This window comes from Barbus barbus (assembly GCF_936440315.1).
Source record: "Barbus barbus genome assembly, chromosome: 38".
In the NCBI taxonomy this organism is placed as follows: domain Eukaryota; kingdom Metazoa; phylum Chordata; class Actinopteri; order Cypriniformes; family Cyprinidae; genus Barbus; species Barbus barbus.
Genome location: NC_136716.1, coordinates 19,129,690 through 19,201,778, shown reverse-complemented (window position 1 = coordinate 19,201,778; position 72,089 = coordinate 19,129,690). Strand labels below are relative to the sequence as shown.

At 36.2% G+C, this 72,089-nt stretch overlaps 1 protein-coding gene across 1 annotated transcript; it reads left to right on the top strand.

The window, feature by feature from the left end:
- Nucleotides 1-16,495: 16,495 nt before the first annotated feature.
- Nucleotides 16,496-50,092, top strand: LOC306857413 (glutamate receptor ionotropic, NMDA 2C-like; the record flags this gene model as incomplete). The annotated part of the gene is made up of 12 exons (XM_079397346.1): nucleotides 16,496-16,918; nucleotides 23,267-23,862; nucleotides 27,457-27,571; nucleotides 33,214-33,425; nucleotides 41,984-42,152; nucleotides 43,661-43,814; nucleotides 44,204-44,329; nucleotides 44,982-45,211; nucleotides 46,393-46,553; nucleotides 46,989-47,176; nucleotides 47,691-47,923; nucleotides 48,713-50,092. 12 exons carry the CDS (start codon nucleotides 16,496-16,498, stop codon nucleotides 50,090-50,092), a joined length of 3,987 nt encoding a protein of 1,328 aa, XP_079253472.1.
- Nucleotides 50,093-72,089: the final 21,997 nt, after the last annotated feature.

Below are 72,089 nucleotides of genomic sequence, written 5' to 3'. Positions count from 1 at the left end.
TATTTAAATGACGGGACATTGGCTTGCTCTCTCTTTCTCAGACGGAAGAGCACTTGTGTTGTTGACATGTAAACCTTTTCTCTCAAACCTACGAGTGCAAGGGAGTGGTTTGAAGAGATGTAAAAATAGTTTCCATGCAAATCTGGAGTGTCCTTCAAAAAATGCAGAGAATAAAATGAAGATACATCTGTAATAGTTGAGCATCTAGTAAGCTATTTCATAATGATGGGAATCAGATAGGCCTGGAAAAAGAGGTTTGTAGTGCTGTTAAAGTCTGAAGAGGTGCGTAATGACTGTCATGACTCTCTCTGGATAGTAACAAAGCTCTATAGCTATATGCGTTCATATCAATAATGGTAAATTTAAGTTATTCATTGTCTTTGTTTCCTTTATGATTTCCTTTCTTGTCAAGGCCTATATGTGATAGCAAGATGATTCCACAGAGGATCAGCTGGTTTGCCTGGTGTGGTTTGATACATTTTTAGGATTTTAGTCTTAGAAGGGGCTCAGTTAATGTTGTTCAGAAGAATATTTTTTTTGCCTTGTGAGTTTGAATCTTGCTCGACAGACTGTTCTTTAAAGTAGATGTACCTCATTAATAGTGGTGTATCTGGCAAGGTCGATTTTTAAGGTTTTAAGGTTGATCTGATTTCATTGGAATAAATAGCATTTGTCTAAGTGTTAGAGAAACAGAACACATGTCTGTGAAAGCTGTGTGTGGCACACACATTGGAGACCTAACATTGGAGGGAAGTGAAGGATAGTACATATTGTTAAGAAGTTTACCCCCAGTTTCACAGACAAGGCTTAAACCTAGTCCCAGACTAAAGTGTAAATCTCGGCTGTTTCAACTGAAAGAAGCTTGCTCTGACTGATCTTAAAATATATCAGTGCCATTGTTTTGTCTCAAGATGCACACCAGTTATGTTTTTTTCTAAGGCATGTAATGTCTTAATTGAACTATGGCCTAATCCTGGCTTAGTCTAAGCCCCGTCTGTGAAATCGGCCTTAATGTTTTAAATAACTGTTAAGTGAAATAATTTCAAGTGAAATAACTAGCTATCAGATAGCTATTGTAGATGCCCTTTTCAGCAAACATGAAGTGAGATCACATGATCACAAGACTGCTGTGTTTAAGATTAAAACAAAGACTTGAAAACCTTAAACTTTTTATTTTTGGAGCTTATAAGGATGGTTCACCCATTATTTACTCATCGATTACTCACCCTCATATCATTCCAAATTTGCATTTCTTTCTTCTGCAGAACTCAAAAGAAGATATTTTGAGGATTTTTGGAAACCAAACAACATTGCAGCCAATTGACTTACATTGTATAGACAAAAACACTGAGATATTTCTCAAAATATGTCCTTTTATATATCATAGAAGAAAGAACTACATGAGGTTGAAAAACAGAATTTCCTTTTAAATGCATTTGTGCCCAATCAAATGTTGTATACCATCATACAAAAGACATTTTATGATTACATACCAGGACAAATATAGTTGAGCAGTTCTATTTATGTCCTATGCATATAATTTTTTTCAAATAACACATTTGAGTTTGAGTAATTGCATATTTACATACGATAAATAACTTTTCTGTATTTCTGGTTGTCAGTATGCTGTCATGTGAAACATTGGAGAGCAACATGAGGAGATTTGTCTCCGTGTATGTCATATCAAAACTCGTCTAGTCTGCTAATATTGTTTATAAGATGTTGTCATATGTTGTCATAAGTCTTAAAGCAAAGTTACGGTCCGAATCGTGGCTCCTTTGATTTCTTCCAGTTGCTTCTCAGGGGAGTTGTGCAACAGAGTTAACCCTGCTGCACGTTTCCATTTCATTTTCTGGCTTCTCTTAGTAAAGTCTATCTAAAAATAGCCAGCAGCACAGTGAAAAAAATCTGAAATGTCACATTTCATAGATGAAAGACAAAAGATTGGATTTATTTATATGCATGGCAATATTTATATATTTCCACAATGTTGCTATTTTCCACTTTCAGTCCATCTGATGCCATGTAAATCTGGCAGTTTTCTGCCTTTGGCATGTTAGCTGCTGATGCTAAGACACCTGATGGACAGGCAGACTCCACCTGAGCCCTTAGGGGACACTTGACCACATGACATTTCCTCCCCAGGATCTGGCACAGCTACCAGCTGTACCTGGGGAACCTAAAGCATCTGCATTTCCATTTACACCTCAGAGAAACACCCACATTTTGACAAGTGACTGAACAAGAGATTTTGTGTTAGTACACACACGATCCATATTTCACGAAACAACTCAATACCACAATTACAGTTCAGGCAATTATTCTACAATTGTAGGCACTATGATGAAGGAATTTTCTTTATTTAACTTATACAGCTGACTGAATTGCTTTGAACTGAAGACCCTTATTATGAGAAGAAGTGCAGCATAACAGTAACTCAGCTGAGTTTAATTTCTCTCAGACACTGTCAGGGTGGAAAAATCAACAATTTTGACATTTAATCAAAACTTGAGCACAGATGGATTTTTATAAAAGACAGTCTGTCACTCCAGGTACATCTCAATACTACAGACTCACACAATCCATAGATTTCTTTATGGCGATGAGCACACTGTAGTTAAAAAGAATTGATGAGTTTGAGATATTCCACCTTGTCTAAACATTTAAATAAAGTTACATCGATCTTACATCTCACATTGTTGTATGAGAACAAAACTTGAACTCACTGGAGCTGAATAATGACACCATTTGTCTTGCTACAGCTGCTTTAAAGCACAATTTGGATTTGCCTCTCGTTTTGAAGTTTGCATCATTGATTCTGCATTAATTCATTAAACTTTATTCATGTTCCCCAAGGGGCAATTAGTTTTGCAGCAAGACATACAAACAAAACATAAAAAGCACAAAAACAATACGATAACACAACCCTAATAATACAATTTACAACCTCACCCACCCAACAAAAAAAAAACAATTAACCACTAACCATCACCATTACCTAAATTTAGCATGAATATTGCAAATGAGCATCTGTATCGATTACTCTTCTCACTAAAGGAAGCCGCAAACCAGAAGGTAAAAACTCAAACTCAGAGTACAGGGGATGATCACTGGCCGATAAAACAGAGTTGGCTTTCCGCACCACCTGTCTGTTGTACAGGTCAGTAAGACTGCGCTGCTCAGTGCCTAAAATTTTACTGCTGACCTTTTTTAAACATTTTTAGCCTTAACACTAAGATTGCCATACCAACATATTATGGAAAATTTTAAGATAGGCTCAATGTAAGATTTATAGAAAAAAGACATACGAGTCTTAGACTTCCCTGTTTGTTTCTGTAAAGTGGCTTTAAAACTATATTGTATGAAGTTGCTATAAAAGTAAAGGTGACTTGACATTAAAGGAAATGTAGACATTGTTAAAGTCCTTTTAAAACAGAGTTAGGAGATTTTTTCAATACTAATGACACTGTTGTCTCTTGTAGTTTTATTATAGTGAAATTATGATCTGCTGTCTTTCAACTTGTATGCCTCATGTTGACCGTGACAAAATAGGTCAATTTTAATTCTTATTTATTTTTTATTTTTTTAAATGGACAGTCAGGAGCTTGGATGAGGAAAGGCATAAAAAGTAATTTTTTCTGAGAGCATAATTTGGTTTATGTGTAATGAAATAAATATGAGTGTTTTTTCCCGACATTTTTCAGTCTCATAAACTTAATAGCAACTTTATATCTCACAATGTGACTTTATATCTCGCAGTGGGGCTTTATATCTTGCAATTGCAATTTTATTTACCTTAAATTCAAAAATGTATATCTCAGACTGTGATGTTACTGTAAATCTTACAACTGTCACAATTTAACTTTATTTCTTAAACTTTTTCCGAACGAAGTACTGCTGTCATACACTGTCAGAAAACATTATGCATCAGATACTATTTTAAACTAAAAATATTCATTTTTTTTGTCAAAAATGTTTAATCCCATTTGCTTCTCTTAAAGATAGGTCATCATGCATTGTAAGTGGCTTTCAGTGTGTCAAAATGCACAAAAAGTTTGCGCAGTTCGGCTGGAACATGTTTGGAGAGTCACACTGGTTTCTCCTCCTGTCAGTATGCCTCATCACCTGGTCTGCTCTAAAACAGTTTCTTAAAAGCTGCCATGTGCACAAAGCGATTTAGACAATTTAGAGAGTTCCTTTTGAGCAGACGGAAAATGAGAGGAGACAGCAGATCTTTAAAGCTGGGACAAAAAAAATGGAGGGGAAAAAATTAACTCAGGGTTAAAAAACACATTTGTGTTACATTACAGCATCCCGGCTGATCTTATTTTTTTTAATAGTGTAGTATATATTTAGTTTTGCACATGCTGTACGTGCAAAAGACGTCGTGTTTAAAATATGTCAGCAATCAAAGAACAAAAAGCCGTGTGTAGTTTATAGCACTGATTTAACACGTATATTATTAGTAGTCTGCTTCAGCTGAAACACCAGGGTTCTGCCATTTAATACTCTTATGAATGGGAAAACCAGAATGTTTTTATCCTGGATTATGGGTTACGGTATAGATGAGACATGTGGAATCGTTCTGTCTCCTTACAGGTGGAAAGTTTAATTTGCAGTGTCAGGTGAACAAAACTCAACTAGATTTTTTTTTTACTAATGAAATTAAACCAAATCAAATTTTAAAATTAACTTTCCACTTTCATCTTTTAACTGATTCAAAGTGTCAAATGAACCTTTTCTGTTCCTTGCTACTCAAGGTTTTTCTTCCGTGACCACTTGATTGAATCTTTTTAATATACTTAACTAACTCTCAAGAAAGACAGGAAAAAAAAGATATTATTTAACTGTTTCTCACTTTCATCTCTGTTCTTGTATTCTCTGAACAGTCTTTTCTCCTCAGGGAGAATCGCTTATGTTTTATTCTTCATCTGTAAGGCTTTTGTAAATCACTTTGGGTAAAAGAGTCTAATAATAGGGAATACATGTAAATATGCACATACTTATATTTTAATTTATTTTTAAAGTATGTGTATGTGTGTTTATTAGGTTTGGGGTCTGTAAGATTTTTTTTTCTTTTAAAGACGTCTCTTATGCTCACTAAAGCGGCAATTTAATTCATTTAAAGATACAGTAAAAAAAAACGAAATATTGTGAAATATTATTACAATATAAAATTACAGTTTTTTTTTGTTTTAAAATGTAATTTATTCCTGTGATGGAAAAGCTGAATTCTCAGCAGCCATTTCTCTAGTCTTCAATGTCACATGGTTCTTTAAATTTTATTATAATTTTTTTTAAATATGTGTGTGTGTGTGTGTGTGCGTGTGTGTGTGTGTGTGTGTGTGTGTGTGTGTGTGACCTTGGACCACAAAACCAGTTATAAGGGTCAATTGTTTGAAATTGATATATATATATATATATCATATAAAAGCTTTCCAATGATGTATGGGTTGTTAGGATAGGACCATATTTGGCTGAGATACAACTATTTAAAAATCTGGAATCTGAGGGTGCAAAAAAATCTAAATATTGAGAAGATCGCCTTTAAAGTTGTCGAAATTAAGTTCTTAGCAATGCATATTTCTAATCAAAAATTTAGTTTTTATATATTTATGGAAGGAAATTGACTAAATATCTATACGGAGCATGATCTGTACTTAATATCCTAATTATTTTTAACATAAAAGAAAAATCTAGAAAGGTTTGTGTAAAGGTAGGTTTAGGATTAGGGGATAGAAAATGTCATTTGCTTAGTATTAAAACAAATGATATGAAAAACAAATGTTTGTGTAGAGGACGGGGATTGATTTCATAAAAGATGTCTGACAAAAAAGGACAAAACTGCATTCATAACAACCTCAGACCTGAAGGACAAGCAAGGTTGAAGTGTCTAGAAGTGTCAGAGACAGAGAGAGAGAATCAACAGTACAAGGGAACTTGTCTGTCGGACCTGCTCATCTCAAACCAGGAAGGCTTGAAAAGAAAGAGAATTTAAATTGCAGCAGGAGGATAATGACAAAGACGGTGGCAAAGACAGACAGAAGCAGGAGTAATAGAGTTAGAGAGAACAAACAGGACAGGACAGCGAAGTGAAAATCAGACATGGTGAAAAGGGACTCAGGATGGAGAGAGAGAGGGAGAATAAAAGCATGAGAGAATGAGGAGGGGGGAGGCAGGATAAATGTGTACAGCATCATGATTAGGTATCAGAAGCTTGTTCTGTGGTCTGGAGAGCAGAAGGCAGATCACATCAAACAGATGAGACACTCAGCACATCTGCTCTACAAACTGGACAAACATCATTTGTGAATTTGTATTTCTGTATGTATTTATTCTGGATTGCTTTCATGCTCTTCTCAGCCAACACTACAAGAACTCCAAACTTTTCAGAATCCGGACTAAATCAGAAAGTGACACCTGTGGATATAAAAGATTCTGAAATAAGCAACACATTTCGACTAACTGAGAAGCATCTTCATGGACTTCCTCCTCAAAATCAGCAAACTACAACTCCAGAGACGGAAAAGGTCAGATGCACAGCTCCAGTCTTTCATTCGAATCTATTTTAATCAGCTGTTCTCTCTTCCCAGCATCCTTCTCATTTCATCATGATTATTCCCCAAGGTTGGGGAACTAGGTTGGTCGTGATGGAGCGGGCGGAGGCTACGGATGAGCAGTTTGATTGAAGATGAAGGGTTTGTCCATGCCAAAAACTCTCTTTTTTTTTGACTGACGCACACTTAGAAGCACATATTCTCTGCTTCTGGTTTATGTGCGCCAGGCATATCACAACTTCAGGCATAGGTAAACAAGACCCACATGAGATTTATTCAAGATTTATTGAGTAAGACACCACCTAACGTATTGGCACACCAATCCGGCGAGCACAGGGAGTCACCGCCACGCAGCTCCCCACCTGCTCTCGCACCTTTCATCAGTCAGAGATCACAACTGCAACTCTCCAGCTGTCTCTAGTCGGCGTCACAAGCTGCTAACAGCTGTTTCTCCTCTTTTTTTGGACACTTGTCTCTCTGTTTCTCGCTAATTGCTTCCATCATTTTCCTCACCGTGTCACTGACACCATCTTCAGTTTGACCCTCTTTGCCAGGAAGAGCGAGAGAGACCGAGAGGAGAGAAATGCCATCACCACAGCAGGGTCTTCAGCTGCCACACAAGTAGACTCACACAAGTGTTGAGAGAAGGAGAGAGAGACAGTGCGAAAGATAGAAAAGGCCAAAAGGAGGTGCGAGGAAGCAAAGGCGAGAAGAGGAAACAAGAGGAGGCGGAGACGCACAGCTGAAGAATGTACAGCTTGGGGTCGGGCTCGGATGCATCCAGCCGGCACAGGTAAGGAAAGTCCTTTTCTTCAATCCGCTGTTGACAGCAAACATACAGCTTCGCTCGACCTTTGTGCATGTGTCCACGGAGAGCGGCTTTCCATCTCTGGGTCTTGTGTGTGTGGCGGGGGGAAATGCCTGCGGGGCTAAAGCTGGCGTAGTTAACAGGTGGAGCGCCGCTCTCTCTCGTGGCTGCTCGCTCACGGAGTGCAGAAACAGTCCTCGAAAGCATAACCAGCAGAGTGAATGAGATTCTGCAGACCTGAATGCTTTCTGACACAATACCTGCACTGGGACTTTTTTGGCATTGGGAATGTCAGAGGTGTGCATATATCAGCTCACAGTCTGTGTCAGTGACACTTGACTTATTTACACACAATTACAACAGAAAAAAGATGCAAACTGGGTCAGTCATGAAAAATGGGGCTAAAAACACCTGTTTTTAATCCTAAACTCTTTAAATGTGTAGTAAGATGCTAGCAAAGGTTTTTTGACTCTCTAATCATGCTTGAATATTACAGATGCATATACATATTGGAGACAGGCGATTAGCCAAGGTCAAAGAAGGGAAATTGATTTTCTTGATTTATTTTCCTCACAGATGGAATATGACATCCTGTAAAGTCCTGTGTGAGTGTGACAGACAAAATGAGGTTTACCATTGATGTATATGCAGTATGTGCGTATTTATTTATTCAAACATTTCAGTTTGTCATAATAATGCTTCTAAATAGATTAGAAGTGATAGAGACATTCATAAACATCTTGAGTCATTTATCGCTCAAGTGTCATTTCCGATAATCCTGTTATAGATATGCTGTTGTTAGTGTGTGGTGTTGTCTCAAGAGAAAACGAGAGCCTACACGAAAGGTCTAACATGTTATTTTGATTTATTTATTACAGACAGTCCGGCCCCTCTTAGCATTCATAAGACAGAACAGTTGATTGTTGCTGAAAAGCTCATCTGTTAATGTCCAATCGCAACTGTTTGGAGTGTGACTAATACATCACTATTAACATCCGATTCTGTCTGCGCCGCCACACAGTTACAAATTCTGGCAATGGTGATCCTACCGTCTGTATTTCAATGTCATAATCTGTTTTCGTTTTATAGCAGACTCACTGAAACCTGTATGATTATGGCTGAACTGGTGAGATCACAGAGGTTTGGAGAAGCCAGATGATATGTGATACATGCAGATTTGGGGAACACTAATGTGGGCTCTGACCATGACATTCTGAGCACTTTCACCTTGGATCACTGTTAAAAATGTATACAGCATGCGGTGGGTTTGTGTGGAATACTAAATAAGGATGTGATCTGTTTTTAAAAGAGTCGCTGTATGGCCACATGGACCTTGAGTCGATACTGTAAACAAGCAATATAAGCAGTTTAATTTTAGTTTATATAATAGCTTTATATGTGACACATTTGAGTTTTGGGCTGGCAACTTGACTGCTTCTTAAATACTTTCGAAATACCTCATAATGTTTTTGTGTGTGTATGTCCGCAGTTTGTTGATTTTGTTGCTTAGTGTTTGCTCAAGCAGTGGTTAAAGCAGCTGGGAACATCTGGACAGACTCGTAACCTTTGTGGTCGAAGCTCAAAAGGAAAACTTACCATGATCCCACTGTGATTGAAGACCATTACAATAGCAAGCGGCTGGTGTCCCACATTACAGAAAACAGACAGGTCGCTCTTCGAAAGCCACGTTGAGACTATGAATTAGCGTTGTGCGAGTTAACATCACTCAAGTGAGAATGTGTTTGGGATTGTTGCTATAAATAGTTTGTGCGAGTGTAACTCCAAATGTAATTCAGCTTTAAGCTTGCTAACACTCTCGTTTGTGGGGGCATTTTACCTCAGAATCACATACGCTGACAGAACACACAAGATGTTAATTCAGTGCTAATATAACACACCATCTGGATGATGTGTATGACAGTCCATGCATGTTGTACAGCTCTTTGATTGTCATTTTTGATAGTCACAGATGTCAGTCTAACCACAAATGTGACCAGTTCAGCAAATATCTAGTTTGTATTTGGAACGAAGCCCAACCATTTGAAGTTGTGCCGAATGGGACGTAATCCTATATTCTTATGCTTTCCCAGATGAGACCAGAATTATTTTTTTTCCTTCAGTTATTTGAATATTTTAAGCAGATATGCTTTGTTGTTAGGAAATATTACTGTAACTGTTATTATTTCTGCTTTTTTTGTCCAACCAAATATTTTTGACAGCCATATATGCCCAACTACTATTTAAATTGCAGTTCATCTTATAGTCTAAACTGAATGGCGGATGTGAAGGTTATAGTTGTAGATGTAAAATGTATTAAAAGCCATTGTGCTTTAATCAGCTTCACCTATCAGATACCGCATGGACAGCTGGCACCCACAGCTGGTGTTTTACTTTGAAAATATTTCTATCTGCGATTATCTACATGGAAGGTGCAGATTAAATCTTGTGATGAGTCGTGTTTATGTGTAATTCTGTGAATCCAGGGAAGTGCCTTACAGTAACACAGACACCCCTGTGCAGTTATCACAGACCTACATGATCACTATCATATATTCTCTCTATTTCACAACGGAAATTGTACTCAAGTATATTTTTTACATGTACTCAAGTACTTCAAACAGGAGACCAATCCTGTCCAACGATGGCATAAAATAGAATGAATGGCAGCTGTTTTTTGCCTGACATTGATGAACCCTTTCATTTTTGTTCTTTTGTTGTTTTGTTTGAAATAAGAGCACATGCTCTTGCTGTGTGATGTGATTGTCCATAGGATCTGTGGTCAAACACATATCAAAGTGTCAATTTTTAAAGAGATCTGAGGACTTAAAAAGGATATGAGGAGATCACATCAACAGCAGATCTAACAGACTGAAAACGGGAGTGTGAATATATTATCGTGCAGCAGCCTAACTGTGTGTGTGTTCCATTTGCTGTCATCAAAGCAAGGCTGCAGGTGTCTCACTGCTGTTCACAGTGTCACGTGCAGTAGGTCAGTGAACACACACACTCTGAAGACATCCAATATTGGGGTGTTTCTTCATCTATTTGCACTTGTGTCCCAGGGGTTCATTATTATTGAAACTAACAGTTTTCAAGTTTTTTTCTTTGTTATATGAGGGTCACATGAAAAGTGTCTTGGAAACTTTTCACCAGGCATGCATTGTTTATTTTTGCTGCTTTCTAAATGCCTGACCTGGGACCTAGATTTGTATCTTTAAAAATGAAAATTCATTATAAAAATATGAATTAGTACAAAAAAGTCAATTAATCATAAATTATTTCCACATTTATTGTATGAAAAGTATTTGTATTATACACAAATTAATGTCCCAGTTGCGACTTTTTTGCAATTTTTACCCCTAATTAGTATTTTTCCTTTTGTCTTCCCAGAGTTTGTGTACTTTTGTTACAAAGAGGACAGAAGTGTTAGTGAAGAGCATGCTTGAGATTAAACGCATTGTTATTTTAGTATCATTGAGATGTATATACAATCATGGCCAAAAATATCGGCACCCTTGGTAAATATGATCAAAGAAGGCTGTGAAAATTAATCTGCATTTGCATTGTTAATCTTTTTGATCTTTTATTTAAACAATTCACAAAAATCTAACCTTTCATTGGATAAGAATTTAAAATGGAGGGAAATATTATTATGAAATAAATGTTTTTCTCAAATACACGTTGGACACAATTATTGGCACCCGTAGAAATTATTATAAGTAAAATATCTCTGAAGTATATTCCCATTCATATTCACAATTTTGAGCACTCCAGGGTGATTATGAACAAGAAATTATCCAGCCATGGCTTTCTGTTTCACAGAAATATAAATAGGAGGCAAAACAAATCCCAAATTCCTTTAATCATCCAGCACTATGAGAAAAACCAGAGAATATATTTCTGATGTGCAGCGAAAGATAATTGAGCTTCACAAATTAGTGAAGTGGCTTTAAGAAAATAGCTAGAGCAGTGAAAATTCCCATTTCCACCATCAGGGCAATAATTAAGAATTTCCAATCTACATGAAATGTTACGAAACTGCCTGGAAGAGGACATGTGTCTATATTGTCCTAATGTACAGTGAGAAGGAGAGTTTGAGTGGCTAAAAACTCTCCAAGGACTACAGCTGGAGAATTGCAGAAAATAGTTGAGTCTCGGGGTTAGAAAATCTTTTTTTTAAAAATTGCCAAACAGCCCCTACATCACCACATGTTGTTCGGGAGGGTTTCAAGAAAAATTCATCCAAAAACAAACTCCAGCATATTCAGTTATGAGACACGACTGGAACTTCACATGGCACTGGCTTCTATAGTCAGATGAAACAAACAAATGAGATTTTTAGCAGCAAACACTCAAGATGGGTTTGGTGAACACAGGGATAAAAAGTACCCCATGTGTACAATGAAATATACTCCTGTATTTTTGATGTTGTGGGCTTATATTTCTGCTGGAGGTCCTGGACATCTTGTTTAGACACAGGGCATCATGGATTCTATCAAATACCAACAGATAAAAAATCAATAAGTGACTGACTCTGTTAGAAATCTTATAATGGGCCATGTTTGGATCTTCCAACCGTACAATAATCCAAACACAGAACTCAAAAACAGCACAAAAATTGGTCACTGGACACAAAACCAAGCTTCTGCTATGGCCATTCCAGCCCTCTGACCTGAACCCTGTAGAAAATGAATGTGGTGAACTGAAGAGAAGAAGCACCGACATGGAGCTGTGAATCTAAAGGATCTGGAGAGATTCTGGATGAAGGAATGGTCTCTGATCTCTTATCAGGTGTTCTCTAACCTCATCAGGTATTATAGGAGAAAATTTAGAGCTGTTAAACTGGCAAATGGAGGTTTCAAAAAGAATAAAAGGATGCCGTTAATTGTGGCCAATGTGTATTAGAGAAAAACATTTATTTCATAATAATATTTCCCTCCATTTTAAATTCTTATTATCCAATGAAAGGTTAGATTTTTGTGATTTTTTTAAATATAAGATCAAAAGGATTAACAATGCAGATTAATTTTCACAGCTTTCTTTGATCATATTTACCAAGGGTGCCGATATTTTTGGCCATGACTATATATAGTATTATAGTTTGTATTATAATTAGTTATTTTTTAATTTTCCATTTCAATTTAATTATAAAGGTTTGGTAATTTTTTTTAAAATCTTTCAATTTATGTTTTATTTTTTAATATAACTATATAGTTTTATTAATTTTGCACTGTAGTTATTTTAGTACATCAAGTTAAACTTTAGTTAAACATTAAAAATATATAGAGAATTTTTTTTATTTCAGTTAATGTTTTCATTGTTGTTGTTGTTAGTTTTTTTATGAAAGCAGCAAAAAAAAGAAGGTAAATGGAGGTAATTGTACATAGAATATTTTTATTGTGCGTCATTTCCAGTCAAGCTGTAATTTTGTCAACCCTAGTGAAAAATAAATATACTGAAAACATTTATATTTGAAAACTATTTATTTCTAAGTTTACTACAAATACATTTACATATTTACGTACTTAATGAAATACCCTGCAGTTGTACTTTTGTTAAAGTCTGCTAAATTGGAAAAACAAATTTTGTGCTTAAAGCACTTTAATTGTGCAGAAGTAGAGCTGAGGTCCAACTAAAGATATACTGAAGTATTTTTGATTGTGCTAAAGTGGAACTATTGCAAGTATACGTCAGGTACACTTTAAATATCTTGCATTTAAAGACCGATAATATTGAAAGATCAAATAATCATCACCAATAGTGGCATTAAAACACATTATTAAGATATATGCATTGTGCACATACTCAAAATAAAGTTAAATTATAATTTTTATATCAGTAAGTCTTGAGCAATATATGCCAGTAAATATGTTAATAGATTTGGACTATACTTAGTATGAAATAAATATATTTTAAATATATAACTTTTTTACTAGGGAAATTAAGTGTGAAAATGTAATTATTCAGGAAAAGTAATATGTTTTGCCAATTTACTCCATGTTTAAAATGTTATTTACACCAAAGAATGCCATTGCTGTTAATCACAATACATTGTTTGAGATGTGCTGGAAAAGACACTGTGGTGGAAATGGACACTGCTGGACATAGTTAGTAGACAAAGCTAATGAGAGAGTGCAAAGTGTGTTTTAAGACACTCCACAGGACCAGAAGTGCCTAGTTGAAGAGACACCCCTAGATGTATATTTTTTAAATGAAAGATGCTCTTTTTTCACTCCTCTCTATCGTGTTCCCTAGGAACTCGCCCAGCTGTTGCTATGTTAACTCCACTGCTCGGCTAAGTGTGAGGATTTCGTTGAGTTACGAGCATACAAATATGCTCATTGATGCTTTACCAGTATTGAGTGGAGTTTGAACAGTGTCATTTTAATGAGGATTTTAAAAAAAGCAGACAGAGAGGAAAAAAGAGAGAGGACAGAGACCATGACGGCTTTAACTCTCTAGGTTTCTCATGGCAAGTCTTTTGTTTGGTTTTGTTGCTTTTGCAGTGGGAATGCATATCTCCTTTCTTACTTCACCATCTGTCTTCCACTTATGCAGAAAGTACTTGTGATCTCGCATTGGGTGAGGAGCGTTGCTAATGAAGTCCATAGGAAGACAATGCAGTACAAAGCAACAGAGCGAATGAGCAAATCCACATGCATTCTTACCAAAATATATCTTAAATGTTGTAATTAGGTTTATTAGGAGCCAGATGTATTCATGGGAGCATTTTAAGGAACATGATAGCCATCACAATGTGACGGTTGCATTTATCATGCATAGTAATTACAGTCCATGGTCCAACAGCTAGCTCTGATAGTTTAATAGGCTGCGGTGTCATAGTCGTAAGATGCTGGCATGGATGGATGGGCCTAACCTTTAAGATTCTAATTCAAGTGCATCTCATCAGATTCTGATTTAGTTTGCTGTTGAAAAGAAAGTCCTCGCTCTGTTTTACGAGCCAGTTTTATTTGTGTGGACTGTAACACACTTAGAAGTATAGCGGTAGCCTTGTGGTTAAAGTTCAGCTCTGGCAGTGCAAAGGTTCCTGGTTAATTTCCAAGTAGCCGCGACCAAGAAACCGGAAAGTTATTGAGATCACTATCATGCTCTATCACCATGGATACCAGTAATGCACTTGACCCAAGGTCGCTCCAAGAGGCCTGTCCTTGAAATTAATAGACTTTAAGGTCTATATGGTCACTTGTAAGATTAAGACAAGCAACATATGCTGTAGACCTGTGCACTATATAGATATCAGTGGTTCACAAACTGGCAGTGGTGTGAATTGGAATCATTAAACAAGCATTTGTCAGTCACCAAAGGTGAGCTTTCGATGACCCACACCATCTGCGGGTTGAGAGATCAGGGACCGGCCCCTGTGAAGTGTTGAGAGCTGAGTTTAGATGTGATTCCCTGCTGGATTCATTGCAAACCTCCCACTCAGCCTGCTAATGGCCTGTTGTGTCACAAAGGCACATGCACATTGCGACCAGAACACATGCAATCCGAGATTATAAGTGACAGAAATAGACATTCAGACCATATGAATGGTTTGGATTACAATACATTAAAGCACATTTGTACATTTATTTATGTACAATTTCATATTGTGTGTCTGTTGATTGTCTTCAGTACGATAAATTACATTTTTATTGTAAAATTAGGGTTGTAAATCCACAAGTATTTAATCAAAATAATCTGTTTATTTTTAATTGCTGTGCTTATGCATTCATTTCCTTTTTAACAACTATTAAAATACTGTTTTGTTTGTGTAATTTGAGCAGTTTTGTGTAGATGACACTTGAGGCATATTCTATATGTGTATATAAATAACACTTAGACAGAGGTAGATTTTTGCAGCAGTGCTTTTTATTTGTGTCACTCAGGCTTTTCTCTTGTTCACAACAATGCAACGCTGTGTCCTATTTTCATCTCATCATGTCTGAAGACACAGAAATCAATATTGCTAAATAATCACTGCTGCTTGTCTGTCATTTGCAAGTCTCACCTGATAAAAATGTAAAAATATTGTAAATGTACACTACGGTTCAAAAGTTTGGGATGACGAGTTTTTTAATGTTTTTGAAAGCAGTCTTAAGCTCAAGCCTGCATTTATTTGATCAAAAATACAATAAAAGCAATAATATTGTGAAATATTTTTACAGTTTAAAATAACTGTCTTCTGTTTTAATACATTTTAAAGGGGACATAACGCACAGTTTCATCCAATCTCATTTTAATTTTGAGTATCTATAGAGTAGTATTGCATCCTTCTTATCACCAAAGAGTCTTTAGTTTTATCATATTTATAAAAGAAAGATACACTCTTGCTCTCGTTCTGGTTGACGTGTGCGCATGCTCTTCCGGGAGAAGTGCCCATTCAAGGATTTCCGCCCTTCATGACGTCATGAAGGGTGCACCCCTCCTCCTCCTCTGGGTTTATTCATTCACATCTTGGGAGTTTGGACACACCCCCTCTTCAGTCCCATCCCCCTTGTTTCTAGCGCCCTTCATGACGTCATGAAGGGCCATGCTTGAAAAAAACTTTCCGAAACCTATACGAACCCAGAAGGAGTGTATTTGTCACGGTATTACTCTGTATGTCCAAATCATTGTTTGAAACTTTGGCCATGTTTAGCATGAGAATTTAACTCTTTAACAGTGTAAATAGCTCAGAATGCATGAAATAGCATTAGACACCCCCTCCCCTCAACATATAATTTATTCCTCTGATGCAAAGCTGAACTTCAGTGTCACATGATCCTTCAGAAATCATTCTAACATTCTGATTTGGATTTGTTAAAGAGAACCATGATGATGTTAAGAAACCATGATACTTTTCTTTCCAGGATCCTTTCCAATTCCACAAAAATGAAATTTCAAACACATCTCAGTGCTAATCTGCAATAATTAAACAATTGTTAAATTAAATCTAAATTAATTTCCCAAGACTTTATGGACCACTTTATAGTTTTAACCAATTTGCAGTAAAAATGTTTGGAAAACCTGTAAATTATAGTTACTTGGAGAGAGCACATATCTGACATTTTCCAAACTGACAAACATGTAACAATTCTGAAATGATGTGTTTGTTCTTTCTCTCTCTCTCAGGCTTTAGGAGGCTGAAATGGCCACTCCTCAAGGGTGTTGGGGTCCCTCTCTTCAACTCCTCCTCTTCTTTCATCTGTTACTCAATGTAGTGCCTCCCTGCCGGGGACGTCCATTCTTCGGCCCTCCTTCGGTCAACGTGGCTGTGGTTTTCAGTGGTTTGGCCCACCACAGTGAGATCAAGGGCCGTCTGAGTCCAGAAAACTTCCTCGACATGCCCCTGGAAGTGAACCCCATCACCGTGTTGGTGAATGACACTAACCCCAGAGCTTTACTCACACGTCTCTGTCAGACCATGGCAGCAGAGAGCCTCCACGGAGTGGTGTTTGAAGATGACGTGGACTCAGAAGCTGTGGCACAAATCTTAGACTTTATCTCCTCTCAGACGTCCATCCCCATCGTAGGCATCAGTGGAGGTTCTGCAGTAGTCATCCCACATAAAGTAAGTGTTTGAAAGGTGGCAGTGGTAGATTTTAGGGATCTGTCAGCTTAAAGGAAGAAGGTTTAATAAGTAATGGGGATTTCCTGAGATCACAATCCATTCAACACTTAAGTTACTACAAAAGGATTGTCCTTGCAGCTAGGTTGAGAACCTTTGGATCACCAAAAATATATATTTTAATAAGGTTTATTTTTTGTTATTATATTTAACCAAATACAGAAATTTTTTTTTTATTGGGTCACATTCATGAAACACAAATTTCAGTACATAATACCATAAATAAATAAATATAAAGCGTACATAAAATGATCACTGAATTAAACGCAACTGAAAATTATGTGAATTGTGAAAAGTTGTGCAAATGATTTTCTTTGTAACAAACATTTTTTAACATAAATTGTTGAATTTTGACATTTTTCACAGAAAAACAATGAATGATTTACACTGAAATGTGCAGAAAAAAACGATTTATGCATAAAATAATTTGCAGAACATTTTATATGTGAGTTGTCACATTGAATTAAATTCAGACAGTTTACACTCAACATCTTAATGAATGTGTTTGTTACACAGAAAATCATGTCAAACCTTTTTGTTCATAGATGTCACATATAGTCAAATGCATTAATTGTGCATACAAAACATTTTACAAATGATAAACAGAAATTGGCTTGTGTTTCATGCAAGAGGTTCAGTGTGTGTGCCAGAATAATACTTAAGGTTCATAAACATTACCCAATCATCTATGTACATAAACAAAAAATGTATTAGAAATATGGTAATATAACAAAATCAGTTAAATTTCAAACCATATATACATCAGAGAATGAAAGAAAAACAGCATATATGTATTTCAGATATCAAATTGAGATTTAATCATGGGTATCTGTGAAATCATTTCAGGAATGCTGTCCTCGCAGCTCTTATAAGACACAGTGAGTCTATAATAACTGCTGTGAGGTCGAGAACCTTTAGTATGTGCATGTGTGTGTGTATTTTTCAGCAAGCCCCCTGTAATGATATGTTATTGAACAGCTGCGTGGAAAAGTGATTTTGTGAGGTGTGAAAATCAATAGGTTTTATAATGTATAACCAGCAACCAACAGTTGTGTCCCATTTTCCTCTGATTACTGAGGTGTGGAAACTTCTGAATAACATAAAATTGCAACTGTTAAATGCACATTTTTTAAGGCAACTGCGTATAAGACTTTTTTATGACAGTAATTTTACATACAACGTGTGTAGTGAGGGCATTTTGTGTACATTTATTGAGTGTCTGGTGGCAGCTTAAGCTGTGAATGAAGTAAAAACATAGTCTTATCTATTATTGGAAAGAAACAAACTCAAAGCAATCTGAAAAATCACATAAATGTCTTTGTTTTCGCTTTCGAGAGACTTTCATTATTCCATCTCAGCAGCCCACAGTAGAAAACACCCATACAGGCTTGAAACAACATGAGGTTGAGAAAATGATGACAGAATGTAAATTTTTGGCTTAACTAATCATTTAATTTGAACAATTACTAAAGGCACATGTAGTTGTGTCGCTTCTTTACTATTAGTCCACGCTGTGTGGATTTTGCAGCATCTGATATCCGAAATCCACAATCCACTGAAAAGTGCGCTTTTTAGACAGTAAAACAATCATTATGCATGCAGACTGGTAAAAGATGTATATCTTTAAATGAGAAACACAATAGCCCTTGATTTAATGGGACAGATGAGTATCTGCAATACCAGCTAGAGAGTAGAGGACTCCTTCCTGCCCAGCTGTCATTTTTCAAATGCCTTTCAGACTCGCACGATGTGCAGAAAAATGTTGATAAGATGTATGAAGTGAAAAGAAAGCCAAAAATATGCATTTGTCAGATAATGTGTAAGAACTATATTAAAATGAAGCATTCTGGCTTGGTATAATTTTTCAAAGGTTTAACCATAGAGCGTGAAATATAAAGATTCTGAATAATTTGCCAAATCTTTTGAACAGCCCAGTGACCATGTTCTTATTTTTAACAAAGAGCACTGAGGAAAAAACTAAACTGAATCTGTTGCTTCTTTCATATTTATCATTTCCAATTGGAAAAAGTTTGGACAAAACTCTAAAAAAAGAATAGAAAATGAATTCATTCTGACTTTAATATCAATCAAAGTAGAAAAGCTGCCACAAAGAAATAGTATCATAAAGCTGTGAACCATATTTCATGGCACTCTGAACAACCACACTTCCAGATTATGGATTAGGCATTTAATATCCTTTGAGAAATGCATGCATATCATATCACATCAATTTGATTCGATTATACAATTCCTGCTGTATAGGCATGTGGTGGACGGAGTCAGGGACATGCGACAAGCCTGTTCTACTTTATTCGAATCTGGTCATTCTATTGCAAGACAAACCAATGTATATTGCACATGTAAATCCCATGCAATTGAATAAGCTGTTCCTGATTATTTTTTCTTGCATGAGGGATTGGACTGGAGATCTCAAACATCTGGTAGGGGATTTCTCATGAGATCCCAGTAGCATGAGGCACCCTGTGTTAATGGCCAAGTGCCTTCCAAATAAATAAAGTGAACTTAAAATATCACCTTTCAGGGCAGAGCTCCCCTTGTTGGTGAGTGCCAGCTCCAGCCTGAACATAGCCTGAAATTTAATAGCATTAAATAATATTTCTATATATTTTAATATTATTTAATGATTTATCTCTCTCTCTCTTAGGATTTAACCCAAAAATGAATATTGTCATCATTTACTCACCATTATGTCGCTCTGAACCTGTTTGAGTTATTTTATTCTGCAGAACACAAAATTAGATATTTTGAAGAACATTTCGAAGAATGTTGGTAACCAACATTTTTGGTTTGGTTTGGTTTGGTTTGGTTGAACTTTCATTGGATAGACAAAAAATACTGCCGCCTTGGAAGTAGGTCAAACAATTTTGGAAAGACTTGTGGATGAGTAAATGTTGACCATTTTTGGGTGAACTAAAAGCTGGACAAATTTCATGCCCAAAGTGTACATGGATTGCCTGCTTTAGTTCAAGTTTTTTCAGACACAAAACACGTTTTTACTACTACGGCATGACTTAAAAATGGTCTTGTCAAGGCTCATGAGTGCTAATCGCAGGAGAGCTGAATCTGGGTGATTGTATAACTTCTTTAAGAAAGAAATCTGGCAGAGAAGGAGGCCCGGTGAGTCCCTGAGCACCTGACATTCACAAGCCCTCTCTCTCTCTAAGAGGTAGCCTACTTTAACCACAGAAGTTATTTGAAGGACACCGGATCAGTCTGTCAGGAAAGAGTCTTGGGAGAATGTCTCTCGGCTCCTGACACTCCCAGACCTCCACGCCCATTTTTCTCACTTTGGAACTTAATTGGACACCACCTCCTCCGGTACCTTTGAGTCATCTCATGCTGTGCGGTGGAAGTAAATGCAGTTGGCAGTGTAGGGCATTAAGACACTTGCTTATTTGAAGTTAACTAAGAGCAAGTAAAATTAAATTAAAACAGCACTTAATAGATCACTTTATTTTTAACATGCACAATTGTGGCTTGATAATGACACCAAGTGTGATGATTCACACGTTTGTATATGCAAATATAGTTGTGCATATTTTTTTTCAAAGAGCGCCTCACACCGGCATTAATATTGAACAGCTGCATGAATAAACCAGTATAAGGTGTCAAGTGTAAATCCATTCAGTGCGATTACAGTAAGAGGAATAATGACTGAAAGTCAGGCAATAAATCAAGTCTGCTATACGACACTGTGGAACAGATAAGATCAATAGTCTAGTGAATTGTTTCTGTGTAGTAAATCCAATTTTCGTATCTCATACTTTGGAACGCGTTCAAGGTTAATGTTGCTCAGTAATACATGTTATTTCAATGATATGAGAAAGTCTCATATACCATGATTGAATTACTATGGATCCCCTGTATGTGTTCAGCTACCTGTAAAACTGAAATGCAGAAAATTATAGGACTGTGTTATAGGACAAGTTATGGTTGCCATCATTCATTGGCAATTTAAAACATACTTTCCTTTCAAAAGTCTGGGGTCTGTTTAATTTTTTTAAATGGTTTTGAAAAATGTGTTATGCTCACCAAGGCTGAATTTATTTGATAAAAAAATAACAGTAAACAGTAAAAGTTGATATTATTACAATTTTCCTTTTTAAACTCTTCACATAACGCCTAAAAAAAAAATCATTCTAATATGATGATTTGGTGTTCTAGAAAAAAAAAAATTATTATCAGTGTAAAAAAAAGGTTGTGCTGCTTAATATTTTTGTGGAAACCAAGAAACATTTTTGTCAGGATTCTTGATCGATAGAAAGTTTGAAATCTTTGGTAACATTTTCTTCACTGTCACTTTTTGTCATGAATCTGGTCTATGAACTTCCGTTAACACACCACCAGAGGTCACTCGCTCACCACATGGACTCTTGCACCACACTAACTGTTGCACGTCACCTCAGACTACAATTCCCATCATCCATTGCACTGACGACACACACAGCTGATTGCACTGATCACACACCCTACATAAACCATGGACTTCCTCTTCCTCTCTGCTGAGTACTGTATTGCGTTTATCACTCCCCTAGTGTTAGCTGCCTTACCGAGCCTTTCTGTGTTTTTCTGTTTAGTTCCAGTATTGTTCTGCGTTTATAACTCTCCTAGTTTTAGCTGCGATACTGAACCCCCTTTGTTGCCGTAGTCTTGCCTTGTGTGTTTTTCTAGTTTTGATTCTTGCCCGCGTTTCCTGGATTTACCCGTTTGCCTTGCCGTTTGGACTCTGTTTGCACCTCTGTTGGACTACTGCTCGTATACCTGGATTATCTCTCTGCCTTGCCCTGTTGGATATTGTTCGCTGATTGTCGACTCTTGCTAGCACTAGGATTGCTCTGCGTCTTGCCCGTACTATATCGGTTTGCCGTAGTTTGACCCTGCCTGTTTATTCACTGTTTTAAATAAAAGCTTGCACTTGGATCCACACGTCTCGTTCGCCCAGTTACACTTTTGATCACTTTAATGTTTTTTTTGTATTCATTTATATTAGAAAAATCGTATTACTGACACCAAACTTTTGAACGGTGGAGGACATACTGTATGTATTTAAGTGCATTTTACCATATTTGAAATGCAGTGTTGTGGAAGCTACTTTAAATCTGTAGCTTTTGTAGCTACATTAAAATTGCTGTGAGCAATCCATAATTTAAAGTAGCTAACTACATTAAGTTTATTTAATGAGATTTTTAAAATGCATAATCATATTTAATATCTCATTTCTAAATCAATCAGCAGTATTTCTCTGTCTCAAATGTTTTGGCAAAGACTTGAAATGGTGAATATTAACAGACTGAATAAGTTTAAAAATTTACAATTTTAAAAAGTCCTCTCTATGTACAGTAGTTTTGGAAAGTCTGAACAATTGCAGTACATTGTAGTAACTTTGCAGTTACTTCAAAATCAATCACTGAAAAGAATCAAAGTTTCCAACAGATAGACGGGATGTTTTAAAAGAACCCATTTTTGTTTTTGCTTTGTTCTTCTGTAAAGCATTAAGGATGGCTGCCCATTGCTCCGGGTGTGTGTTCGTGGTGTGTGTGTTTGTTCACTACTCACTGCTGTGTGTGTGCACTTGGGTGGGTTAAATGCAGAGCACAAATTCCAAGTATGGGACACCATACTTGATCACACATCCTTTCCTTTCCCTTTTCCTTTCCTAAAGTTTGATGAGAAAAAAACTTTAGCGCTGCTTATTGAAAAGGTTTCACTTTGAAAATAATAGAGATAATTGTACATTGAGGCTAGTTCGTACTGTTGCTTCTTTTAGGTACTTCACAACATTACTATTAAATGATCAATCACAGTATATATTTCTAGTTTTACATTTGACCTTATTAGAATGTTGAGTGTATATTAGATTACATGTCTTGAGGTTTATTCCTTGTAATGATGGCATATATGTAAAACATTTTAGTGTCTTTTACAAATTCATGGTACCCACATGTACTTGATTAGGCTATAAACATTCATCAACAACACTCTTAAAAATAAAGGTGCTTCACGATGCCATAGAAGAACCTTTTTGTCTAAATGGTTCCATAAAGAACCTTTAACATCTGAAGACACTTTTCAGATTCACAAAAAGTTATTTGTGGCAAAAGCAGGTTCTTCAGATTATAAAAGGTAAGAAAGAGATGGTTCTTTAAAGAACCTTTGACTGAATGGTTCTTTGTGGAACCAAAAATGGTTCTTATATTGCATCGCTGCGAAGAACCTTTTGAAGCACCTTGAAATGCAGAATTGAATGTATCTCCTGTCTTGATTCTACAGGCTGAAGGCTCTACCTTTCTCCAGATGGGAGCTTCTATAGAGCAGCAGATAAATGCAATGTTCAAAGTGATGGAGGAGTACAACTGGGGTAACTTTGTTGTGATCACCAGCTTGTATCCTGGCTATGAGACCTTCGTGGACTACATCCGCTCCTTCACAGACACCAGCTACTTCCTGTGGGAGCTGCAGGATGTGCTGAGCTGTGAGATGTCCGTGGGGGCCAATGACATTCGCACACGAAGACTACTACAGCAGGTGGACTCGCAGGTATATCTAGTGTACTGTTCCCACGAGGAGGCACAGTATTTGTTCAGGATGGCCTCTGATGTGGGGCTGCTAGGCCCCGGATACATCTGGGTCATCCCCAGTCTAGCTGTGGGGAACCCTGAAGTGTCCCCTCCTGACAGTTTCCCAGTGGGCGTCATCAGTATTATCACAGACCGCTGGAGGAAAACACTGCGCCAGAGGGTTCGGGAAGGAGTCGCAGTCATAGTAAAAGGGGTGCACAGCTTTCATAAGAACAGAGGATTCATTCCCGAGGGTCACAGTGACTGCAATAGTCCTGTCAAATCATACACCAACAATTCTCTCTTCAGGTAAGACTTTTAGATTGCTCAGTAAAGGTATTAAAACTTATGTCTTCCCTTGTGAAACAGAGTAAATTTTAGTTTGGTACTAGTTTTAAAAAATGAAGTTAATAGTGCTAATAGTTTTTAGTTTGCTTGGTTTTAAAAAGAGAACTTATAATGGAAAAATGTACTTCAAATATTCTTTAAAAGAATATACTTGGAAAGGAATGCTTTTGGACACTTAATTGCATGTTAATTGCAATTGCAATATAATCTCATATGAATGTATTATAGTTTAAATTTATATGAAATGCATTTAGCTTTTTTTACACACCGAAGTACATCTTTATATGTAATTTCATAATTACTTTGAAATATGGGTAAAGTATACTGCTGAGTAAATGTACTGACAAGCATTTATGGTAAACGAATATATATTTTATTGTCATCGTTTTCTGTCTAAAATGTATTTAATGTTGTGTTCTGGTCATTTTGACCCAGAGTAGATTTTCTTTTTCCTGAAAATGCAAATGTTATCGAATTGGACTAATACTTTTGTTAACACTTTAGTATAGGGACCAATTCTCACCATTAACTAGTGCTTATTAGCATGCCTATTTTTAACATATTGGCAGTTTATTTGTACTTATAAACCACATATTCTGCATGACCATATTCTACATCCCTACCCAATACCTTTACTTAACAACTACTTTACTAACTATTAATAAGCAGCAAATTAGGAGTTTATTGAGGCAAACGTCGTAGCAATGTTTTCTTTATAGCAAGAATTGGACCTTAAAATAAAGTGTGACCAAACTTATTGCTCATACAGGATAAACCCAAAAAACTTTATAATTTTTATTATTTTTTGGTATTTTCCCCCCACCTCCTTATACTTGTGGTGGTCCCAGTCAAAAATATCTAGCCTACAAAAATAAATTTCTTGTTATGCTAAATTTTTTCAAAATATCGGATTCAACCTTTTTATAATTTTTTTTCTTTTAAATAGAACAGGTTTTGTATTTACTTTTTTACTCTGATTTGAGCATATGCAGCTATGTTTTTGAGTGAACACTGGCAAAATTATTTACAATTAATGCTTTTTTCACTTAAAAACTGGGGTGCATTAGCTCAGAAATCAATTACAAAAAGAAATACAAAACCTGTGCTAATAGAAAGAAAACAAGTTGACATAATAATTTAATCACGGATTTAGTGAAAATGTGGCATAATGAGAGATTTACAAGATCATTTTTGACTGGGAACACCAAATTAGGTATTGGATTTTCAGCACAACATAAGAGTTAAATATATTTGTAATGATCATGTTGCAGTTTAGTACATTTAAAATATACAGTACTCAATTTAAATGTAATGTTATGCCCACACATCTAAAGAAGTGCATTTCTTTAAACATGACAATAGAATGTTAAAACATTGTACTTAAATGTGTTTTTAAAAAAAATTCATGAAATTATAATTATCATTAACATCACCGTTAACATCATGTCCTGAAAAAAAAGTATATCGTAGATATCCCTTTGGAATATCTGGAGTAATGTGACTGCCAGTAATGTTTTATGAAGCTGTCATATATTTAGTCCTCCCTTGGCCAGCATTGCCCTATTTTTTGTCAAACGTGTTGATCACATCAAATTCAACAGGAAAGTGTGGTCGGCAAATTTACAAATCCTCAAAATCCTGACATTTTTCATTCTCACAGCTTAGTTTGCCTCTGGAGATTTCATCATAAACAGCTTCCCAGACAAAACATTGCGTTCTTGCACATTTTCTTGTGGTCTTCCTCCATTGTAATGAGCCTGGGAGATTCTCCAGATTTCCTTGTTAAATCTGCCGTTCACCTGGGAGTCACCGTCCTCATTAAATAGTGTTCCAATTGCCTCTCCAAGCTTTCTGTGATCAAGCGTATCAGAGACACATGAGTGACTGGGTCCTCCATCCGGAATGTTCTCAGGCTTCGGTGCTGTTCAGGTGTCTGCCTATCTCTCTTGCATAAAAAGAAACGTCTGTCAGAGGACAGTTAAGAAATCTTTAACGAACTGGCTTTGAGAAAGGACACGGTCCTTTTCAAATGTGTGACTGGTTGGGCAGTATCAAAGGATTCATCAGGTGGCAAGACAGAAAATATTCTCTTGGAAAAACGTTTATCAGTAGGATGGTCTGAGGTGTAATGGTAAGATGGGTAGAAGAGTAAATGAAAATTACTTATTTACTTATCTTCATGTTATTTCACGTATCTTCACATGGTTCTTTTCAATACAATGACGAAAACCAACAATGAAAAAAGGGCCATGAAAGTAAGTCACTGAGAACGACCCAGGTTACGTATGTAACCCAGGTTCCCTGAAGGGAACGAGAGCTGCGTCCGAAAACGCTATAGGTGTTCCCATAGCGTTTTCGGACGCAGCTCGAAGTTCCTAGAAGGGAATGGCCCAGGTTACGTATGTAACCCAGGTTCCCTGAAGGGAACGACCCAGGTTATGTATGTAACCCAGGTTCCCTGAAGGGAACGAGAGCTGCGTCCGAAAACGCTATGGGAACGCCTATAGCGTTTTCGGACGCAGCTCGAAGTTCCTGGAAGGGAACTGAATCATTGAATGAATCACTCTTTTCAATTATTTGTTCTCAAATCAAAGTTCATTTCAATGACTTGATCAAATCTCAGCATTTATTAAATTTAAATCTTATAAGAAAGGAAGATTATCAGAAAATAATCTTACATTTCTGTATGTCACGCATTGTTAGATCATATGGCTTCAGATGTTTTGGAGTATGGCATACAAATAGTTGGACTACTTTTATGGTGTTTGTTGTTGTGTTTTATCATTTTCATATTTTCAGACATGGTGAACTTTGCACTGCCATTACATGAAAAAAGATTTGTGTGAATTGATGGGGTTTTTTTTTTCTATAGACATTGTTATTCTCATTTTATGACATGACATGAGGGTGAATAAATGGTGACAAAATGTTAATTTAGGCAGGTTCTATTGCTGTTAAAGTAATTTACATTCATATTTACTGCATATTTGTTCAGTATAAAACATTCTCCAGCATCACTGAGATTGAATAGTTGTTTATGAGCTATGTTATTTACAAAGTAGTTATAAATCTCAAAGATGGTGGATAAGATGAATATAGAGCTGTGTGTTTGAACTCCTGTGAAGATTTTTTTTGTTGATAGTTGTGAGTCATGTCATGATTTTAGCCGTTATGAATTATCAATGATGTCTGAATAATGCTAGCTGCTGCTGCTCTTTGCATCAGTAAAATTGAATGACATTGTTAACTTCCTCATGTTCTGCTGGTCCTATAAGTGAACAATTCGTTTAGGAAAAATGTTCAGGTCTATGAGACAAAGAGAGAGAATGAATACTGTAAAATGTATTAGTGTCTGTATGCTCTGATTTATATTCGTTTGACTTAGTGGAAGAAAAAAATTATAGGCTTGTATTTGAAATGTCCTCCTTTTTCTGCCTAATAGTCTTCTGTCTCATTTCAGAGATGGATAAAAATCCAGGCAATTGTACAATCACTTAAAATTAAAATCTACTTTTTTTGGTCTACTAATTTAAAGCTGCTAAATTTGTTCTGCAGGCATATGCTAAATGTGTCATGGGAGCATAAGGACCTCTCCTTCAACGCTGATGGCTATCTCACCAATCCTTCTATGGTGATCATTGCTTTGGATCGAGAGAGACTCTGGGACAAGGTTAGTCTTATAAGAAGTAACAATAATGCTGAAACACTTCAGAGGGAACACACAGCTGGAGATACAGTCTCCCTGCTTGCAGCCCCCTAAAGTGTTTTATCTCTTCCTTATAGAAGTAAGTGTTTGGAAGTCATATATCTCTATTTCTTTAACACCTATTAAAGTAACACTACAGGTAATATAACCACTCAGAAACGTCAGTTGACTACATTGTACTTTAGTGGCAATGGGCGGTAGAGTATAGCACTGGTAATGCAAAGATTATGGATTTGAATGCCAGGGAATTGGGGATGCACAACTGAAAAAATTTTGGGGATGCACAACTGTTTTTAACATTGATAGAAATAAATGTTTCTTGAACACCAAATTAACATGTTAGAATGTTAGAATAATCACAATAGATTTTATTTTTATTTTTTTTGCTGCTTAATATGTTTGTGAAAATAGTATTCAAAATTCTTTGAATAGAAACTTCAAAAGCACAGCATTTATTTGAAATCTTTTGAATGTTAGTGTATCACAGTTTCCACAATAATAAGAAATATTTCTTGAACACCAAATAAAAGGATTATGTTACACTGACGACTGAAGCTGAAAATTCAGCTTTGCCATCACAGGAATAAATTCCATTTGAAAATATATTAAAATATAAAACAGTTATTTTAAATTGTAATAATATTTCACAATATTACTGTTTTTTAGTGTGTTTTGATCAAATAAATGCAGCCTTGGTGAGCCTTATTTCAGAAACTTGTTTCAAAAATATTGTCATTCTAATTCTTCTTTGCCTCTTATTATAAGACATTGACAGCTATTTCTCTGATATGTTGGACCATTTCAATAACTTTAAGCTTAAAGTTTAATAGCGTTCTCTCTCAACCATCCACACCAGGTCATGATGCAATTACACTTGGCTCTCTGAAACAGGCCTTTCTTCCTCACATGGCCAACCCTCCAGCACTTTGGCCTCTGTGATAGGGACATGTGTAGGCCGTCTGGCAATGTGTGAACGCCACCTGACTACAAAAAGAGATTAGGGGAATAAATAGAGATCAAACTGACATCCAAATTTACATCCGGTCATCACACCCTCCTCTAGGTGGATTATAGGATACAGATATTAGAGGATGTGTGTTGTCGTCTAAGACTGAAATAAATATTACCGCGTAAATGCGCTCAGATTCTCAGTCCTGTTAATGGCAAGTAGATGGCAACTAAATTTAAGCTAAGTAACCTCGTTTTGAGAATAGGTTTATGAACCTTTTCTGTAAATTTCAGTGGCTGGATTCACTTGTTCTTTTCCATTTGCACCACTTTTCAACCATTAGCATTTCAACAATCCAGGTTAACCAGCTATTGAATGTGGTGCAATTTAAATTAAATATTTAAATTAGGTAACTGTCATTCTTTTCAGCTCAAACAAGCCTCCTTTCTATGTAAATTAGACTAATTACACATTGTGCCTTATTCACAAAAACCATTGCTTTTTGCGCAGCAGAATTAACATTGCACTGTTAGCGGACGTATGTGGGAATTTAACTCAAAAGCAATGTTTAAGTACATTTTCGATTGATCATGACAGCAGTAATTCATCAAATCACGATCAAATGATGGAGAAAACTGTTATAACAGGGCATATATCCAGCCACGCGTTGTTGACAAGTGAATTTTGCGCTTTTAAAGAGCTGAATCGGGCCTCTGGATCGCATTGGTGGAGCAATGCTGTGCAGTTCAGTCATAGTATGCTAGAGTCTGCTCTACTTAGTGTGACATACAAGTAGCGTTCAGCACAGATTTTGCAGGTGTGTTTGCTAATTTGCATAGTTAATTTAGTAAATTAAGCACTAAAACAATGCAGATAGTGTGTGCAAATAAATGTGCAATTAGTGAGAAGTAATTCGTACTCCTTGTTAACAAGTGCACGACAAGTAGAGTTACATGTGAAGGAGCTGCAAAGAGATTTAATAGATTTCTTTTCAATTCAGTATTTAGTTTTAACTCCCTTCACTGGCCTTCACGGCTCACCTGACACCCATCTGTGTGACATACCAGTTTATCTATATCTGGTCACCTTGCTCTGTAGCCCCTCTCACGCTCCCATTGACACTCTCTGCACCGCCTCACTTTCCCATGCTGTGCACACCCTGCTCATGTTGTGTGCTGAAGTCATTAGCGAGATGAATCATTGCTTCCCTATTTTAAAGTACAGGCATACTGACAGCACCGAGACTGTGTTTCTCTGCTGGTACCATGATAGTATCTCCAAGACAGACAAAGCCCAAATGATGTAGATCAATCTGTGGAAAACACTGCTTTTAAAAATGTGCTTCTACATCTGTGTAATTAGTGCACAGTTTTTAAGGAAATGTAAGAACAGTGGCTTCGCTTGATGTCCAGTGCAAAGCATCTGGGTCCATAAGTGGCAGCCTGAAACAGTATGAAGCTTATTTGTTGTCCAAAAGTAAACAAAAACAATGCCATCTTTTGAGAATTCTGCCTAATTTGCTTTGCTTCTGACAAATATGTAGCGCTTGATGGGACGCTCTGCCTTTGACGTCAACAACCAAGCATATGGGAAGTATTGTAATGCTATTTTCTACTTGTATTAAAAGGTAATAAGGTAATTTTACAGTTTAAATACACAATTAAAGGGTTAGTTGCATTTTATATTTGCATTGAATGTTTTTTACCTACTTCCCATGCACTGTCCCCCAGGATTTGGCAATTGGCAAAAATATCACAATTTTTTTAAAAGGAAGAAGCACGATCAACGATCTTATCACAGTTCTTTTTCATATTCGTTTTTAAGACTATTTTACAAGTACCAGAGCAGTAATAACTGATAGGCCCTACAAATAATATAAGTAAAAAGTTTTGAAACTTATTTAAGACAAGTAAACAGAGCAAAGACACAAAAGACAAGCAATAGATATAGCAAATAAATACAATAGAACAAAGCTACAAACCTTGCTTTTTCAGGTCTAACAGTATTCAATTAAGAAATATTACAGAAATTGAATAAAGTAATCAAATATAAAATACATTGCATGAACAAAATATAGATTGATTTTTATTCAAGCTAATAGTACTTTGAGTATTCGCATTCCACTCCATCTCAGAGTCAGGATTCAGTTCTCTTTCGTGGTTTATTGTGCTTTTAATAAATTATTGTAATATCAACCACATCATACTCTTTGCTTTCAGCCATGTTTCTGTATTGCTCTAATGTGTTAACTTTACAAAGTCCTGTCAATTGAGTACATTTACATATGGTCATTAATAGCACACATTTGGTCATGATCTCTATGATTCGTTTGAAAAGTAGAACGTGGGCATCTTCACAATTCAAAATCATCCATCCGTACACTCTGCAACCTTTCAGAACAGACCTGCGATCCATTTTCGGTTGCGACTTGCCAGTTGAAAATCACTGCAATTTACAAAATGCTGTTGTAGTTTAAGTACATGATGACATGGTTTAGTGTTTGGACAGACACTGGCTTTTGAAAATCTCTGTTGAAGCATCCCAGGTATGCTAGGCAGCTATAAAACGAAATAGGCTAGTCCAAATAACAGATATCTACTCCGACCGAAATCTGGTTTGCACCTTAGAAAAAGAATAGAATACCCTGCTATTACAGCCATTATATTCTGCTGAATTACTATACCTCTCACTTTCACTACACAGCCTATTTCAGGCTGAAATTGCTCACTAAAACAGACAGAAATAACTGCTGGGCTTTGTCTGGATTCATTCTTGACATATAAAGAACAGTTTCAGAACACCCTCATTTAATGTGCAAATAAAATATTCTTTAGTGCTCCCGTCGTCATTGCTAATGATCAGATGTGATGTGCCACCAGGCTGTCATGTTATTCACACCTGGAGTCCGGAGATTGAATCTATTTGTTCTGCTGAAGTTTATGAATGATTCTTCAATAAATCCCTGTTGCCGAGGCTTATCACGCTCACTTCCCCTCACAGCTAATACCATAACCAAACATGGATTACAATTCCCAATCCGAAAAGCCTCCGCTGCATTTGGGAAATGCTGTCAAACAGCTGCTGCACAATTAGTGGCAACACTTTCCTGTATTTTGTCGTAAACGGATATGCGGCGGTGGACACATTTTTTGGGCTCTTTTACGTTTTTCTAAAAAGCATGATGCAAAAATGGCTTGGGAATACAGATGCTAAACTATTTGCTCAAATCGAGCAGCTGGGGTCACACACTCAAGAAGTAGTCAAGTAATAACAACACCAGCTAATGGACTGCAGCTTTTAGATTTTAGTAGTATATGTTCTTCTCTCAAAACAGTATCCCAGGGATGGACCGCGGATCTGTACTTCTTCCCCCTTTGGTGTTTGGGTGTGACACTTGAATCCTTGGGAAATTTTAGCAGAGGCATCTCTGCAACCAGCTGTCCATAGTCTCTTTTAAGCTGAGCTGGACCAGTGGGTTGAGCTCTCTTTGGATAATAGAGATTTTCCACAGTCTACAAACAGCTCTGTAAAGATTCCCCGTGAGCCTCTGAGCCCTGGGAGATTTACGGCTTTGTGCAACACCTTCATTACTGGAGTAGTAAAAATTCTAACCATTATTACAAATTCATTCCAAGTTCAGAGGAAAAACTTAAACAATAAGAGCAATAAAAGAGAATAACATAAGAAAGCTTTGGGATATTTGATTATACATCACGCTGATGGTGTGACAAACAAATAATGTATTGTATTAAACAGCAGATGAAAAATACAACATACACCTGAGGAAGACACCATGAATTGGACTTTGGAACATTTTCCTTTATCACTCCTGTCGTTCGCTTGAATGTTTGTGTGTGGTTTTGCCTCTCGAAAGGTCTTTACAAGGATGAAAAACTGAAATGACAAACATTGTGTCTTAACCCTATAAAACCAAGCAAATGTCTTCTAAAATATCAAGATGATCAATCCTTGCTGAAACACCCTCCATTCCTTCTGTTGTCTGATTGATAGTTTATACTTTTTTAGCTAGTAAAATGTTCACTTTCCTATCGTGTGACGTGTCCACAAAAAAAAAAAAAAAAAAAAAACCCAGGGCTTTGAATATAAAACTAAGCATTTAAATATAATATTACTAAGGCATGTTGTGAAAAATTATATTTATATGCATTTTATGCAAGTAGTCTGCTATACTGTTATAAATATATCATTGATTTACATCATAAGCTCAGAATTTGATCTTTTTGGCCATATAAATAACAACTGCAAATTGCATATTTTTCTAAATTTTGGACTCTAAATGAAATTGAGGTGTTTTTTCTCCTCTAGTTGGAGCTCCATATTTTAGATCATATAAGCCGTAAAAGCCTGATGTATAAAATATGATATTCAACAAAGATTTACAAATATATATATATTTTTTAAAGGTTCAATAAACTTTTCCATTAAAAAAGGTAGATTTTTCTGACTATATTTTTCATATGTCAGGCTTACAGGGTTAATGGAAATCTAAAAATGCAAGGTTTGCTTTAGCTTTAAGGAATAAAAAATATAATTAGCTCAGTTTAAAAACAATAGAAGTCAATGAAGAACACCTTTGCTTTGTTTGCTGTTTGTAAGGTTTAATCCACATTTAAACCTCTTCTGAATCCCTCCACAGGTAGGAAACTACGAGGGAGGGATTCTGCAGATGCGATACCCTGTATGGCCCCGTTACGGCAGCTTCCTGGAGCCCGTGTCTGACAACCGCCACCTGACTGTGGCCACGCTGGAGGAGAGGCCTTTTGTCATCGTGGAGAGTGTTGATCCTGCCACAGGAACTTGCGTGCGCAATACTGTGCCGTGTCGTCGGCAGTCCAACAGGACTGAAAGGTACATCTGTGTATGTGACTTCAAAAGGTCAACATCTGTGGCTGTTGTTTATTAAAGTTATTCCTCAAAGGGCTTGTATATGAGACCAGTATCTAGAAAATTTCATAAAGAGCACAGGCTCCACATTAGATCCTCTCTCTGCTGCACATGCAAACGTACTAATTTGATTACATTGATCCTAAAAATGAATGGTCTCTTATTAAGGGGACAATAAAGAGTTTGCACTGGATGGATTGTACCCACTACAGCGATAATAGATACCCATTAATAATTATAAAAATAAGCGACAGCAACCTTTTCACTTTCTAGAATGAGTCACCGTACAAACACAAACAAGAACATCTGAAACCAAGAAAGAGTTTTACTAAACTTTAGGGAAAAACATCTAACATTCAGTATTATGTATTTGCCATCTTTTTCTGATATTAGAAAACAAGAAAAAACAGAGTCTGCTAATTAAAATGAAAAGTCTAATAAAGCCTACACAAAATTGTCAAACATCCCCATTTAGCAATATGCTGTGAGAGTCGCTTAGCATATGCAACTTGTTACAGTCCAGCAAGCTTATTACACACTTTATTGGGGTGTTGCATCTGCGAGCTTGTAGAGAGTTCAAGATGCAGCTAATAACCTTACAAGAGTATTTTTAAAGGCGTAGTTCTCCGAAAAGAAAGTTATTTGCATGACTTAGAAGAATCTTAATGCAGTTCTTATTCATAAACAGTTATTATGCTCCAAAAATGATGACAAATCTTGAGAAATGGTATGATTGGATCACTGAGTCAATAAGCTCACTTAAAAGGGTAATTTATGTCATTTGTAACTGAGTCCTGTTTGTTCATGAGAACTTCACCTTCGAGCAAAAGCTTGTTAAAAAGTCTTTCTCACAAGGATTTTTTAGTGTTTCTAAAAATGGAAATGAGACCCAACTTAAGCACCTTGGCGGCTCCCAAACTCGGCTACTAAATTTTAGTGCGCTTGTGAATGCCACCAGTCTCATCTTCATTTACCAGAGGACTTAATGATTTAAACAGAAGCTCACTGCATTGAAGACCCCAAACCTATTATTAGGAATTGTTTTGCTCATTCCAACAAATAATCCCTCAACCCTCTTTACCCTAGGCATAAACTTGCAATTTAAAATCTGTGACTCCTTGATCACAGTAATTTGCTTTCTTCCATTGGTGGATTTCCTAGACGTGAAATAGTGTAATTCGAAAAGTTTTGTCTTTTGGTTCCCTCAGGTGAATGAAAGCAGGTTCAGTGAATTGTGCAGCTCTGGAGGTAACACATGGTGAGTGAGGAGTGTGTCGTGCCCAGAGAGAGAGAGATGACAGGCTCATTATGGCTCCATGCTGAGGGGAGAGAATGTAAATAAATCATAAAGCAGAATAATCACCCCTTGGGGAGCATGTGATGGCTGAGGGGGAAACAATGATCAATAACCATAATGGTGACGTTCTGCTGTGGGCCCATCACACACCTTCATGCTAATTGGCACTGATGTTCAGGAAGTTCTGGAAAGTGTGAAACTGCTTTTAATTGGACCTGAGGTAACAATAGGCATTTCATGTGTGAATGAATTTATGATCTTATTATATGATGAGTCCCAATTCTTGTCTACAAATGTGTTTTACATATGTTAATTAGTCACTGGATTTGGCATCAGTATATATGCCAAAATATGGTTGGGAGACCAGGGTTTGTTGCCACAAACGGTTTATCTCAGTAACGTTTGGGTTTTGAGACCAAAGTTAAATTGCACAAACAGGTTTTCTTTAGCAGTGGCTTTGTATGTAGGTTTCAAACACTCTTTCTAAGCTTAAATTTCACATTTTGTCCTAATGTGTCACTGCTATACATTAAGACAAGATTCAGCTTGTTTATCATTAGATTGCATTGTTTAATAATGCTGTTGTTTTATAGAATATATCAATTATAATTTCTGGTGGCTATAATTATACTAGACTATAATTATAATTTATTTGTAATTTATCAATTTAAATATAAAGTCTATATACTGTATATATACACACACTAAAAGTTTGGGGTCAGTAAGATTTTTTGGTCCCACTTTATTTTAAGGTCCAATGACTTTTGCCTCAAAAAACTCCTAATTTGCTGCTTATTAATAGTTTGTAAAGTCTTAGTTAAATTTAGGATTAGGGATGGAATATGGTCATGCAGATTTTGTTTTATAAGTATAAATAAACAGCCAGTATGTTAATAATAGACATGCTAATAATCAACTAGTTAATAGTAAGAATTGGTCCCTATACTAAATTGATAAAAATAAAAAAAAATAATAAAAATTAAATACTTTTATTTAGCAAGGAATTAACTTTTTCACATCCTGAAAAAAGTATTACAGTTTCTACAAAAATATTCAGGCACACAAATGTTTTTAACATTAATAATACAAAATGTTTCTTGAGCACCAAATTAACATATTAGATTTAGATTAGAAATATGCTGCTTTGCCATCACAGGAATAAATTACATTTCAAAATATATTCAAATAGAAAACTTTGTTTTAAATTTTAACAAAATGTGACAATATTACTAATAGTTTTACTGTATTTTTGTAATAAAAGCAGCCTTGGTGAGCAAAATATACTTTTCTTACTCACCCCAAACTTCTAATCGATAGTGTGAACTAGGTCTCTACTATATATGGTATATTCTTTCTAAAGTCAGCACCACTAGAGCATCCAGTGCAGTCCCTGGCATTTATGATGCCACGTATATATCAAGGTTAGTAGACTGTGGCACTAATGTGGCGCTTTGTTTGGATATGAAATGCATAAGTCCACTACAACCAGATCGATGTGCTACACCCATTTCTGCAATAGATAGGTCAAGCCACTGTCTCATCCAGCTGCAATGGTTTCACAATAACTGACTGTACGCCAGTGATAACAGAGATCCATATTACTCAATGTACTGTACTGTAATTAACTTTGTTTAAAGGAGAAATAATTGATTGGCACTCCCTAGGCACCAAGTGTGTTCATGTGCCTGTGTCCATTATGCCAGGAAACAGACTGCTGCTCTTTGACACCAACTTTCTCTTCATCTCTGTCCCTTGTGTTTCATGTCTGTGTATGTGTTTGACTGATTAAACAGCTCATCCTCAATTCACAGCCCACTTAACCCAAAGCGCCAGCACCGTTTGCAGGTGGTGAGACAGACTAGAACAGAGACAGGCTTGTTTATGTTACGTCCAGACCGCTTGCAGAGGGAGACTCTCTTTTCCAAACACTTCATTTGTCTTTCTTTGTTATGGTTGCTGCCAGTGCCGCACACCCTGCATTGCCGGCCCTCTGCCCCAAGTCCACTCCCCCTCGGCTCATTACGCTGGAGGTCTGGGGGAGGTTAGAGGTGATGTATCATTATTGCTCTCAGAGTTTCTCTGCTGAGTGCCTCCAGCATCTAACGGTTAATGGAGGCCATCGTTTTGTTTCAAGCGTTTTATTGTGAATGCTCACAACCAAGACGCCGTTTCTATAGATTCTGGGCTACAGGTTTTTAAATTACAGCCGTTTGCGGAGGAGAGCTATTGTTTATTTTCTTCTTGAGTTTGTATATATCTATTATGTATAGAAGCTTATTTCTGCCACAGAATAAAAAAAATTATAATTGTAAATGTGACTTTTTGTCTTACAACTGAGACAAAAAGTTCATTTCATGAGTTCGCACTAACATATAATATGATTGAGCAATTAGCAAGCATATTTGGTGTGCTGTCCAGAGGAAGGGCTCCGAGCTCAGGATAGAGCCCGAACCCAGATAACCCCCCCCCCCCCCCCCCCCCCCCCACCCCACCCACCCACACACACCATCCCAAGAATGTGATGAAATTAGATTAAGAGTCAGGAGTTGGGGTGGAGGCGGGATGCTGGAAAAATGACTTGGAACAGAGGTGCACACATGGTCAGAATTATTGGTACCCTTGGTAAATATGATCAAAGAAGGCTGTGAAAATTAATCTGCATTGTTAATCCTTTTGATCTTTTATTTTTTTTAAATCACAATAATCTAACCTTTCAATGGATAATAAGAATTTAAAATGGGGGGGAAATATCATTATGAAATAAATGTTTTTCTCTAATACACATTGGCCACAATTAACGGCACCTTTTATTCAATACTTTTTGAAACCTCCATTTGCCAGTTTAACAGCTCTAAAGTTTCTCCTATAATGCCTGATGAGGTTAGAGAACACCTGACAAGAGATCAGAGACCATTACTTCATCCAGAATCACTCCAGATCCTTTAGATTCACAGCTCCATGACGGTGCTTCTTCTCTTCAGTTCTACAGGGTTCAGGTCAGAGGACTGGAATGGCCATAGCAGAAGCTTGGTTTTGTGCCCCATTTTTTTTTTGTTTTTGAGGTTTGTGTTTGGATTATTGTCCAAACATGGCCCATTATAAGATTTCTAACAGAGTCAGTCACTTATTGATTTTTTATCTGTTGGTATTTAATAGAATCCATGATGCCATGTGTCTAAACAAGATGTCCAGGACCTCCAGCAGAAATATAGGTCCACAACATTAAAAATACAGCAGTATATTTCATTGTACACATGGAGTACTTTTTATCCCTGTGTTCACCAAACCCATCTTGAGTGTTTGCTGCTAAAAAGCTCATTTTTTTTGTTTCATCTGACCATAGAAGCCAGTCCCAAACAACATGTAGGGGCTGTTTGACAATTTTTTTTTAAGGTTTACTGATCCCGAGACTCAACTATTCTCTGCAATTCTCCAGCTGTGGTCCTTGAAGAGTCTTTAGCCACTCAAATTCTCTTCCTCACCGTGCATTAAGACGATATAGACACACGTCGTCCTCGTCCAGGCAGTTTCGTAACATTTTATGTTGATCGGAAATTCTTAATTATTGCCCTGATGGTGGAAATGGGAATTTTCACTGCTCTGGCTCTTTTCTTAAAGCCACTTAATTTCAATATCAGAGACCGCAGCAGGAGAGTATGGAGGATGAGAAATGACTAAAGTATAAATACATAAATGCAGAAATAAATAAATAAATGTAGAAATACACATTAAATACATGACTAAATAAATAAATGAAGAAATAAAGTCGTCACGTATTGTCAAGTATGGTGACCCATACTCGAAATTGGTGCTCTGCGTTTAACCCATCCAAGTGCACACACACAGCAGTGAGTAGTGAACAAATGCACACACACACACACACACACCGTGAACACACACCCGGAGCAGTGGGCAGCCATTTATGCTGCGGCGCCCGGGGAGCAGTTGGGGGTTCGGTGCCTTGCTCAAGGGCACCTCAGTCGTGGTATTGAGGGTGGAGAGAGCGCTGGACATTCACTCCCCCCACCTACAATCCCTGCCGGCCCGAGACTCGAACCCGCAACCTTTCAATTACGAGTCCAATTCTCTAACCATTAGGCCACGACTTCCCCTGTCATTCTATATTATATTCTATATAAATATAGAAATACATAAATAAATAAATGTAGAAATACATAAATAAATGAAGGAATAAATAATTAAATGCAGATATGCATAAATTAATGAATAAATTATTTTGTCAAAAGTGTCATTTTTAATTGTACTAATTTTGTACCATTTATGTATTTCTACATTTATTTATTTTTACTTTTTTTATGCATTTCTACATTTATTTATTTCTGTATTTCTGTGTCCGTATGTTAATAAGGTAGGCGGTCCTAACCTCTCTCAATGCAGGATTGGTTAAACAGGATCGTTATCGTTACAGCTGTACTACTGTGGATACTACCATTGCTAATGATGTGCGTTTATTAATAGCAAGTGATGTAGACATACATCAAGCGACTACCTTCTGTTTCGTTTGGAACGTGTAGTCGATGAATTAGTTTTTTTAGCTCAGTGCTGATATATAGACCTTGATCCAGCTGTGTTCGCCGGTCTGCAAGTTGCATGTTGTAGAAATGCATAAATAAATGTAAAAAATATAAATGCAGAAATACATAAATAAATGCAGAAATAAATGTATTTTAACACAAATGGTACAAAAATAGTACAAAAATACAATAAAAAATTACACTTTTGACAAAATAATTTATGCATATCTGCATTTATTTATTTCAGCATTTAATTAATTAATTATTTATGTATTTCTATATTTATTTATTTATTAATGTATTTAATTATGTATTTCTACATTTATTTATTTATTTCTGCATTTATGTATTTCTTCATTTATTTATTTATTTATACTTAAGTCATTTCTCGTCCTCCATAGGAGAGAGCGTGACATCAACACTGGAAAGATAGGTCAGTCTCACTACTTTTAATGAAGATGATTGTGTGTTGAGCGTCTGCGACTTACTTTCAGATTCATTCACATAGTTTGCGTGTCGGCTTGCTGAGAGATAGCACTCAGCTACTCATCCGCGGTAACACTTGTTGCATTAGCGCTGTCATGTCAGACTATAACATGTCATATAGCCTATAAAACGCTGTCACACGTTTATTATTTAAATATTTTGGGAGGAGTAAAATTTGCATATGTGGTTTCAACAACCAGATGCATTTACACTTGTCCAGTTTCGCCTGGAATGCGGCCCAGACCACCTCCTGAAGTGGTTTGAGCGATCGGATTTAAATTTCGGAGGGCATTTACACCTGGTCTTTTCGCAATCGGATAGCTGTCTGATCAGAAAAAAACGCATGAAGTGACCAGGTGTAAACAGCCCCATATTTACCAAGGGTACCAACAATTCTGACCACGTGTGTAAGTTGGCTGAATATATAGGGTACAGTGGGAAAACGCCCCTCTTAAGAATTGTCTTTTTTTTTCAGTGAAACAAAAGTTAAATGTGTTCAGAAAAGTTATCTTAGTTTTAGTGACAATAACATAAATTATAAACCAAGTATGAAAAATGTCCAGTTTTCATGTTATTAGATTTTTTTTTTTTTTATATATATTTGTGCCAAAGGGGCGTTTTACCCTACCTATGGGGCAAAACGCCCCCATGGGTGGGGTAAAATGCCCCCCAGTCTGGCAAAGCAATTTGCTTTAAACATTTACAGCAAAATCAGAGAACAGGCAGTTTTAGCTTAAAATAATATATATATATAATCAATAATTATGAATTACAAAATTATAACAGTCTATTTGAAAAAAAAAGAGCTGATGATAACTGGCTAGCTAACTAGCAACCTGATGCTAACTTTAGATCATTTTTAAATATAAAGTCCAAATATTTTTATTCAACCAACTTAGAATTCATTTAATGGAAAAACAAAGGATTTGATGTTCAGAACAGAATAACTACAGTATTTGCCCATTGCCCCCTGGGGGGCGTTTTACCCCACACACTATGTTTTGTCATTCCGAAAATATAATTATATTTTTATTAAATAACACGTACTCTCTATCTACAGGCCCTACTGTTCTCATGTAACCTATAACTGTGATGTTCTACAAAACAACAAGCTTCAAAACACTTTTTAATCAGTTTCCTTTCCAGTACATCACCAGTGTAAGCTTCATGGTGAAAACTTCTACATCACTCTTGTCAACGTAGTCCATAGTTACAATAAAAATGTATCTTGACTTAATCTTGTGGTTATTTTGGGAAAAGCAGTAGGGGGCGTTTTCCCCCACTCTACCCTACACATATTGTGCTAGTTAAGGTGATTAGCTGATGAGCTCCACCTGGGCCAGACTGATTGATTGTCTGATCGTGCTCCTCCCGAACCTTGTTTATAAAACATCATATAAAATCTGAATTGGAAGATATAAACTCTCAAATCTGAGTTTGTATCTCATAATTCAGACTTTTTTCTCAGAATTCTGAGTTTATATCTTAGAACTGCGAGATATGAACACAAAATAGCAAGATAATAATAATTCTGTTTATATCTTGCCATTTCTTTTCTCACAGTTCGAGTTTGTATTTCGCAATTCGAGTTTTATCTCTCACAATTTTGTACTTTATTTTTTTTATCCCATGGTGGAAATAAGCTTACATAAATATATGCTTAAGGATATAAGACAAACATAATAATGTAAACTCTTCAGGTCAGTAAGAGAAAAGCATTTTACCTTTGTATATGAAGTATTCAGATTTTCTTAATATACTCTTTTGGCAGCACAGATAATTTCTTCTTTCCATATTAATGTCTGTATTATTCCAGTTATAATTAATTAGCCTTTCTGTCGTAATCTTTCTTTCAGATGTGTGTCACACCATATGTTTTGCCCTAGAACCATAAGCTTTGATCCTCTTCACCAAATGTTGAATGGAAGCATGTGAGATTTAACCTTTTTAACCATGGTTCCAGATTGGGTTAAAGGAATAGTCACCTAAAACAAAGAACAAGGTCACAAGGTACATGGACTAAAGAGTGCAAGCTTCAAAAAGGATCCAGAAGCATAACAGTAGCGACATAAAAGGGGTCCATAAGATTTGTGTGCAAAATTTGAGACTATTTCTCACGTAAAGCTATCATTTGGCTTAATTTACCTTTGTTGTTTTTAAAAATCATAATAAATGTTTTTTTGTTTTTTTTTTTGTATGTGCAGTATAACAGGTCACACTGAGCCTTACACCAAACTCTGCTGCAAAGGTTTCTGCATAGACATCCTAAAGAAGCTCTCACGCACCATCAAGTTTTCATATGACCTTTATCTGGTCACAAATGGGAAACATGGCAAGATGGTCCGTGGCATCTGGAATGGGATGATTGGAGAGGTATGAAATGGCACATTTTCTCTCTTTTTCTCACATAAACGCACTCACACTTCAAACATGTCAACAGTTCAGAGCTCATGGGAAATGAGCTAAATTAACATCTGAGAATATAAAAATAAAACAGTTTACAGCGTGATACGAAAAATAAATCGGCTTCCTATGACAGTGTCAATGCGCTTTTCCTAACATTACTCACACCCTGTTTTCTTTCTGTATTTAACAGATCTTTGAAACCTCTAATTATTGCAGCTAAAGTTGTTAAGGGCATTCATGGAGCATAACTGGCTTTAAAATGCGATCATGACACATTTCATCCTGTGACTTCCTGCTGCGTGTAGTGTCACTTAATCCGGTGGTTAAGTGTCTTCCACAGCTGCTGATCACTTCATCAGTTCTCATCACCTGCATCTGCTCACACGCTGATGAGTTTAAAGATAGCAAACCCTCGCTCCACATACAAGGCTTAAATGCTTTTCACACCGCGAGAGAGAAATAAATCATTAAATGAGATAAATACTGATTATGTAATAGCTAGATAGTAATTCCGGACTGACATGAGTGTGACATAAGGAATTTTTGTTTATTAGGCTGATTGCGGGTGACGGCAAAACAAATCTGTCAACACTGATTTGCGATGTTACAAGTTGTGTGATGACATGGTTAGTGGTTCGTGTCCATTTCTATTCCTTGAAGAAATTGGAATCTGGAAACCAGTAACCGTCTTAATTGTGATATCCACAAAAACATTCAGTACTATGTCATGTTTGTTGTGGGTACATGGCTGACACTGATGTACAAGACACCCATATAAGACAGTGGTCCTTTTCACTCTTATGAGGCAGTATACATTACATACATACTGTATATGTATTATACACTATCATTCAAACGTTTGGGGTTGGTAAGTGTATGTTTTTGAAAGAAGTCTCTTGCTGCGTCTATTTGATCAAATATACAGTAAAAACAGTAATATTATAAAATAAGAAATACAGTACTATTATTATAGTTTAAAATTAAATGTTTTCTATTTGAATATACTTTCAAATGTAATTTTTTCTTTTGATGGCAAAGCTGAATTTCAGCAACCATTATCCCTATCTTCAGTATCCCATGATCCTTCTAATAAAAACATTCTAATATACTGATTTGGTGCTCAAATAAAATTTTTATTAATATCAATGTTCTTATTAATATCAAAAATGTTGTGCTGCTTAATACTTTGATCAATAGAAAGTTCAACAGCAGTTCTAAGTTCTAAAGTTCAAAGTCTTTAGAAATTATGATCAGTTTAATGCATCCTTCCATACTATCCGCCATGTTAACGTTGCCTTGTGGCCTACATCTTTATTGTTTATTGTCCCCTGCCGAAAAGTGACAAAAGTACTTTATTAATTGTCTAGAAGTAAGTTCTCCATTGAATGTGTAACCAAATTTGTGAGAGGCCCCCAGTATTTTGGTACGCCACTGATGACTGCCTAAAGTTTTCACTCACTTTTTCCTTGTTCAAGGTCTTCTACAAGCGTGCAGATATGGCAATTGGCTCGCTTACCATCAATGAGGAGCGGTCAGAGATTGTTGACTTTTCAGTGCCGTTCGTGGAGACTGGGATTAGTGTTATGGTGGCCAGAAGCAATGGAACAGTCTCACCTTCTGCCTTCCTGGGTGAGAAGGCATCATTAGCCATCTATTTCCAAGACCACCTTCATATAGACTATGAGAGATGCTTGCAGGCAGTGTTAAATATTTCCTACCAGAGGTGGTTTTGATTAGAATATGATTAGATTAAAATCTTTTTATAAATCTAGAATAAATCATAGACAGGGAAAACATTTTCTACTGAATCGCAAACTGCACACAAAAAAAAGCATTTTGACACTGCGAAACTGCTAATTTGTTCATTATTTATGCTAACCGCACCGCATTTACATCACAAACAAAAACGAGTTACAAGTTATGTACAAGATCTTAGTCAGTTAATTAGATAATTTTGTATTTTTACAAGGACGTCTATGAACCAAAACGCAAAACGTGTCTTTCTCTCTGTCTTGCAGAGCCTTACAGTCCAGCCGTGTGGGTTATGATGTTCGTAATGTGCCTGACTGTTGTGGCAGTCACCGTGTTCGTGTTTGAGTACTTCAGCCCTGTTGGCTACAACCGGAGCCTTGTCAGTGCCAAAGGTCAGCCTTGGTTTTTCAAACAGCATTCTCTCTATCAGACAAAAAGCTCTAGGAGAGGAAGAATAGTTGTGGAAGCAGCCTAATCAATCCACATAAACTGAGCTGACAGGGTGTGTACTTGTCTCCTAGTGTAAAAGGTCATTTTTCGGAGGTTTAATTAACGTTTGTCGCTTTTCTAATTTGACTTTGATTGATTGCTTGGCTTTTCTGTGGCTGTGTGTGAGATACAAGAACCACATTAAGAACTGATGTCAAGGTGGAACTAGAAAAGAAAGTTTGCCCATTTGGACTGATCTGTGACTAATTCAATCGAAAGACACGGAACATCTGTTATATAGGACGTACATGTGCATTATATAAATCATTCTAATATGCTGATTTGATGCTTAAGAAACATTTCTTGTAATCAATGTTGAAAACAGTTGTGTAGCTTTTTTTGTGGAATCTGTGATTTTTGTATTTAGGATTCTTTGATGAATAAAAAGTTCAAACGAACAGCATTTATTTGAAATATAAATCTTTTGTTCTATCACCTTTGTTTTATTGTATCCTGACTGAAAACTTAATCATTTAATCATATTATTTTATATTCATATTTATTATTATAATTACATTTTATCTTATGTATACAATCAATGTACCTCTCTTATAGCCCCTGGAGGTCCAACCTTCACCATTGGGAAGTCTGTCTGGCTCCTGTGGGGAATCGTCTTCAACAACTCTGTTCCTATTGAAAACCCCAAAGGCACGACCAGCAAAATTATGGTCCTGGTCTGGGCTTTTTTTGCTGTTATCTTCCTCGCCAGCTACACAGCCAATTTAGCTGCCTTCATGATCCAAGAGCAGTACATTGACACTGTGTCTGGACTTAGTGACAAAAAGGTAAGTGTTATGTAATTGTAAATGAGCTGTATGACACCGATGCTGTATTTGGATACCTTTCGATATGTTCTGTGTGTGTAACAGCAAATATGGCCAAAAAATACAAAAAAGACATTTTAAATGAAAGGCCTGGTTACACCTATATCCATATTTAGTATGTTAAATATTACATAAATATTAAAAGATATTAAAATGAAACTGAACCTGAAATGTCATGCTGTGATAATTTGTCAACGTTTTATTCAGGGGCTAAATTTTTCATAAGCCAAGCAATTCATTTTTGTCAAAGAATGAAGAAAATTCAGCATCGAGACAAAAGCTTGATTCAAATCAGTAAATTGGCACCTTTCAAAGTTCCCTGTCACTGATGTCTCAAAAATAATCTCAGGATCACTAACATTTTTGTTCATTGTTTTTCATAAGAAAACACTATAAGCAACAGAAATCCATAAAATTATGTAACTGAGTTATGAATTTGGCCTCAGGGAAGAACAACAACAGATTAATCGTACGTAGATTTAAAAAAAAAAAACACACAAGTGCTTGGAGCCATGCTAATAAATGCTGGAAGCAACATAATACACTCTTAAAAATAAAGGTGCTTCACGATGCCATAGAAGAACCTTTTTGTCTAAATGGTTCCATAAAGAACCTTTAACGTCTGAAGAACCTTTGTTTCACAAAAGGTTCTTTGTCGTGAAAGAAGGTTCTTCAGATTATAAAAAGATAAGAAAAAGATGGTTCTTTAAAGAACCTTTGACTGAATGGTCTTTGTGGAAACAAAAATGGTTCATCTATGGCATCACTGTGAAGAACCTTTTAAGCACCTTTATTTTTAAGAGTGTATAGTACTGTTATAGAATGCATATTTCTGTGTTGTTGAACATCCTGCCTCCTGACTCCTTAAACTCATGCATCGTAGGCAAGAATCTGTATCCCTTATTCAGTCTAATGTGCATAAATATGAGTGAATTATTGCCAACAGTCCAAATGCATGAATCAGTGAGGAGAAAAATATAAGTGCAATACTTTTGATATCCTTCCCCAAGGTCACTACTATCCAGGCAGTAGGTGATTCTGTGTAAAGTCCATGTAATCTGTGTTGATCTACACTATTAAGGTTAAGCTGCAACCTGCCTCAGCTAAACAATTGAAATGCCATCTATTCCTTTTTTTTTCAGTTTCAAAAACCCCAAGAACATTATCCTCCTTTTCGCTTTGGGACGGTCCCAAACGGCAGCACAGAGAGGAACATTCGAAGCAATTATCCTGACATGCACACCCACATGATAAAATACAACCAAAAGGGAGTGGAAGAAGCTCTCAACAGCCTTAAGACAGGGTGGGCTTCAGCAATAACACTTTATGTGTGTGTGTGGTTGTGTGGAAGAATTCGCTAAAAAAAACTTCCTATGGTGGTACCATTTACATGGTATTTCAAGATGCTTCAAAGAAAACCATGATACTATCATAGCACATGTCCAAACACATGGTCCTTTTATGTTAGTGAAATGTTTGGTTAATAGTCTGTAATGAGATTTATTCCATTGGTCATTATAGGCATCATTTAGAAACAATTTTGTTAGATAGTATCGAGTTGCAGAGATCTAAGGTTAGTGAAACACTGGTGGAAAACAGCCAAGCATAAATAATGTATCGCTCACCATTTGTCAAGGAAAAAAGGAATATAAATTAACAAGCGCTAATTATTTACTTGACATAATTACGTGTAATTATTAAGCCATTTGCCTTGGGCTCATTTCTGTCCTCTGTGTAGGAAGTTGGACGCCTTCATATATGATGCAGCAGTTCTTAATTATATGGCTGGCAAGGATGAGGGGTGCAAGCTGGTCACCATTGGTAGTGGGAAGGTGTTTGCTACCACAGGCTACGGCATTGCTCTGCAGAAGGACTCCCGCTGGAAGCGCCCCATAGACCTGGCTCTCCTCCAGTTCCTGGGAGATGGTAAATTGCACTTGGGGGACCAGAACTGGTCCACACTTAATATCCAATGCCCCAGCATGGAAGCTATCACAATCCCATCTTACTGTAAAAAAAACAAAAAACAATGTGCTGAGAATTGAGATGTTACATATGAAATGTCAATGCAAACTACAGACCTAAGAGAGCCTCCACTGAACAGTAGAAACGGACTCTGTTTTAAAACCTAAACCTTGCTGCCTAGTGCACTTTTTTGTATTGAATTGAATTTTTTGAATTGAGTTTTTTTTTTTACATTTAACACAATGCTTTCTGCAATGGCCTTCACCCTGAAGAGTCCAAGAAATATTGCCCAAACGTAGTTAGCTATTTTTTGGAACAGCCAACACACAATGATGTCTAGGTAAGCAGCTTACTAGGTTTTGGAGCAGAGCACATATGTGGTTCTTACAGTATCCACTTGTTTCTGTCATAGTAGAGTAGTCTTTGACTGCCGCTGTTTCTGGCATTGTTCCTGACCCTGTTTCCTTTCATGCAGGGGACACACAGAGACTGGAGACGGTATGGCTGTCTGGAATATGCCAGAATGAGAAAAACGAGGTCATGAGCTCCAAACTAGACATAGACAACATGGCAGGTGTTTTCTACATGTTGCTTGTGGCCATGGGCCTCAGCCTGCTGGTCTTTGCTTGGGAACATTTACTTTACTGGAAACTGAGGCACTCTGTCCGCAAGTCTGATCACTTAGACTTCCTGCTGGCCATTAGCAGGGTAAGACTGCATTGCTGATTTACATTTCAATACAGTTTTTTTTTTAGATTTACACAATGCAATGATAATTAGAGCTGGTTATTAATAAAGATTTTAACTTAATTCAGTTCCAGTTTTAATTTGGTTTGATTTCAGTTAACTTAAGTATATCTCCATTTTGCTTACATTACCTTTTAAAAGTTCTAAGTATTTATTTATTTATTTTCAATAAAAGACTTTTTCAAAATACTTTTTATTCAGCAAGGATAAATTAAATTTATAAATATATATAAAGATATTTATAATGTTACAAATGCTTTCTATTTCAAATAAATACTTCAAATATACAAACATTGATAAGATTAAATGTTTATTTTTTTTAATGTTTTCTGATAGAAAGAAATTCTCTCTGTAAATGCTGCAAATTATGTAGGGCAGTGCTTCAGACAGATTTAAACTTGTTTTTTAAACTACTCATTAACATAACTGATTTATTAAAGTCATTTGTTTTATGAATTGTGCAGCACTGGCATTTTATACTGGTAAAATATTTTTACCCGGCCCTAATTAAGTACATTATTCTAATAAAAATCATCAAATAATTCACCATAAGGAAGCACATTAAACACTGATATGAAACACTGAACTGATCTTTCTCTCACAAAAACATCATCTGTTATATTAATAATTTTAATGGAGAAAAATACTGCAGTGACATGAATTAATTCAACGAAATGCCCACAAAATAACATTTCACTGTAGAACTCCACAACCACTGTTCACTGGACATTATAATGCTTTACATTTCAGGGCATATACAGCTGCTTTAATGGCGTCGAAGATACTTGCAGATCTACCAGCATACAGAATCCAGATATCACAGCCAATTACGCCCAGGCCAACATGTTGAAAATGCTGCAGACAGCCAAGGACATTGTCTCCTCAGCCAAAGTGGAAAACTCATTGGATAATGCCACCAAGACCATTGAGAACTGGAGTCGACACAGCGGCAGCCTGCCAGCACGTATCCCTCTGGTGACCACGACTGAAAAAGTTCCTGGTCACTTCTCTTACATTTCTAATGTCACAGAGAACCACATACCTCACATGCAGCGTTCCATAACTCCACCTTTCACGCAACACACCAAAACCACTAGCCCACCTCCAATGATGAACCACAGAGTCTTAACACGGCCCACTCCACTTCGCTACACGCTTCCCGCCAGGACTAGGGGTCTCTATGACGGTATGCTTCCTGTATCCAGTCTGAGCACACCTCATCTAGCCATGCATGATCCTCCATCTGACCTGGCCCGTCCTGGTTCTTCCTTTGTTCCATATAGAGACATCTACACCGAACACCACAAGCATTGTCTCAGCGACTTCTCAGATGCCGTCAGGAGGAAAAAGAGACCCCAGAATCTCTTGGTGGAGTCCATGGATCTGAGGGGGCTTCGTGATTATAAAAAACAATCAACATGTCATAACGAAGCAAACAGTTTTGCTGAAAACCACCTGTCCTCATCCTTCAGCGAAAATCCTTTTGCAGCTGCGGACACTGCTTGTAATTCCTGCGTCAAAACGTACTTCAACCCCACATTCGATGACATACCTCAGATAGGGAAAAGGAAGCTTCATCGCAGACCTTCGTTCCTGAAAGCCACTTGGGGTCCCGACAGGGTTCGGTTCCCAGGTGACAGACCCACTGCCGCAGCCTCCCCACAAGTAACTATACCCGACCTATTCCCTTGCGTGGACGTACACGGACGGGTGAGGAACACCCTGTGTTACGCCCAACCGATGGATCACAACTACCTTCACGCATTCCGGCGAAACTCCAGGAAAAGTCAGAAGCTCAGACACAGCCAGTCCACAAGGCTTCCCTCCTACAAAGAAGCGATTTTCCACAACGTGGCAGCTGTCAGAAGGGCGTCCAGTTTGGTACATAGACCCTACTCCTACCCAGAGCTGCCAGTCTATCAGAGCCCACTGTCATATGGACCTGCTGAATTATGCAACATCTTCCCATGCATGGGACATCCCAGTGACGGTGTATATGGAGGGTATAGGGCACCCACACACCTACAGAATGACCATCTAGTGCCTGTTCCAGGCAGCAGGGTGGTTCATAGCAGCCCTATTGTGCCCATGACATGGGGCAGAATTTCCAGTCTGGAATCAGAGGTTTGAACTTCTCCATGTGCCAATTATAAACTATTTGGCCTACGAGCTTCTACTGCCCATTAAAATGACTTCGCCTTTAACTTGAGCAGAAACACAAACCATGTTACTGGTTTTCGTTTGTTTTTGTTATTTAATTATATATTTTATTTCAAATTAATTTAATATTTTATTTTTTAAAGTGCAATAATGTAATAATTGAAGGAAGTATTTAAGGAAATAGTCAAATCCATTCTAAATTTTGAAAGGATGAATGAATGGACATGTAGAACTGTAAATGATTAGCTGTTCTTATCTCCTTAGTCCGCAAAATGCAATATATTGCTATATGTACTGGACTGGATGAAAGATGTTTTCTTCAAAGATTGTAGAAGAGACGCTAAACTATACGACGTGTTCATTTTGAAGTACATTTGGTATTATACACTATGTGATTCTCTATGATACTGAATTTTGTAAACACTTTAGACATAGTGTCCGATATTTTTTATTTTAACAGCAGGGCTATATAAGTGGATTTTTCAGGCTCTAACGTTCCCTTTCCGTCTCTCGTTCAGTGTCCAATCTCCTCTCACTCTCTCTCTCTCTGCTGTGAGTGGGCTTTTGAAGAAGAGCAAATTGAATGGTACTCTAATATTAGCATCATCAAGGATCTTCACACTTTAATAAATCACAAAGGACCATCAGTTAGTTCTTTGTAACTGCTGTCTTCTTTAGATGGCTGACGGATATAACTCTTTGAACACTGCCTTTTATATGCAGAGCCATGGCGTATTTTTAATAGGGATTGGCTGTTTGCAATTGTGACACGACGGAAAGACGCATTTAAATAATATCGAAAAAAAAAATGTCTGCTGCCTGCCACCCATAAGATCAGGTTTAGGGCAGTTTCGCTGTTGGCGTTGGACGACTGCTATCAAGTCTGTTTGACCTGCATACTGAACCTCACATACCCACGAGGAAATCTGTCTGTGCCTCAAAATAAACTTGCGATGCTCCAGAGTGTGAAAGAGTGAGAGAAGGATGGCGCAATGGATGGAAAAGAAGAGAAACAACAAGGAAATGAGAAACCACACTTCCTTCAGTTGGGATTTAAGATACAATATCTGAATGTTTATGAGCTCATGAGGCTCATTTGAGGTTGTCATAAGAGTCTCATTAAAGCAACTCTGTGGAGTGATTTATACAGGAAGACGTGTTACCAAAAAGTGTCCTTTACTCTAGGATTTCATTATGTCGGCTGTCTCCACCGCACGGCGTTCCTGCATTGCGCAAGGTGACCTAAGCTGGGGTAATTATGCTGTAAGGCTTTTGTTATCTCCCGATAAGGAGCCTTCTTTTCAAGTGGCGAGTGAGGAGCATTTGAGAATCTAAACATCGAGAAACTTTACATTTTTTCATCACAAGCTTTTCTTTGTTGTTGCCGTATTACAGTTCATAGTGCGGCAGCAGTGATTTAATCTTCAATACTGCCAGTGTGCACAGATATATTTATGTACCGCAGGATAATTGTACTTCTTTCATAATGTTTCTGCCAGTTCTGTGACATCAAAAAAGAGGCCCGCTGCAGAACGACACACATTTCATTTTCATAAAAAAGGAGAGGCAGGCTAAAGCCATCATCATCATCATCATCATCCAAGCAAAGTCTTATTTCTCTGTGTTCCTGAAAAGCATATTATTGAATGATCTTGCGAGTTGATAAATGATTCAATACATGCATATAAAAATATCAAGGGAGGCTAGGGATCGTCCTGTGGTAGAAATAAGCAGCAATATATCAACGCCACAGGTAGCTGTGGTGAAAAATGAAATGCATTTAATAGTCAAGGGGGCTTGGTCTCATCCAGCCATGAAAAAGATGCAATGGAATGACTAGGCAGACGCGTGTTTTTGAAACATTAATAATTCATTTGAATGTGTTCGATCATTTTAAGGATTTCCTTGCCGTTGATAAGTGATAATGAGTGGTATTTTTATGATTTTATCATAGACACTACACTGAAAAAGAAATGACTGAAAATTCTTCACTTCACAAATCGTCATGTAACGAATTAAAGAACTAATTCACCCAAAATGAAAATATGCTGAAAATGTACTCACTCTCAGGTCATTCAAGAAGATTGATACTTGATGTTTCTTCATTTGAACAGATTTGGAGAAATTTAGCATGAAATAATTTGCTCACCAATGGATCCTCTGCAGTGAATGGGTGCCGTCAGAATAAGAATCCAAACGGCTGATGAAAACATCACAAATAATCCACTAATTATCAACACATCTCCAGTCTTGTGAAGTGAAAAGCTGAATTTTTGCAATAAACAAAACCATAATTGAGACATTTTAACATTAAAGCATTGCTTCTGGCTAAAATATGAGTCCTCTACCCATAATATTCCTTTCTCCTGTGAAAAAATCTATCCCCTGTTGTGCTCTCACAACAAAATCCTATATATATGACATATTTGTTAAGAACTGTTTTGAGCTGTTTTTGCTTGTAAATGGTCCTTGGTTTTGCATATTTCTCTCCTGATTCAGATGAGACAACTGGAGCAAGAAATATGGGTAGCAGACTCATATTTTAGGCTGAAGTAACAGCAAGTTAAAAATGTCTTAATTGTGGATATGTTTATTGCAAACATGCAGCTTTTTGCTTACCAAGACAGGAGAAGTATTGATTACTTGTGGATTATTGTGATGTTTTTATCCGCTGTTTGGACTCTTATTCTGACGGCACCCATTCACTGCAGTGGATCTATTGGTGAGCAAGTGATGTAATGCTAACCATGATGTAGTTGGATCATCTTTTTTTTTTTGCCTTGGGTAAACTATTTCTTTAAATGTGATATTTTTAAGTAGAAAGACTGAAATAGTATTTTCCCGCCCCCCAATAATCTTTATTTATAACTTTGAAAATAATTTTGACAGTGTATTATCACAGTGCCATTATTGAAAGAGAGAGAAACAACGGAAAGGACTGTACAGAAGGAGGAAAGAAAAGGCAGGCATTTACTGACACGCTCACAATAAAACAATTACTCACACCTGCACTGTCAAGCCTTCATATCATTGCATTTCTCTGAAGCATCATTTCAGGGCTGCAAATTGTCCCAGATGCTGCTGGTCACCTTGAGCCAAGGGCTTCACAGCCTGGCAGGAGTGGGGGAAAGGCGATGGAGAAAGACACCACAGAGATGCTGGCAGTCTGAAATTCCATCAATTAACAACTGAACAGGCTAATAAACACGTATGTTAACTCAATGCCCGCCCGCAAACAACAATGACCAACTGAAAATATATATCCGTTTTTATACTCTGTATTCTGTTGCAAGCCTATCAGTGTGGTACTGAATGTGGTTACAACATGAAAGATGTAAGTTAATGTAAGTTAACACACAATCACAAGTACTTTGTCTGCACTGAGCGTATCCAAATCAAATGAGGTGATTTAATCAAGTTGCTAGCACAATGTTAATTAACCTATGAGTATTACGTGTACTATACTGTTCTGTCTGTTTTATCGCATCAAAGAGTAGCAGTGATATCAGGAATCCAGGGTCTGTCTTAATCTATCAAATCTATAATTGAAGAGCTGTAACTAAACGTTGCACATTAAAGATAATTAATCAAAAATTATAGTGTTATTAATCTGAATCACTACTTGGAAATGGGTTCCAACAGTATATATATATATATATTTCTTATTTTTCTTCATCCAATGTTTCTAGATGAGCTGGTTGCTGTTTATTGCAATGGTTTGTATAAGTTTACATGTGTCCATTTTAATTGGGTCTATAGCTCTACAAATGTTTTGTCTTTTCTGACTGTCATGTCATACTCATGGAGAGACCTATAGTGCTCACTGTTTTAATTAAAGGAACCTTGTGCTGTGTGAATTAATAGTTCCCAACCTTTGTACTTATCATCTGTTCTAGCTCTCGTCTCTGCTCAAAGGGATCTCATGATACGACAGCGGGTCAAAAACACTCATTTCTAACTGACCCGATTCGCTGGCCTTTTAACCCGAATCCTGCCGAGCCTTCAGCTCGAGCCCATGGGAGAGGTTGCGAGGTTATTAGCTTTGGTTATCCGTCTCTTTTGAGATGGCTCCATTGAATCAAAGGTACACGCCACTGGGTAATTATTTAAAAGCTGTGTTTCGAATGACAGCTCTGTGATAATAAAGCAATGTTCTTGTCATTAGAGGCTGGTTATCTTTGTCCCTTCATAATTAAACAGGATGTGACTGATCTTAAAGGACAGAAACCTTTAGATAATCTAACATCATCCCAGAGAAATATTATGATGTAGATTGACACAGACTTTTATGGCCTGAATATCTAAAGGATGGTTTAAAATGAGAATGTTGATAGCGGTGGAAACTGTGTAAAATTATATTTCAGTTCTAATTGCCAAAATTGCCAGAGGTTCTATCTTTAGATGGAGTTCAAAATGTGTTGGCGAAGACCAATTTCATCTTGTGTTAGCAACGGCCTGACTAGGTACAGGGCCATATATAAGCAATAGATCATCGGTTGTATGGGCAGTGGAGAATGAAGCAATATAGGATGTAAGAAATGGATATACTTGTGTTTTTGCCTCCAGACATGAAATTTGAACATATGGATGAACAGCAAAGTTTGAAACTTTTTCATTTTCCTTCCTAACTTCATTCATTTTACTGAGGACTGCAGCAGTGCACACTCAAAAGAAATTATTTTTGCTGTTTGTCAACTTTTATTTAAAATGAACTAATGCAACAAAATTTGCAAATTGAATTTTTGTCACAATTTTGTTTAAAATACTGTTCGTTTACACAATTAAATTATACATGTTTATCATTTAAATATGTAAATGATAAGTATACTTGTTTTTGCCTCTGGAATTGAACATATAGATAAACAGCAAAGTCTAAAACTTTTTTCATTATTTCTCCAACATACATTTTACTCATAATACAGTAGCTGCAACATGCACTCAACTTGCTATACTTGCTCAATTTATTTAATTAAAATGCTAATGCAACACAATACTTTTTGACAACTTTTACAATAAAACGTTTTTAGTTTTTTAGTTTTTTAGTTTTTTTTACCGAAAACTTATTTTGCTACTTGCTTACTTCGTTTAAAATAAGCTAATGCATATTAAATATGTAAATTTCATTGTTTAAAAAAAAAGTAAATATATAAATTAAGTGTACTTTACATTTAAATTAAATTATTGAAATATTTATAGTAGCAGTTTACTGAAGCCATTTGTGTTGGGACAACATAAAATTTGTTTTGAGTAAGGAATAGAGTTAGTACTTTACATGGTACTTGTCAAAGTTTTTTTAAAATAGTATGTAACAGTATTCAACAAAAATGAAATAGAAAAATGTCATTCTATCCTTACATTATGACAAACAAATGTCAGTGTGCATTCCTGTCAAAAGGTTAAAGTAAAAACGGCCTGAATAAATCCTACATTGTTTATCCTCGTTCATTTTGTCCTTCCAAGGTGACAGTCCCAGCAGTAGGCTTGGCTCATAACATGGCAGCAAATTAACATCCCCTAGGTTGCCATGCCATAGGCCCTGGTATGAGTGAGACTACACTTTAGCAGCTTGCCAGTGAGCACTTGGATACATATTCATTTCTAATTAAGAAAGGATTGAGTCTGAACCACCGACTGAGTTTACAATAAAAGCCTTTCTTTAAGCAGCAAATGTATTTACTCACCCTCATGCCATTCCAAACCTCGAGTGACTTAATGTCCTCTGTGAAACAAATTATGTGAAATATTGAAAAATATTGGCACAATAAATGTTTAAAGAAATAATTCTCCCAAAAATGAAAATGTACTGATCCTTAGCTAAAATACAAGACCTCTATCCATAATACTGCTTTCTTTAGTGAAAAAGTAATCTGCCTGAATCAGGAGAAAAATACGCACATATCATTTAAGTACTATTTACAATGAAAATGATCCAAAAAAACTTCTAAACAAATATGTTGGTGGATTTTGATGTGAGAGGACAACAGGGGATGGACTTTTTCACTAAACGAACCATTATTATGAATTATATTGGCCAGAAGCAATGGTTTAAAGATTAAACACCTACCTTGCAAACGTATCTTTTCGCTTCACAAGATGTTAATTGATGGACTGGAGTTGTGTGGATTACATGTGGATTTTTGTGATGTTTTTATCAGCTGTTTGAACTCTCATTCTGACGGCACCCATTCACTGCAGAGGATTCACTGGCGGTAAATTTCCCCAAATCTCTTCTGGTGACAAAACAAATTCATCTACATCAGGATGAGTACATTTTAAGCAAATTTTCACTTTTGGGTGAACTATTTCTTTAATACATTATATCCCAAGACTTTTGAAGCAATACAATAGTTTTGTGTGATGAATGGGCCTAGATTTAAATCATTATTCTATTATAATCTCCCTCCATTTATCTACAACAAATAATGTTTGGTCACGTCACATTGACGTCACCATCCCTTTAAAAAAACGAAAAATAATTGCAGACAGTCCTGTCTAATATTAGGATGTATTTCTTTCACACCCAATTTAAACCTTGTGGCTGGAAGAAGGTATGAGTGAATGAAATACTAAATAATATGAGAGACACTCGGAGTGGAAACAAGAAACCCACAGCACATTTATTGAGAGGGTCTTAATTTATAGAGTCACAGAGACGACTCGGCTGTCCTAAAGGAAATCAGTTTTGGAGGCTGGATCCATTAGACTGGCCAGCACTGCCTATTGTAGAAATTATCTATGAAATCAAGTCAGGTCACCCATGTCCTTGACAGAACAAAGGCAGAATAACCTTTGGTCTATACATATCCATCTCTCAGAGAACAGAACGCTCTAATGGATTTTGCTATGGCTTTGTAAATTAGGATCATATAATGTCCTGCTGTACTTGTATGTGGCATGAACGGGTCATATTAATATACGTAGGGTTATTTCCACACCACACCAATTGCATTCAGTCTTGACACTTATATGTATTGCACTCACGTCAAAAATATAGTGTTATTACCAAGCCAAACCAATCACCATGATTTGATATAACATATGTAAGTATATTATGTTTCCGGTTATAGATTTGGAGCGATAAAAGTCAATATTGAATTTTGAAAGCAAGACATTAAAAAGGATATGTTTACATGCATTTACATACAAATGCCTACATCAAGATCTACACAAAAATACTCTAATTTATGAGAGAATTATCATATAGTCTGATGAAAGAGTTAGTCAACCATTAAGAAACACATGCAATTCCTGTAAATTAAATTCAGTTTATTATTCAAAGCATAGAAATGGGTTTCCGCTGTCCCCATCTTATTAGCTGGTCAGGATGATGTTTCTAATGAACTAGGTCTCAAATGAGCACTTAATTGAATCTGGTGCAGAAAATCGCCCAAAGATGTAACGCTTCAGAGATATTTCATTATTCTGCTTAATAAATTAGTATAACATGGGGGCTGGATCCATATGATATTTGGAGGGACATTGGCCCCAATAGCTTATTCATGATCTGGTCCATAACATTTATGTTTGAAATTGGGTGTCTGATCTGTTCTATTATAGAAGAAAGCATGCTGGGTAGTGAGGGTCTAAATTCTCAGAACAAAATAAATAAATAAATAGAATTTCAGAATTTGTCACAATGTATATATGTCACCCTGGACCACAAAACCAGTCTTAAGTCGCCGGGGTATATTTGTAGCAAAAGCCAAAAATACATTGTATGGGTCAAAATTACAAATTTTTATTTTATGCCAAAAATCATTAGGACATTAAGTGAAGATCATGTTCCATGAAGATATTTTGTAAATTTACTACTGTAAATATATCAAAACTTCATTTTTGATTAGTAATATACATTGCTAAAAACTTAATTTGGACAACTTTAAAGGCAATTTTCTCAATATTTAGATTTTTTTGCACCCTCATATTCCAGATTTTCAAATGGTTGTATCTCGGCCAGATATTGTCCGATCCTAACAAACCATACATCAATGGAAAGCTTATTTATTCTTGGACAAAGCTTTCAGATGATGTATAAATCTCAATTTCAAAAAATTGACACTAAGACTGGTTTTGTGGTCCAGGATCACATATGTGTTTAATATAATATCCTTAATCTTAAATTTGTGAAGAATTTCTGTGACTTTTTTTTCTTAATATGGTCTCAGAATTATGCTGCATGCATCAAAAAAACCCAGTATTTCATTTTTAACTTATTTTGGGTGCTGCTAATCAGGTTTCATCTTCACTGCAGTAAATCAGGGTTAATCTGATGTTTCTGTAAGGCTAATGAATAGATTTGTCCCAGAGTAGCCGTTATTCAACCCGAACTCTCTCTTTCACACAAACCCACTTTAATTCACTGTTAGTTTTTCATATCTGCTCAATTAATCACTTTCTCTCTCTTCTACTGTCCCATTTCACTTCTTCAGTTTTGTCAAATCTGTCTGTGCAACCAGACGATTCAACTCTATAAATGTAGTCATCTATTGGTTTAAGAACTGGTACATTACTCTCAGTATTGTGCCATTGTTTGTGAGTCAATCTAAGGTTTTTTTTACAATAGTTACATTAATTATGATGTTATCAATGAATTTGATTTATTCTGTGATTCTACAGTTGTTCTTCTTCTCATTAAATTTTTAAAAAGAGCAATTACAGATTAAATAAATGCTGTGTAATTCTCTCTAATTAAATCACTTTTTTGCACCGCAACAGTACAAGTCTGTCTGAAGTGAGAAATGGCATTTCAAGATGAAGTTTTCCTCAGACTGCCATGCCAATAAAGTCCAAGAGGACCAGCAAGTTCACAGAAGTCTTGCTAAAGGCATCCAGCATATACTTTTGCCCCCTCAGTGTCTAAATAACACATAAGTACAATGTTTGCCTGAATAGACTAAATAATTATGGAGATGGCCACAGAAACAACCCAAACTGCACTATTTGCCTGCAGCATAGTCATAAATGATATAGAGTCCAGGAACAATTTTGATCCAGTCATGCTCCACAAATCTGACCCATTTTCCGGCGCTGTAAAACCCTGCGGAACTAAATAGATGAACAATCCTGGGTCACGAGAGAGAGAAAAATTCCACCTGATCACTGACAGAAATGCAGGGATAGGTGGATTAAAGTAGCCTCAAACAATAGAAATATATGTCAGTGATTGTTTACAGTTGGCAAAGCAAAGTTCTGGAACAACTTGGTCAAGCATTTATCTGCACAGGAGTTATGATAATGTAGATTCTGCTGTTGTTTTATATACATACAGCAAGCAAAATTCCCAGAATTGTCCATTCTCTGACAAAAAAAATCAAATCCATGGCATTACTAGCACCTTACTTTACCAGTTGTGTAACAGGAATACATGCAGTAGTATAAAAAGAATACAATTAAAATAGCCCCTTTTGGATATTTTTAAGAATAGTGCCTGACATCAAAAAACGACTTGTTTTATGTTTCATCATCATTAGATAGCACTATTTCCATTATCTTAAATGCAAAGAACAGCTTGATTCTGCAGCCCAGTCCTGAATATAGCTGTGCACACTGGCAGCCTAAGGCACGTCCATTTAATAATGTTTAAATTCATTTAAAAATTCACTTAAAAGCACAAAAGTCTATTAACACTACTTGTCTCTCAAGTTTTTAAAGATCTATACATTAATGGAATTTTTATTCTGCTGAAGCAACATGAAATACCTGATGCAAATACCTCATCTCTTTAATCAACAAATGCATTGATTTACTTAAGCCTATTTTTGATAAAGCATATTATAAAATATAAGATATTAGCAATCATATATTAATATTAGGAACAACAACAAAGTCAAAATAATAATAATAATTATTATTATTTATTTGGTTGTTTAAGTGATATATAATAACAATAATTAATATTATTATTGTTGTTGTTGTTGCTATAATAATAATAATAATTATTATTATTATTATTATTATTATTTAACCTGTTAGCGTTCCACTGTATTTTAAAATTAAAATTCAATTAAAATTTACAGTAATGTTTAAGAGAGCCAATAATTATTCTTATTAATAGTAGAATTATTACCGTTGTTGTTGCTAATAATAATCATCGTCATAATCATAAATTGTTGTAAATAATAATAATAATAATTATTATTATTATTTTGATTATTATTATTGTTTAATAGAGACCATAATTATTCTTATTAATAGTAGTATTATTAATATTGTTGTTGTTAATAATAATAATAATAAATTGTTGTTGTTTTGCTGTTGTTGTTAATGTCAATATTAATATTTAATATTAACAGAATTCCAGGACATTTCTCTTTGATGATTAGGTTTTATCAAAAGCCAGTGAAACCAATGTCTTATTTTTAAGATTTTTGTTTTTACTGCATACTCATGCCACCTGCCTCTACAACAGCCTGCCCAGGAGGGACCCTGTGCTGTCCCATTGTGGGAAATTCAGGAGATGTGCAAAAAGCAAGGTGTGGTCCAAAGCCTCTCAGCAGATTTTTCATTATCGTGATAAAGTGCACAAGGCTCTGATGGCCTGAGCCCTTGCCAGGCTTAATACACTATATAATGGACTGTGCAGGTTAAGATCCATTCGCTCCTGCCATACGGTTATATATCCCAGGGAAAATTGCAGCACCCCCAACACAATATTAGATTGCATTTGTGGCAAGGAGGCATTCCCAAAGAGGACCTAGGTAATGTATATCTGGGGGCCCAATCAGCAATACTGACTAGACCAGAGATACAAAGATGCAAGGGTGGGAAAATGAAGAGGAGTGAGAGTGGCAAGGGAAATCACACCTGCTGATACGGTTGTTTATTTGCACACTCTGTCTAAAAGAATTACGCCCAATTCACTAAAGGAATTATGCAAATCAGGAAACAGTGCAGACACGCCCACTTAATAAAACATTTAACGTTGAATACAATTTGCACTGATCACAATCCATAATAAACCTGATTTACTGAAGTATGAAAAGAATGACAATGACTTCTTTTAACTGTCAGTGCATTTAGCATTTGTTTTAACTGGATTGAGGATGGTTGGTGGTTTAATAATTACTTGTGCATTATTGTGATGTTTTTATCAGCTGTTTGGACTCTCATTCTGTTGGCACCCATTCACTGCAGAGGATCCATTGATGAACAAGTGATGTAATGCTAAATCTCTCTAAATCTGTTTTGATGAAGAAACAAATTCACCTACATATTGGATGGCCTGATAGTGAGTTAATTTTCAGCCAATTTTCATTTTTAGGTGAACTGTCCCTTTAATTGTATAACTGAGAAAGATAACTTTAAATGATGACAACTGCATGTAATCACTTCTTTCTGACAGCTCTATGCACTTTGTACTCTGAAACAGTGCAGCATGACTCATAGAAGAAGTTTAGTAAATAGCCACTAGGAATTAAATAAGAAGTCAATCGTCCTTTTATAAATGGACTTGTGTTATCCTTAATTGTGCTGGAGGACCAAGAGCGTCTTGCTTGATATTCATTTATTCAGTTACTTGAAAAAATAATGAGCCATTACATTTTGAACAGAATAGATGTATTACTTAAACTCGTAGCTGAGACTGGAGGATTAGTGTGGGCTTTCAATTAATGCAATGCAATGTGAAGTATCAGTTTGACGATGTGAAAATCTCAATTGCTCTTAACCAGACAGACAAAAGATTAGCCCATGATAAATGTGTTTTACTATGGTGGGTGAAGTGACATGTTCGAAGCTTTCAGCAACTAAAAGAGTATTTTTTTAGTTTTATTGAGTTTGCCAAAGAAAGGCTGGAGTCTGACTGAGCTCATTTTTTTTTAGCTTTTTCTCTCTGCCATCTCTCTTTTCCAAAAGAGCTTGCTTTACTCTGTGCCTTTGAACTTCAAAACAAATCATACTGAGCTTTTTCCCAGCCACCAAGGGAGATAGCCACATGGTCGGTGCTAATGGTTTAACAATAAATGTATTAGATCTGTACTGTCAAAAGGGCAAAAATGCTGAGAGTGAAACTGTGACCATTAAGAACAATAGCCATTTCTTCAACTATGGGTACGTTAACGTTTGGCCTTGTGGACTGACTGGACTCACTTAAACTCATTAAAACACTTTTCACACTCTCACTCGTTGATTTGATTAAATCATGTTCACATTTTGCATTTTAGCACATTTTAACTTTAATACTTCATTGGAAATGACAATAAAAACGTGATCCCTAGTCAAACAGTAATATATTTAAAATACATTTATTTCTATATACAAGTATATAGTTCAAATCTATTAACATATTTACTGACATATCGCTCGATATCGAGTGATATAAAAATTATAACAACTTTTTGGAGTACTACTTGTGCACAATGCACATTTCTTAATATTAAGCCTAAAATGTGTTTTAATGTCACTATTAATGAGGATTGTATGATCTTTGAATAATATTGTACTAAGTGTACCTGAAGTATACTTGCAATAGTTCCATTTTAGCACAATCAAATATACTTAAATATGTCTTTATCAAGTATCTTTACTTGACCCTCTAACTCTAGCACTCTCTATTCTAATTTTATTTTATCTGTCTTTTTATAAAAAAAAAAAAAAAAAAAAAAAAAAAAATTAATAATAATAATAATATTTATCTGTACTGCGTTAGGCTAACTGAGACTTGTAATAGCACTTGCACGTTGTCGCTCTTTTGTTGGTTTTGATTGCTTCTTATGTCCTCATTTGTAAGTCGCTTTGGATAAAAGCGTCTGCTAAATGACTAAATAAATAAATAAATAAATGTCTTTACTTGGACTTTAGCAATACTTTCACACAATTAAAGTGCATTAAGTACAAAACTAGTTGTTCCAATTTAGCAGACTTTAAGTATAGTAGTTTAGTATACCAAAAGTACAACTGTAGGGTGTTATTATTAAGTACATAAATATGTAAATGTATTTGTAGTATACTTAGCATATAAATTATAAATAAATGTATTTCAAATACATTTCAGTATATTTATTTTTCACTATAGGGATGTTACCTTGATTTTTTCTTTTCTTCAAAGTTTGCTTCTCATATCGTATATATTTCTTGGTAACCACAAGATTTTTTATGTTTGTTGGTCATTGTACAAATGACAGAAAAACTAAAGGACGGTCAATTTAAAAATATATACAATTCAATTTCAAACAATGAATATTAAAATAGCTTATATTTATTTCACTCTGTTTAAAATAAGAGCTTTTAAAAATGTACATTTAATTTTTGGTATATTTGCATAAAGTTATGTAAGCTATTTTTTTATATTTGTAATTCAGTAATATATTTGAATTTACATATTTTAGGATTGAAATGCAAATTTGTTTTGTCTAAAACTTTATTGCTTTTCCCTTGTCCCAGACCCAGGTTTTCAAAATAAAAATCTGCAAATTTATATATATATATATATTATACACACACCACACACACACACACACACACACATATATATATATATATATATATATATATATATATATATACATATATATATATATATATATATATATATATATATTATTATTATTATTATAAAACTACATGAAGGCACAAAAAGCTATAAAAGAATAAATAATTTCCAAATCAGTTTTAATGTTACCATGAAATATTTGTTCCATCTCCACTGAGCCAAAATGGACTACTAAAACAAAATATTGGGATGTTGAGGTATACCACAAACATTCGCCGTTTCAGGATGAAAGGCAACATTTGTTTTGGCACCTGAACACCCCTGTAACCCAGTTACTCAGAAGGTGGAAATGAACTTTGTTGTTTGTGCTGGACCTCTGAACTGCTATGCCAGTCACACACACACACAGACTGTCTAAATAGGCTATAATGACTGTGTCACCTGACAGACAGAGAGCAGACTGTAGATGCAGGGGACTATTATAATATTTATGAAGAATTTGAGAAGCCCGTCCTGCGGCAGCTCTGCGTCTCTCCTTTGCCCATGTGGTCGTCGTGTGGAGGGCAATAGGTGGTGGACATGCTTGTGTCACACAGGAACTAATTAAATGTGAAAACATCAGACGGCAATCAATTTTCGAATTTGACACGAGAGGACAGGGAACAAGACGGTGGAAGCACTGTGAACGACAGAGACGGACAAGGACTAAGAGTCCACTAGACTGCTAACCTCTAGCCTAACCTGAAGGAGACTGCAGTGAAACAGATTAAAGAAATTGATGCCTCATCAGTGTAGATGTAACTGTGAACGAATGCCCCTCTGAGGCGAATTGATCTTAAAGGAATAGGTCACACAAATGATTTACTCACATGTCCTTCAAAACTCGTGACTTTCCATTCTCTATGGTACACAAAAGGAGTTATGTATTTTTGAAGCTAAATAGCACCCGGTTCACTGTTATTTCCATTGTAGCTCAGTCTACTAAACAACTTCTTTTTGTGTTTTATAAAAGTAAGAAAGACATTCGGTGACATAAGGGTAAACGATACAAGAATTTTCATTTTTGGGTGAAATATCAATTCATAAGAAATTCTAATGTAAGGCAGATGCATAAGACTGGTCATCTCAGAAGGTTTTGTTCACTGAGCTGAGATCATCCAGGCGGTGTTGACGTATGAAGTGCCAGCGTATGCCGACAGTATAAGTCCCTAAAGCACAGGCAAAAAATAGACCTGCTGTCTCTGTCAGTGATGTGATTGAGACTGCACAGATCAATGAGTGTGACATCAGCCAAGTGCCCAGTACACCAATGAGAGAAAAGAGGGCTTGTCATATATGGGACATGAGAAATCAATGAATCTCTGAACAGCCTTGTCATTCGTTGACAAGTTCAACTGCATCACGTGTCACAATGCTTGATGTTCTGAACAGCATATGCAACTGGAACATGTGTTTTTTTTGGGGGAAAAATAAAAGAGCATGGACATTAAAATGATATACTTCATAATATACTACATATACTATTAATACTATTTTTACTACTCCATGTATTTAATAGACTGCTTCATAATATACTACTTGATGTCTCTCATGCTCACCTAAGCTGCATTCATTGGATCAAAAACACAGTTAAAACAGTAATATTGTGAAATATTATAACACTTTAAAATACTGTAACTGTTTACTATTTTAATATAGTTTAAAATGTAATTTAATCTTTTAATGGCAAAGTTGAATTTCAGCATCATTACTCCAGTCTTCAGTGCCATATGATCCTCCAGAAGTCATTCTAATATGCTGATTTGGTGCTCAAGAAACATTGTTATTATTTTGAAAACAGTTATGTTACATCATACAATATATTTGTGGAAACGGCGATACTTTTTTCAGGATTCTTTAAAGGATTTGACAGATGTCTTCACTATCGCTTTTAATCAATTTAATGTGTATTTGCTAAATAAACATTATTGAAAAAAATGTCACTATAATAATTCATTAATAATCAAAAATAAAATCAAAAGCAAAAATAAAATATATAAATTTTCACTATTAACTAACCATTGTCTACAACTTTTAACTTTTGATTCAATAAACACCTAATTTGCTTCTTATTAATCGTTAGTAAGGTAGTTGTTAAGTTTAAGGGACCTAAACTATAGTCTTGCAAAATAAAGCATAATATGTGCTTTATAAATACTAATAAATAGCCAATATTCTAGTATCATGCATGCGAATAAGCAACCAGCTAATAGTGAGAACTGGTCCCTAAACTAAAGTGTTGCCTACTTATTTTTACTACTTTTACTGACCTGACATTTAAATGCGTCGTTCATCCCAAATTAAATTCTGTCATAATTTATTCACCCTCATCTTGTTCCAAATGTGCCATTCTTCTGTGGAACACAAAAGGAGAAATTTGATCATAATCCTTATGTTGACCGCTTCCATTCTGTGAATGAAGACAAATGTTGCATAAGGTATTAATCTTTTTGATACATTAATAGCACTTTTTGCCATTTGGGAGTTGGCAGTGTTTGTCTTTATTTACTATAGAACAACATGAAGGTGTGTAAATGATGTCCTTTTAGAGAGAACTATCCCTTTAATGTGTAATTGTCAACATAATGTGAAGCATACGAGCAGCCATCCAGCACAATGATTTAAATAAGGAATTAAAATTCATCAACAACCCATAAAGCATCATTTTCCCCAACAAACTCATTCATACCCACTCATTGTGTCTGTCTCCATCACTCATCTGCCATGTCTGTCATTTAATATCATCATCAAGTCAAGTGGCACTCTGTATTCAGAACACGAGTGGCAGAAGCTCCACGGTGCCGTGAGCTGTCCGACCCCCCACGATTCCCCCTATCCGTCTAAAGACTCTCAGTTAATTCTGCTCTACCACATTGTGCAACTCACTCCGGAGCTTCACCAGATGGGAGCCCAAGGGGGGGACAGTCCAAAAACACATTCCCTAATTCGCCCAACTTTGTTCCTTGGACATTTTATGATGTGTCATTAAAACAGATGAGAAGTCCACAGGGAACCTGATGGCAAACTGAATTAAAGAGCTTATGAAGAAGTGCACTGATAAGTAGATCACAGCATAACCCAAACTGCATATCCTGTTTTTCATGTCCGACAGGCCCACTTACAGCCGCAGGTGCAAAATTTGCCATTTTTTACAGATATACATGAGACAGAGCTCATTTTGGCCATTGCATAGATGCAGAATATACCAATAAAAAAATCTAATGTGGCACAGCTTCCAAGGTCATGATATGCAATCTATGATAAAGCTCACATCTGTGATATCAGAGACATACTATCAATTTGGGCTAGTAAGAGGGGCTGTTATATTGAATAAAGTCTTCACTATGTTTTTAATGTCGCTTTCATTTATTAGAGAGGATGATGTTTTGATTTAGTGGCTTTCACATGGTACTAGACATCAAACATCCATATTTTATGAGTAGCTCAGGACTGTTTTGCCTAGAGTCCCTTCGGATCAGATCAGTGAACAGGGAACAGACTGTAATGGATGGACATCACTAGGATTGTTAGGTTATTTTAACCACAAGGCATTTAACTTTGTGCACAGTGTCTCTTTATTACCTCATATTATATTTACTAGACACCAAAAAAGTAAATGACAGTGTTAGGATTGTAGTCTTTCAATTTAAGTCACTCAAATACCTGCGCTGAATATTACCACATACATATCTGCTTTATTTATGTGATTAATGAGAGGCATTCAGATAAAAAAAAAGTGGCACAGTCATATGATTGTTCTGACGGACCTCTCTTCTGTCCTGGTTGAGATTTTCAGTTTCTCCTTAAAAGGTCATAAAAAGAGGGATAAAGAAAGTATCTGATTATAAAAAAGAAGAAAAGTCCAAAAAGAAAGTCCTATTTAAAGGAAATGGAAATGAAGGAGGAGATGGGCAGACCAGAGCGAGACTGAGAAGAGAGAGAAAGAAACCCTGGAGAGTTTAAAGGTAGATGTTATAAGGGGGAAATGCATAAAACAAGAGCTGCATGACTGGAAAAATCTAACAATTGTAGAAATGTTTATTATTAAATATGCAAATCAATTTCAGAAAGCAATTGTTATCTATTTGAAATTTGTAAAAGCACATAAAACAAACATCTTCAGCAGGAAGTCCACAGCTGTACTGCAGGAGGTCTGCAAATGTGTTTTCTGTAGGAGAAATTAGTTATTGTGTGTGTGTGTGTGTGTGTGTGTGTGTGTGTGTGTGTGTGTGTGTGTGTGTGTGTGTGTGTGTGTGTGTGTGTGTGTGGATCATACATGCACAAACAGGCAAAATACACATTAAATGAAAAGTTAAAAATAAAATCTAAATAGGTGCCCTAAATTCACAATTTAAAGATGGATCCATGGGTTTGACAAACATTACACAATTGTGTCGTGTGAGCATGTGTCACCACAACATACCGATGCCATAGAGAGCAAATTCACAGTTTTTTGTGTGCTCTTGAGCACATATGCCTAAAGGCGCAAGCTAGCCCTAGAAAAATGCCTGTCTGCCTCATCACATCACAAATGAGGTTGTTCAAAGGAAAGAAGTGAAACGCAGCCTGAGGTGCAGAGAGTTGAAAATACTCCTGCTCCAGGCAGAGAGGCCCACTGACTGCGGGTGAGTCAGGAAAGCTGTGGTTGGTAGGCAGGCCTCTCGCACCTCTAATAAGGACAGGTGACAACCTGATAATCACCCTCCAATTAGGACGTTTCCATCCACAAGCCTGCGGGGGCCCGGGCATGGCTGTGTTTAGCGTTGTGACAGGCGAAAATGATAACTAATTGAGTCCCTTTCAGCCCTCATGGTTAGATTAAACCTTGAAGTTTATTTTACAGTCCTCTTGTCGCTTCGGGTTAATTTTGTGTTTGCTCTTTTTTTTATTCCACAAATGAAAAGATAAATCTGAACCACTGAACTATACCATTTAAAACCACTCACACTGTTTAAAAAGAAAGCAGTGTCCTTCTCTAGAAAGAAAAGCAAACCCTGGGAGTTCAGCGGAGCTGAAAATAGATAAAACCCCGAGGTTCATTCAGCCATGCAACAAGCACATGACCTCATCTCTCCAAAGTCTCCCAAAAAAGGGAAAATAAAATCATTCCTCAATGGGGAAAGAAAGAGAGATGGGAAGAAGGGGGGGGGGGGGGGGGGGGGGGCTACGTCTCAGCTAGGACTCTGCCAAATGCTGGTCCCAGCCTGGACGCCTGTCTGGCAGATGGGACACACTGTTTGGGTGTCATGTGAAAGATGGCTTGCCAAATGCCGCTCCTCTCTTTTGCGGTCTGCCCTGCTGCTGACAGATTGAAAGCAAATAGGTGGGCGCAATAAACACTGCCACCTGAGAAACTGCGAGAGGACTGCACTGCCCCAAGCCGGCCACGTCTGCTGGCTACGCCATAGAACCAAATTAAAAGACCAATTAAAGTAACATTACAGCGTAATGAGGCAACTTCCACAGGTTGGGGATGCACACTAAATATATGGAGGAATGAGACAGCATACAAAGTTTGGTTAGAGCTTATTTCAGTGATGCAGCTTATATATCATTCTTATAATATTTGATCAGTTGTTTGATCATTAGTAATATCTAATCAGTATTGTAGAATTGAAATTTCCATCCTGACAGTACCCTCTTGTGGTGGAGCTTTAGTAAAGGTATAGGCATGTTGTTCTAAACATGCATTTCATTTTCCTGATGAACACAAAATAATATTCTTGAAGAATGATGGTAACCAAACAGTTTTATTTCCCATTGTACTTTTTTTCCATACAATGAAGCTGAATGGGAACCAAAACTGTTTCAACATTCTTCAAAATATCTTCTTTTGTATTCCACAGAAAAAAAGATGATGGTGAGTTAATGATGACAGAATTATCATTTTCGGGTGGACTATCCCTTTAAGTGGGGTGATTATACAGACTCTGTCCCAAATGTGACCCTGGACCACAAAACCAGTTTTATGTATAAATTTATCAAAATTGAGATTGATACATCATCTGAAAGCTGAATAAATAAGTGTTTCATTGATGTATGGTTTGTTAGGATAGGACCATATTTGGCCGAGATACATCTATTTGAAAATCTGGAATCTGAGGGTGCAAAAAACCTTTTAAATTGTCCAAATGAAGTTCTTAGCAATCCATATTACTAATCAAAAATGAAGTTTTGATTTACGGTAAGAAATTTACAAAATATCTTCATGGAACATGATCTTTATTTAATGTCCTAATGATTTTGGCATAAAAGAAAAATCAATAATTTTGACCCATACAATGTATTTTTGGCTATTGCTACAAATATACCCCAGCGACTTAAGACTGCTTTTGTGGTCCAGGATCACAAATGGGGAAATTGATGTGTGCCTACAGTCTCTGGCCTTCGTTTGCACACATCCGTGAAGTCCATGAGACTGTAAGGTGTCTCATTTATCATTTTAGGTTTCAGATGGGGGCTCAAGAGTGCCTACTTTTGCAGAGCCTGCACTCATGAGGTGCAAAATTACCAAATAGTCCATATGGCAAAATGTAGACTTGGAAGTGGGCTGAGGTTGCAATTTGGGACAGAGCCGCGGCAGTCTAAGCCAGAGCTCCTCAAATGCTTTCTTTCAAGCCAGACTGAAAATACAAATGAAAATTTGAAGAGGACCATACATTTTCCAGAATAATTATCAGATCTTAGCACTTTGTATTCGTCTGCATTTTGTATTTGATTTTAAGGACGTTGTTTACTTATGATATACATATTTGGTGCAGCACTGAGTCGCATATTGATGTCCAATATAAAATCTGAATCTTAAAGCAAAACCAGTTTAGAATCATTATGTTAACTGAAGGCCACAGTGTACATTTAACTCATCAGATGTTGATTTCATCAATCGGAGAACTGAAAAAAAATCATTCACAGGCCGGATTTGCCCCACAGGCCACTAGATGACCAGACTTGCTATTATATATTCACAGACAGGGTCGCTGTCAGGACAGAACGACAACAAGGAATGTTATTCTGGGATCCATAGATTTTAGCCGATCTCATTTCTGGGCCGTCAAATGTCCTTTCACCAAAATGTTGAAAATGAAAAATCTAGCAACAGAAAACTGATTGGGCAGAGGTCCAGACAGCCAAAACATATTGTATGTCTGGCATAAGAAACAGTCAGACAGACAGAGTGTGCATGTCCAGAATGGATTAGACCAAGAAGCCAGTTTTAACACCACAAAAGTGAAGTACTGCACTGAAGAAAAGATAGTCAGTGATGAGAGAGGGATAAAGCACAGACTACTACTTTCTCTCTGTCTCATCCCCTGCTCTCACACATAGATGAGATTGAGCCTTATAGAAAAGCTCATCCAAAAAAGCCAAGGAGATAAAATTTTAAGCGTCACATCAAAGTCACATTGTGCAGGTTCGATATCACGACTGCAGACCTAAAACACTGGCTGACAATGGAGTGCATTTTATGCTGATAATCATAAGACTCTAGGATTTGAAAAGAGCAGAGTCTGTCTTTTAGCTCAAATTCTGTAGGCTATGTGGTCCCACATAGGGTTTTAGTATTATTTATGAACTACAGAATTATAGTATTTATTAATATTCTGAATTAGCTTTTATTTTTAAATGTTCAGCTTTAATTTAAGTTTTAGTCATTTGTTATGTGCTTTTCTTATTTTTAGAATTTCAAATAGTTCTATTAGGTTAAATGTAATTTCAGTTTTTAGTCATTTAAGAACTTCAACTTATTTATTTCAGTTGGCTGCAAGGAAACATTGCTATTTTCAACATTTCTAACATTTTAATTTCTAGTTTTTAATTGTAATATTTTTATCTAACATTAATTATTTTTCTTTATTTTAATAAACAAAAATTATTATAAATAGTATTAGTTACCAATAAACAACACTTGTTTAGAACGACTTCCTGTGACTTCTCACTGTTTCCCCAGTGTTTTTGTGATTTATCAGTGCCTCTTACCGAAGGTTACATAGTTTCACCAGTAAGTGGAGACAGGTGACTAGCTTTATGACTGAATCATTCAAATCCACTGATTCATTCAGTAATGTAACAAGTTACTCTCTTATGAGTGAGTCATTGAATCATTCACTCAACTGATTTGTTAAAAGATGCTCATTCATTCAGAAACATTACTAGGTGTTGCTTGAAGACAGTTGACTTTGCCTTTCGTTTGGAATAATAATTTTTATTGGCAGACCAAAATGAGACAAGTAACTTGCCATATTATACATGTAAGTTCCTCAATAGTTGTTGTTTACTGAACTCCTGTATTAAAAGCAATGTCATACTTGCAATTGTGCTACCGATTAACAGTTATGCTTTATATAACAGGTGGTTGGAGGAGAGTGGTTAAAAAAATAAGAGGACTTGGTGATGTCAGCCCCAAAAAAGTAATTTATGAAGGATTACGGAGAAAAAATAATTTTTTTGGAATAATGCTAAATATTCACAATAATGCTACTTTTGATTTTATGTTGATTC